Raw genomic sequence first — 72089 nt, 5'->3', positions numbered from 1 at the left:
TCATGGCATTTTTTTTTTTTTTTTGCATAAGCCATAAGTCATGTCACATGTCAATGTGCATATAACTAGTTAATAGTACTATTAAATACAGGTCATAGGCAACTAAGTGCCACAAATATAGAAATACATGCAGGCAAAATACAAAAGGCCTCACAGCGAGCACCACCCCTACTATTCCAAGCAAGATCAAAAGAAAAATCATAAGTCTAGTTAGGGATAGAGCTAGAAGAATCCACAGAATCCACGATACCAAGTCACATCATTCGAATGATGATAAATTCCAAATGCCATTCAAAAGCCTAAGCTACTTTCTAGATTCTTAGCTTAAAATTTCCAATGAATACAAGTTTTCTCACTAAATTCAAGATGAAAGTTCTTATACAGGCTAGGGTGATAAGTCAAACCAAAAGAAGTGCAAAAGATGTCTCATTTTCAAGTTCAAAATGGATTCCAAAATTGTTCAAATGATTCAATTTTTCTTCCGGAATTTCGGCAAGCAAAATAGTGGGGAAAGCAAGGTTTCTAACCCTTAAACTCACTAGATGGCCATTTAGATTTCCCAATCTTGACTCATCTCCAACCTAACTTGAAGATTAAAGTCTTACAGTGTTTTGTGAGCAAAAATGGTGCTACAACCTCAAGCACCAAGATCACATTGCACTTACTACACAATCAAATCCAACAGTCCGGCATCTTAAACATTTAAATCTAGAATACACTACAAATATTTGAAACCTAAACTCTGATACCAACTGTGACAACCCCACCTCCCCCTAAGGCGAACCAAAGGGGTTCGGCGGACCGCCTGTCGAGCTCTCGCCGGGACTCACTTCAATTCTCAAATGAAAGACAGATCAATTCCAATGATTTCATCTAAATATGCCAAAATAATAACACGACTAAAATATTTCATTGCACAAGTACATCCGTGGATATAAATCTCAATCAACTACATCGAGTTCCAAATCTCACAATTTCCCCAAAGATCAGTTACAACATACCAAACTACACAAAAGACTAGCCTTCATTAGTCTCTTCCAATCATTTCCTTCACGTCATTTTCCTGTTAAGGAATAACAAATGGAATGGGATGAGCTAACGCTTAGTGAGGCCAAGAAAACTTGCAAAACACATAGTTCAAGTAATGATAGCATTTAAACAAGAATTAAAGCTATAACATTCAAGCAATTCACAATTTTCAATTAAACACATTCAATAAGGATACAGGAGCTCTCAGGAGCTAATTTCCAATCGCTTTGCCCAGTTCAATCCAATACCTCCACGTGGTGACACTCCATCAACCGGGTAGGTATTTAATTCTGTAGAACTTCACTTACTCTATTTAAGGTTCTGAGTCGATATGAGAGGTACCTCCCACCCGAATCGGTGTGGTACATGCTACCGCTCAGAGAAATAAGCGGTCGATGAGACATCGCTCCAATCGACTTATACTTTGTTTATGGTTCTGAATCGACATGAGAGGTATCTCCCACCCAAATTGGTGTGGTGCATGCTATCGCTCAGAGAACCGATTTTTTGTTTAGGGTTTCGAGTCGACATGAGAGGTACCTCCCACCCAAATTGGTGTGGTACATGCTATCGCTCAGGGAACTGATTATAGCACTGAGACGGTATGAGAGGCACCTCCCACCCAGATTGATGTGGTACATGCATCCGCTCACGGCTTACGAGTTAGACATGTTTATGAACAATTACCGATCGTATGTATTTCAGTAACAAGTATCGCATAATCAAAAGAAAAAGAGGATGAGGGCGTCCCCATGAGTAAACACATAAATTGAGGAGGTTCACTCCACTCGACATCACAACACAAATATGGTTTGCAATAGCATCACTTCACTTATTTCACATAGCAATTCACTTCACACAATTCGAATATCAATTCACATAGTACAATTCAATTATAGCATCACTTAAGGGAGAGTGAGTGCGGTAAAATACACACTCATCTCAACAATTCCATAATACTCAATTAACAATTAAAGCATTTATCAACAATTCATGCACTTGACACTCACCAAATCACAATAGGGGAGTAAGTGCAAAAGATCTTTAATGATCCTCTTCGGAATTCTTTTCGGGACCTTCTTGATAGCCTGGAGAAAACGACCAACAATCACTCTCACACATTTTCACAAATTCAAGCAAGACAAGTACAGGACAGATTCGGCCAATTTCATGCACCAACTTTTCTTTGATTTTCTCTTCATTTGTAACCGTTTTCTTTCCATCTTAACACATAACAATCAAAAGCAAGCAATTTACACCTCAAGCCACCTACCAATAGGCCACCTCAAGACCTCTACCTAAAGATTAAAGCAAGAATTTAAACTCCTCAAGTCCGCTACCTAGATTCATGCATAGGGTTCAAACCCTTGCCATTAAAGCTCTAACTTTGAAGAAAAATGGAAAGATTCAAGATGGAGGAAGGCTACCTCTTAGCTCTTGAAGAAACCAGAAATTTTTGCGCCAAAAACTCCCAAGAAAACCAGCAAGATGAAGCCTTTCTCCAAGTTAAAGTTGCTCTTCAAGTGGTATGTGAGTTGTGTGAAGATTTAGAGGTGAAATGGTGCAAGATTGGATGGAATTTTCTTTCCTTCTTCTTCCTTGAGGGTTTGGCCGACCAAGATGGAGAGGAGAGAGAGTGTGGTTGGTGTTGTGAAGCTTCTCTTGGAAGCTTGAGGGATTTGTGGCCAAAAGTCCTACAAAAGTCAACTAGGAATAGTGCGCGCGCGAGTTTCGTATCGCCATTTTCTCTCGGGTTTGTTTCACTTGTGCACTAAACCTCAAATGTAATTCCTTTAACACTATAATTATTCACCCTTAGTAGTCTAGTATAAGTTTCTTAAATCTCTACTTAGCCGTTCCGGCTCGATTTACGCGAACTTCCGATTCGTGTGCGATAAAGCGGAATTTAAAAGAAATTCTTGAAATGATGATATAATTAACTAATTCTAGGGTAAATAATTATAAAAATAACTATTTTAAGAATAAAACATGAGTCCTCAAATCTCCAAGACTATTACACTCTCGAATCGAATATTATCTCGAAAAACGTGTATTCGCTATTTCTCGCTAAATGAGCCGTAGAAAAATTAAATTTGCTAACAGGACGTTTTAAAAATATAAGTAAGACATTGTTCCATGTAAATGGATTTAAAATGGTTGAAATAAATTATTCGGAGAAAACGGGTGAATAAATATTTAAATAAGCCAGTAAAATAGAATTAAAGTAAGTAAAAAAAAATTCGGTTCCTCACATTACAACCTTACTGAGACTACAGCAAAACATCATATTCTAGAAATGAGTTGTCGCAGTAATCTTTCAATAAGACTAACACAAGCAGCAATGCCTCACAAAGAAAGTTGAAAAAATAACACCTTGCATATTGAACTTCAAATAAAAAAATAGAACCATATGTCTGGCATGAATGTACACTCTTGTTTGGAATTCAAATGCTGTGTAAAACACCATCTATGGGTACTAAGTCCATAGATGAATTACAAAATCAAAAGCTGCCCTTAGTTTCAACAATACAAGCAGTGACAAAAGTAGTGTAGTCTTTTTCATTTAAAAAAAAAACAGTTGTAATATCTTAGCATGGAGCATAATAGGGAAAAAGATAACAAAGTTTAACTACTAAAAACCTCAAGATAAAGTTGCTATTGACATTATGAGACTCATTATTAGTTAAAACATTAATACTCACAAAAGTTTCTAATTGGGAATTGCCAATGGGATTGACTATAGGAGTTGGCACAATTGGAGTTGGTTGAGAAGTTGCATTCGAAGTTCTTCTATGGCTATTAGTTGTAGTAGATGTCTAATCTTTCTTTGAGGGCCTTCTTCTTTGAAATGATGTAGGACAAGTGTAGTTGGTGATTAATACAAAATTTGTGAAATAATGACTGGAAAACTACATAACTCATTTGTAGATACCTTTCTCTTAGTAGCATCTGTATTTTCTTGTACATTCAGTTGAATATTAACAGCACTAGATTGAGTTCTTAGGCTTCGATTGCTGCCTTGACTAGATATCACAATACTTCATTCTACATGAACTTGCAAACCATGATATTAATTTTTTGACAGTTGTGATCATTCCTAAACAAGTTTAGCTAACTAAATGTACAATTTGCATTATTTTACCTAAAGAACAGATCCTGCCAAGCTCGTATTTATAATTCCCCTACCAAGCTTTACTTTTCTTTAAGGAATCTACCATTAAGTTTTATGTCATGATCAGAAGTATAGTGAACAAAGTAATATTACACTATTATAGAACATTAATGAACATGTTGAGTAGTAGAAATGGCTGAATTCTTTCCCCTCACAAATGCTCTTTGGCATGTTTGGCTAAAACCATTGCAATTTTCATATCTCAAAGTGGTCAATCTCTTTTTTTGAGATGGTGTTGGTTCAGTAGATTCTTTTCTTCTATTCATCATTGGTCTACCTGGAGCTTTTCTCAAGGGTAGTGGTAAGACAATTTTTGGAATGACATTGATTAATGGAGGTATCACTTCTCAAGAAGGATTGGATAGATCATACCATTGTATGCCTTAAAACACATTTCTGTTGAGAAGCCTATATCACAATGAGTCTCTAATTTTTATTTTTTGTGTATTATCCCTAGTGTAGCACACTTGCAAAGGCAATCCTGACAATTGGAAAGCACCACAGTCACATGTCCTTCGAGCCAAATTGACAATGTATTCTCTATCCATATCATCAACTTCAAATAACTCCTCAGTTGCTATATGAAGTGAGCATCTCCTAGACTGTTGAGCAATTTCCTTCAGGTTTTCAGTGATGTATGGAGTGATATTAGAGGTCCCTGTACAGGCCTTCCAATATCTTTTATGCAGTTTTTTCATGAACTTTTTTCTTAAACCATCAGCAAGTTTCGACATTAGTTTTCCTCTTAAATCTCCTACCTATGCATTGAGATATTCAGTAAAATTATTTGTGACATGGTCACACTTCATCTCGATTGAGTATACATGCTAGTCCAAGTTGACAGTGGAATCTTAATAAATATCTTTATGCTTCTGAATTTATGTCTTTAATGCTCTGTGTTACTTCATTGTGGCCTATTACATCCTAGCTCTTAGCAACTTCCAGAAGAAACTGTTGAGTAACAGTCCCGGAAACTAAAGCTTGAATTGCAACAAATGTATCTACAATAGTACCTTCCAGTGGTCGAAGGAGTCAACTCTTCAAAGGCAAGAATCAATCTCTACAGCACATGAAAATTAGTCAAATAATAGGCACATGTGGACATAATAATGAGAGATTTGAAGTGATAGTAAACAATCACCATACATGCTATCTATAACTTATGAAAGTTAAAGGAACATTGTTATCAAATGATCCAAAGAATTCTTGAAACAAGTAAAAGAACCAGATCCGAATTCATTCAACCACAGCAAATGTAATGGAAAATATCAAGTTATTTGCATCCAATGCCACAACAGTTTGTAATACTCCACCAAAGTTGTCTTTCAGGTGGCAACCATCAAATCCAATAAAGGGTCTACAACCAGTTAAAAATACCCCTTCTTTTCGCCCTTTGAAACTTATGAAAATTCTAAAAAATCTTGGCTTGACAAGCAAATTGGGTCTATTATAATGAATTTTTCATATGCTTCTAGGATTGCATTCCCATAAAGAACAGCATATTTTGGCATCTTACTTTATGAACATGCATGTATATCATCAATTTCTTTCCAAACCTTTTCTCTTGCCCTATACACTTGTTGTTTGCTAGGATGAATACCATATTTCAGCATCTCAGTTTCAATCACTTTTCTGGAAATGTCAGGATATGCCTCATCACAACAACAAGCTTCTTGGCCATCTAATCAAAGGCGGCCTCTCAAATGTTATTATCCATTGCACAAGTGTGTTCAGGTGCATCTTATTTGATCATATATGTCACTAAATCATCTAAAGGTGAGTCATGAATTCTTCATTTGCATCCATCAACACCACACTTGGCAGGATATCTACCTTTTTCATTATTCAATCCTTTTAGGGAAAAATCTATTTGGATCACATAATCCCTTAATGCTACTCTAAAAGCATCAGCATTAGTGAAGAGTTGTCCCTTCTTAAACTCTCTATCTTGCCTTGGATTTTAAGTCCACATCTTGGCTTTTAAGACTTCTCTCATGGGATCTATTTCATGCTCAGATTCGAAATTGGGTAGAATATCACCATTTTCATTGTCATTAGAATAAAAAATATCATCATCACTACTGTCACTTTGGGACATTGATCAATGCTCATCACTAAATCATCTTCATTGTTACTGTCCAAACCATGTTTCCATGAGTCATTAGAACTGGAATCATAGCCATAGTCATCAATTTTAGAGTTTATGTCATAAGTTTCAACATTTTCGTCTCTACTAGTTTTTTTATTTCCTAAATTCTCATGCTCATTTTCTATGTTTCTATTTAGGAAGCTATAACCCTATTCAAGAGGGATGATGTCCATATTGAACACTTGTACATTGATGACTAGGTGAGGTTGATGTAGCTTGAACATTTTAGTAGCAGATTGGTCATCATTAACATCTAGGTAGTAGTCTATTCTAGGTATTCCATACCTCAGATGCAGCAGTAGATTAATATTTCTAGGCATTTCATGCAATGCCTTCTTAGTAACTCATTTAGTAAGTCAATGTAGAAGTAACTCTTAGGATCTACATTAGGCACTGTGACGCCCCCACTTCTCCCTAAGGCGAACCAAAGGGTATCTGCGGGACGCCTGCCCAGCTCTCGCCAGGACTCACGCAAAACATTCAAACTTATTACCAATCTAACATCACAAGTACAATAACATAAATACAAAGATGCGGAAGCGTTCAAGTTTAACCATGGTCATCCATTATCCAACCCGTACATCGGGTGTTCAAAATACAACTTTAAACCCAAAATACCTTATGCCCAAATACTACATTCCAATTACAAAAGTACAACCCAAAACCAAGAGGCATAGTCAAAATGATGATAGAAACCCTAAACAAAAATACATCAGGAGGGTTTCTCCAATACGTCCCCGGATCCAGTCCTGTTAAGGAAAACAAATCTACAGGGTGAGCAAAACGCTCGTGAGGCCAAGAACACACATGCAAGCACATTGCTCAAATAACAATCTCAATTTACAAGTCAAGCAATCATATTTTAGTAATTAACAATTTACTGGAAATATAACCAGAAACAATTCAAGGATACTGGAGCTCTCAGGAGCTATATTCCACTTGCACATTCAATAATCTCCACGAATTGACACTCCGTCAATCGGGTAGGTTTAGTCCGTAGAACTCCACTTAACCTGTCCCCTTTCACCTTACATACCCCTGTATCGGGCCCGCCTGTCATTTGTTGGTGGCGATACTACTCGAGTATGCCAAGCAAGACCTCTCATTAGGTCAAGCTTATATATCTCATGGCTCGCCAAGGTTCCCGACCAAGCCCATGCCGGCTCGAGTCCAAGGTCGGCCAATGAGATTTGGGCGTCCCCATGTGCATTTGTGTGTCGAGGAGATTCACTCCAACGACGTATGCAGCTATAGCATACCATTTCATTTCATTCATTCATTCAATACATTTCAATCATTCATTCAATGCATTTCAATCATTCATTCAATACATTTCAATCATTAAATTTCATTTCTAATGAGAACGAGTGTGGTAAAGTACACACTCGACTCCACTTTCAAGATTTCCAATCATTAATAACAATTAAACATGTAACAAGTTTACATACACCTGACACTCACCAAGTATTAGGTGTAAGTAAGGTCAAGGGAAGTTCAAGCGTCCACCGGGTAATCCTCTTGAAGGTCCTCGTGTGCGCCTGAGCAAATAATAGTGAATTATCATTCATATCCCAAATATCGAGGAATAATTCGTTCACTAGTATTAATCTAGGGAATTCCGTGAAAATGAACCTCAATTACTCGTAAATCGAGGTTCGAGTGGGGTTTGATAACGTTCAAAAGTATTTAAGTCTTTATCTAGGAAATCGGGGATAAAACGTTTAGATAATATCAAAAGAATAAAGAGTTCTTGAAAAACTCTACTTCCTTGAAATTGGAAATTTTCAGTTTTATTATGAATCTTTGAAAAATCGTAACTTACTCGGCACAAGTCGAGAATTGGAAAACTTTATACCATTGGAAACCTCTTAGAAAGTACTACAAGTTCCTAGAAGACACTTTTCCATGAATCGAAGTGGAAAGTGCTCAAAAAGGAGCTTGAAGGTACAGACTCGGTTTACAAGGCAGAATTAAGTTGGATTTCGGCCAACTTTGAAAATTCGGCACCATTCACACGTTGCAAACCGGCCTCTGAAATTTGTAACTCAATTAGAGTTGTAAGTGAGGTTTATAGCAAAACAAGTAGATCAAGAATCGGAGTTTCGAGTACCGAGATACGGTAGCTCAAAGTTGGAGAAAATTCAAGACTGGAGAAGAATTTCCAGATTTGAACCTCCAACACTAGAAGTTTAGTTAGGTATCGAAACGAACTTGGATTGGTACCAAAATTGGCAGTATTTTACTCTTATATGAAGGGTATCTCTCTATCATTTTTCAAAGAAAAATACCTTCGGAAAGGTAGTCAACGAACCAACTAAAGTTCGGAAAAATTCTTAAGGCAATCTGCCTTTAATCCCTTTTCTTTCCAAATCCAATCGTTTGGCTAAGAAAATCCTTCAATCATGGTTCATATGTGAAAGGAAAGTCTAAGGAACATTCATGGTACATTTTTTAGGTGTTTAACACCAAGAATTTCATTTAGTAAGACCACAACAAGTCTTATCTCAAATCTGTCCAAAATTAAGTTTTTCCAAAACAGAGCAGTGTTCTTGTTTTGATCACAACTCAGTCGACTTAACTCGGAATTGAGCATAGTTTATGGCGTTGGAAAATACATTCATAGGGTTAAAAATTCACAGAAGAAAACTTTCTGAAATTTGGCAAACAACCAGCTCGAAATTGAGCCTCAAGTTGCTGCCTCTACAAATCATTCCAGCAGAACAGAGAAACAGGACAGCTATCTTAAAATGAATGGTTCGGCTCCTACACATGGAATCAGAATGTACATTTTATACCGTTGGAAAGGTATGGATGTCTAGTTTCAAATGCCACTGACGGCACTCGATTTTGACGTCGGAGGACAAAGTTATGGTCGAACTGCTACCGCTGGTCAGTGCATTACGGGACAGTTTTCCAGATTGCTAGCTCTAGGAGAAAAATTCATTTGATCAACCAAACCTCAATATTTTTCAATGAAAATTTTTACACAACTAATATAACATGTAAACAACACAATCAACCCATTAGAACCTCAAAATATTGCATTTACAAGTCAGGGGCAAAATGGTCAGATTTGGCCTTTTGCTCTCCTTGAAGTTTCCACTAATTATGCACCAATAATCCAACATTTTAAACACTAATCCACCATTATAAATATCATCAACCCAAAATCAGTCCTCATCATAAAGGTGGGAGTTCATAGAACCCACCCATTTCATCTTACACCATAAACAACTAACTAAGTGCATGCATGAGCTTAATCTTGCTATATAACCTCCAAAAGATAAGAATTCATGGGTTGATCATTACCTACTCCTTTGGTGTGCAAGATCAGAATTTTTCGGCCCTCTTGAAGCTCCAAGAAATCGTGAAAGCTCCCCTCTTTCTTAGCTAGATATAATCTCCAAGTGGTTTGCTAAGTGGTCTCCAAGTTTGGTGTGATTTGGATGAAATTTGGTGCATGGATTGAAGATGAAAAATGAAGAACAATGGAGAGTTCTTCCCCCTTCTTGTTGCACGGCCAAATGAAGTGAGGAGAGAGAAAGTGTTGGTTCAATTGTGACTTCCTAAGGAAGATTCATTGTGTGGTGCAAAATCCATCTCAAAGTCAACTTGAAAATAGTGCAATTAGGATGCGTTTGGACTCGATTTTCTCTCGCGTTTGTTGTACTAGTGCACTAAACCTCTAATGCACTTATATTCATGTAGATAATATTCACTCTTAATTGTCCCGAAATAAGGGTCTAAAATCCCTCAATTAAAATCGCGCGTGTGAAAACGCGTATCGCCAATTTGAACGCTATAACGTGAAACCTTCGAGAAATTCTTATAACGATTGTACTACTAACTATCACTTGAGTACTTAAACATAAAATTACCTATTTTAGGACCATTGTACAAGTCTTGAATATTCCAAGCCTATTGTACTCTCAATCGGATAAAATTTCCTAACGCGTTTTCATTTTTTTGCTAAACAAGCTTCCAAGAAAATAATTTTTGAAACGAAACACTTTAAAAATATAATGAAACTATAATTCCATGTATTTAGGTCTAATAAGGATAGAAAATTATATTCGGGGCCATTGGCCAGATAAATAATTAAATAAGCTCGTAACTGGAGTTTAAAATAGGTAAATTTGTGAGTTCTTACATGAGTCGAGTATTAATTTCTCAATTAACTTTTCTTAATCTACTATTAATCATTCTTAATTCTCCAATATTAATACACTCCCGATTCAAGTATAGCCTCGAAAGAAGTGCGCTCGTTGTTCCAAACTAAACGAATTTTTGAAAAGTAAATTTTTCAACAAAACGCTTTAAAAACATAAAAGAGACGTTGTTCCATCTAAATGGATTTAAAATGGTCGAAATAAATAATTCGGAGAAAATGAGTGAATAATTATTTAAATAACCCGGTAATATTCTATAAAAATAAGAAAATTTTCGAGTCCTCACAGGCACTCTTACTTTTCTTCCCATAAAATGGAGTACAACATCATGAATATCAATGTTAACCATCCTACAATATTTATTACTGAAGTTACTTATAAAGGACAAGTAATAATTTTCAATAGCAAATCAATATATTTGTAGCCTCCCACACTTTTATAGAGCATCTATAAAACATAAGTTGATTCAATGTACAACTACTTTAGCAACCCAAATGAGAAACAAAAAATCAGCTAAGCATAATCTACCATTATAAGCTACCAAAGAATAAAAATTTTTCAGTACAAAATTTTTAGACTAGCTTGGAGATGTGGTTTAAAGAGCTCTTGAATCCTTTTCAATAAAGGTGAGAATCCTCACATATGGTTTAAAAACCTCTGCTTCTCTTACTCTAATTGAAGTAATTTCTTGATCCTACAACTTTCTATGCCATACATCAATAAGAAAAAGGCGCTTGAATTTGGTGCCCTTTTTCTTATGGCATTTTAGATATTATTTGCACTTCTAAATTATTGTTAATTCAATCAATCATATTTACAACTAATTGAAGTAAAATTTTCTAAATAATTGCAAAATTCTGATAAGTTGTGCAAGTAATTAAGTCATTTTGCCTATGATGGTGTAAGAATTGGGACCCAATATTTTGCCAAAAGAGGTCTATGGTATTTTGAAAACCATAAAAGAGGGAAGTGAGACTATCAGAAACCACAGGGGAGGTTTCTGAATAACTCTATTTTATACATAGGAAAACCTAATGCTTAAGAATGGATGACTAAACTGATCATCAATTATCATAGATTGAAAGAGTTCTTAATCACAGAATTGTATTGCTATTGATAATTTCCAATTGGAATATGAAATTACTCTTGGGAGTTTTGGATCCATAGTAAAAGAAGTTATTAGGTAGGTGTTGAAGTCTTTCAACCAAAAGTCAACTCAATGCATCATCTTCTCAGGAAAAAGAAAAAGGTGTTTGTTAAAGACAATTTTGAAATTCTAAAAGTGCACTTGACAATGTTTCTAATGAAATAAGAGAGTAATATTTTGATTTTCCGACGTCTAGATGACGTGTGTGTATGGAGGGCAAAGTGTATGTATAAGGATACAGAGGACCCCACAAAAAAAATTGTTTCAAAAAAAAAGATAAGGAAAATTTACTAGAGGTACTTCAATGCAAGAGTTTAGATGGGAGCAAAGGATCTGGACATCTAAATATCCTAGTAGTTAGGATTTAAATGACTAATTTTTTTGAACGTTAGAAAGATTTGACCTATAAAGGCAAGAACATATGTAATTCATATAAGGATTATATAAGATTGTCTAGAACTTATAAGAGAGAAAAATAAAAAAAAATTATTGTATTTGAGATCTTGATTTTGTTCATCTAAATTTGAAAAATTGTTATAGATTGAAACTCACTATATTTTTATAAAATTTCTTGAGGGAAGAGTAAAATCCTTGACTCAATTAGAGGAGGAGTACTCATACAAGTAAGATTAAGTTTCAAGTGTACAGAAGTTGTCAGTTGTATACGAGGTCACTATCTCACTTATTCTAAGGAGATTCTTTGTGATAAAAAATCAAACCAATATAGACAGTGAAAATCCAAAACTCGAGAAAGTTAAATAGTTTTGTAGGCACCAAAAGGATTGACTAAAATACTATAAGTCGAGTTTGTTATTCTTTCCACTCTTTTTCTTTTTTTTTAATCATGTTTAATTGTTAATTTGAAATTATCATTAGCCATTCAAGTTTTAACCTATTTTATAAGTTGATAAAGTATATGAATTAGTTCCATGCTAGATTGGGTCAACACTATTTCCTTTTATGGTCTCTAATGCTGTATAGTATTAATAATAAATGAATTATTTAGCAGATATCTATGGAAGATGGCCCATGGTAGATGACATAGTTTTAGAATTGGTTGGATAAATCCTTGAAAACCTAGAATGTTTGAACAAAGGTATTGACTGCTTGTATAGTATTGTGCAACATGTTTAAATATGTTGATGATGCAGATTTTATGTTTTGTTTGCTCCTTTTTTTTTTCCCTTTCTTCCCTTCATTCGTAGAGAATCACTATGGTATTTATAAAATTTCTATCATTTGTAAAAGATTAAGATTGCTTCAAATATTCTTAAATAATAGGTGGTGTCATATTTCCTAAAGCATAAGCAAGTGTTAGAAGTAAGACTCACGTAGTGGAGAAAAAAGCATGAAAAAATTGATTTTATTGCAGCAAATCAATTATATTATTTGACAAAATTTTCATAGAATTAAATTAGAGCATAGAGATATCATGCAAGTGAATCATTAAAATTATAATTAATCACACTTTGCCTCTTGAGTTTTAGGGATAAACACAATTTATCACCCCTAACTCCTTATACATACACTTTGCGCTCCACAAGTAATAGCTTGAGTACTTTTAATGCTAACAACCAAATAGATAGTTTCCTACCAGCTTTTCCCTTGTACTTTTAGCATTTATGATTGTAAACTGTTATTATATAAAAAAAAAAGTGATTTGATAACATAAATATCCAACATCCTTATCTTTCATATTTAACAATTTAAAATTCAATATAAGTACATAGAAACTAATTATAAGTTTAAAGAATAACTCATGCTACTAAAATTCAACTATGCTTTATTCCAAAATATATTCGACAAATTATCATATGGTGCTTGAGAATAAATTTATAGTTTCACAATAGATTCAAATTCTCTAAATGGTATTTTACAATGCTATGTTCAAGATATAGCTAGTGACTTCTAATGTATATTTTTAACAATGTATTACAAAAACCTTATTTGCATTAATATATTATTCTGACCATTATATTTGTGCATTTTCTTTTATAGAGCATTTTAGATTACCTTATTTTCATTAGTATCTTTTTAAAAAGATAACCTTATTTGCCTTAGTATCTTTATAATGTAGAATATTAAAGTTAAGATATTTAATTTCAAAGAATAAAATAGATATAAAGTGGTAGAAAAAGTAAAAGATTTTGGTCTCAATTAATTTTTTGTTTTTCTTGGGAATTGTTTCAAAATCATTTTTGTTTGAAAAACAGTTTGTTGAGAGGTGATGAAAATACAAACAAAATTGAATATTATTTTGATTTGATTATATGAAAACAAAATAGATATATATATATAATGCTTGCTCTATAGCATGACAAGATATTACTTTTTTGAGTAAAATACTCAATAAGAATAAGAAATTGCTGCCAAACAATTGCCATATAAGTTCAAATACAATTTATTATTTTCTATCCTTTATTTAGATAATTGATCGTACAGAAAAAAAATGTATTGATTTTACATGCATGTATGACTACTGTTGATACAAATCTAGGTGTTGCCTTCGAGAGTTTAAGATTGTTCTAGTTCATAATCATTTGGAGTACTTAAGATCATTGGAGGAATGGATCACGGAAGAACAAAGCTTTAATGATGCAATCTCAGGGTTATTTCAAGTTCAAATGAAGGTAAAAGACCTTAAAGATGATGGAACAAACCAGCGGTTGTGTTGTGCTCAAACTTGGAAGTTGTAGCATGGATCGTGGTTGAAGAAAAATGCAGAAAAACAAGGCAGAAGCAGAAACGTGGACCGGATCTGCAAGATGGAGGGCCACGGATCCAGGTTCCGAATCCTCTATTTCTTCTTTAAATGTGAATTTCATTCGTTAAATGTGAACTTTTGGTGATGTCCGGCATCATGACTGATTCAATGTCTCGGGCTAGTTTTCGTCATATCAGATTTTCTATTTTTTAGCTAATTTTTGCAATCTTTGAGTTATTTTCAATTTTAGTGTTTGTTTGAGTCTTATAAGCCTACTAAGGCATATCTATCATATTTAGCATAGTAATTGTGTCTTATTAGGGTTTGTTTGAATAAAGACTAAATCCTAATCAATATCGGATTAGTCTTAGTAGTTAGGTTTTAGTTATAAATAGGTTACTTCTATTCCATTGTAAGACAGTTGAAAGATGAATAAAATTTGAGATTTTTCCTCTTTTTTGTTCCTTTGGGAATGCTCTTGATACAAAGTGAGTGTGTCTCCTTTGTTCGAGTTTTGGCTTATCAATCAACTACCACGGTTGGTTGTGGCACCTTCTACCTTTCTAATTAATCATGAGATGTCCTTGATTGGTTTAGAATCCATCCAAATTGTCCATAGTTTGATCAAAATAGATCATTGCGCTGTCTGATCGATTCGATTTCTTCTGAAGCGATCATTGGAGAATCAAGTTCGTATCAACTATTAAAGCACATTAGAGTTTATGTCATTAACTCTTCTTAAATGTTAAATAACTATGGTATCTAAATTTGTATCTTCAATATAATAATATAATGGCCATAATATCATCATACTTAATTTTTTTATTAGAGTTAACTTTTTCAACATTTGACTAGTCTTTATGGTGGACAAAGTGTATATTTTTGAGGTGTAGGGTGATAAAATGTGATTATTCCCAAAGTTAGGGAGCGAGATAAAGTATGATTTACTCTTAAAATTAGGACATAACGATGTAGATTGTTAGACAACGTTCTTCTTCTTTTCTCTTGAACTCCTAAACAAAATAAACTCTTTTCTTTTCTTTTATTTTCTAAAACTTATAAACAATTTGGAAAGAAATTTATGACATTTCTCCTCTCTTCTCCTAGCTTATCCTTTATCTTCTTTCTTTGAGGGCAAAAGACTTCACCACTAAACTATTCAAATCACATAGTTTTAGTCTCTTAATCATTTTTTATTTCAGATTGGCTGTCAAACTCAAAAAAGAAGAAGTATTATAATGGTTATTTCGTCTACTTTCATGATTAATTTGGAAGGAGATAGTGACAATTGAACATATATTTGTTTGCTCATAAAATAATCTAGAGTGATCTTTTCCCTCACACGCCTATCCCCTAATCCAGCACCGCTACTATTGTCACCATTCTTGTAACCACCATCAACTTAAACATTACTAACATTTAAACCTCAACTTTCTTTTATCTTTCCTTTTTTTCTCTCTTTTCATTTTTTCCCTTTTCTGGATCAAAGATAATTTGAATCTAAAATCACGTATAGGGGTATCATTGGCTTTCATACATTGATTTGAAATTCATGTGCTTGGGGGTGTTATCTTTGATAATTTTCAATAGAATCAAACCCTCTTGGATGTACAGTCATTTTGATATTACATGTATGAAAATTTTAGTTCAAATGTAAGTATATTCTAGAGTGGGAGGTGGCTGCTTGTCTCCATTGATGGCTATTGAAAATCATTTTGTCGCAAGTTTAAGAGCGGAATTACGTTCTATTGCAAAAATTCCACTATGATGATGTCTTTTTTGTTCAAAAACCATTATTGCCCTTTTGGTAGTGGAAAGCATCTGCATGCGACCTTACACCTATTTGCAATACTTGGATAATTTTTTAAAATGAATGTAAAAAAGGGTGTAAAAACAGAAGATAAAAGAAAATAAGTGGTTAAGTGTTATAACTGTGTGATTTTTCCATGTTTTGAAAGTAAAATAATAATAATAATAATAATAATAATAAAACTTTCCATTCTTAAAGAATTCTAGGTCCTATTTGAATTCTCACTTTTTAGGAAATTTTTTTGTGAATATTCTTTTGAAATATTTTCAAGAGATAATTTCATAAACCTCTCTCAAGGTTTCTGACAATTTCACTTAAATACTCTCAAATATTGAAAATTACATTGATTACTTTTTTCATGTGAATGTAACCAATTGTCACCATTAGAAGTATCCAAACGACCAAATTCACCTCAAATAGTTGTGGCCAACATTATTCCAAAATTAAGAAAAAAGAAATTGATTGCAAGAATATTTTTTTCTGCTTCTTAATGCCAAAATAGCTTGGTGGTATAAAAGTTTCAGGCGCCAAGAAGCAACTGCAGCATCATTATTGTCAAAAAAAAACCAAAAACTTGCTTTTGCAAGAGAAAAGTCAAGGAACCAAAGCATCTGCTATTCGTGATCCTTCATTCGATGAAGAAGCTAGATGTTAAGGTGCCTAATATGCATCTATTTGAGCTCTATCAAATCACTACAGGTAAAAGATGAAAACTTGCGCTGGTTTGTTGAACCTAGTTAGAAGTTTTCTACGTATAGATTGCTTGTAAAAGTAGTCCAAAGAGATGATCTTGACTTGTAGCTGTTGATTGTTTATTGGATTGAATCTAAGGTTATGTCTGTTGCTGACTAATTATTTGTTTATGGTGAAATAGTGTAAATCTTTTGATATGTTTGATGATGATCTAATGCACTTTGGTGAGATTTAAGCAGAAATAAAGATGATTGATGATTGATGATTGATTAAGGACTTAGCCAACTTAAATCCATGAGTTATTCATGTCTTATATTAGAAACTTGTTGCAATGGAGATTCGGCTGAGAACCATGATAGAAACTTGGTCTTTAATTATGATGGTTAAGGCACATTTTAGTAGATGTTATATCTCCCTCTCTCTAGAAAAAAGTTCTCCCGCTCTTAGTGTAGGTATTTCAGCTCCTTATTCCTTGGTAGGGTAGAATGTTCAATTAAGCAATTAGCTTCTAGTAAATTCCATAGTACTTTCAAGCTTCATATCTCTCATCTTGGATTTGTTCATGATCTACATTTCTTGTGGAAAAGAAATCATTACCTAGCTTGCAGAGTTCTCTCTACAGGATGAGGAAAATATTCCAATAGATTTTGAAGAGTGTGATGTTTGGGAAGCAATCGAGGAGTGCAAAAGAAGTTGTTATGGCAAGTTCTATGCCAACAAGGAAATCGATTTTAAAGGTCTTCGATGGGCAATGACGAAGGCATGGAAGAGCGAAAAGATACAAATAAGAAAACTACATGATCAAATTTTGCAGATTTTCTTCCCCACGAAGGAGGAAGCAAATAGAATCGTGGATCAAAGCCCATGGTGCTTTGATAAAGACTTATTGATTGTCAAGCCCTGGAGATATGGTGAGGCCATTAAAGTTGAAGACTTTTACCATACTCCATTCTGGATACATATAAAGGGTCTACCTTTGGAATGTTATACACAGGATATGGTGCAAAAGATTGGGAAAAATTTCTCAGGATGCTCTGTCATTCAAATTAGGGAAAATTTGGACAATGGTGGGAGGTCTTTTTGCATGAGAGCCACTTTCAATATCCTAAAACCTCTAAGGCGTACCATAGTACTAAGAGGACCGGATGATGAACACATATATGCATTGCTGCGGTACGAGAAATTACCCATTATGTATTTTAATTGCAGTATTATTGGTCATATAGCAAAGAAGTGTACTGTGATGGAAATGGGCCAAGGAGATGCACAAATTTTTCAATATGGAATTTGGTTAAATGCTAAATTTTCCAGAACCACCATTTTGTAGACTATAGAGATGCCATGTGATAGCATGAGGAAGATGATGGAATTCGAAAACAAGGGCAGGAATCGAAGTGCCAAATAGGAGCGAATTCCCATAAGGAGACATCTTTCAGAAGTGAAAATGCAGAAAAAAGAATGATGGTTGTGGCATCTTTTGAGGCAGGTAACAATTTCGAAAGGACAGCAGAGAAAGCGGCAAATAGTAGCGGTAGGATTTGCTCACATGCAGGTGAAACAAGGATTTTGAAGCATTAAATACTTTCACAATAGAGGGCAAGTGGATAAAAATATCAACGTTGAGGGAGAAGGGATTCCAACAAATGGGCTTTCTTTAATCCCCAACGAATGCAGCCCAACATATTTAGACCAAAAGCAGCACAATAAATAGAGACAAATAAATGGCCATCTATTGGGCCAGGGGATGAAGGAAGTTTAGGCTAGCTCTATACAAAATTCAAGCCAAGCCTTATTAGTGGGTGCAAGTAACTTAGAGGATTTGATAGAGGCCCAAACAATAATTGGGAAGAACCAGGAAAGCTCTTTAGCTCCTGTTAATACAAATAGCCTATTGAAAACTGAAGGTGTTCATTGAAGATCAAGGAAAGAGGATGATAACGGCGAGATAATTTGTTATGCTAAGAAGAAGAAAATGGTTGGGTCGTTGGAACTTTCAGAGCAAACGGCGGAGGTTGCATGGCAACCCCGCCGACAGCCATGAGTCTTTTAGCATGGAATTGCCGAGGCTTGGGGAAATCTCAGGCAATTCGAGCTTTACTCATTTTGATTAAGGCTGATATCCCCAAAATAATTTTCTTGTCTGAAACAAAAATGCTAAGTAAAGATATGGAAAGGGTGCGAAGAAATATAGGGTTCAGTTCTGGTTTTTTTTGTAGACAAAGTGGGACCGAGTGGTGGTCTAGGACTAATTTGGAATGATGACGTTGATTTGAACATTCAAAATTGAAGGGGACACATTGATGCCATAATTACAGAGGAGGAAAGCGGTGTGAAGTGGCAATTAACTAGTTTTTATGGAAATCCTGATGTTGCAAAAAGAAAATTTTTCGGCGAGCTTCTGTCAAGGCTTGGGCATTGCTTCCATGGATATGTATTGGCGACTTTAACGAGATTCTAGAACAAGATGAGAAGAAAGGTAAACTTGAAAAAAGATGGTCTCATATATATGACTTTAGGAAACCAATTGATGAGGTAGGTTTGAGGGCTGAGAGAGTGGAACTTGTATGTTTACTTAAAAAGGTTAGCATCATCATGTATCAAATCTAGATGTTTACATTTTCTAAACTGTATATGCTACAAATTCCCCTAGAACGAGAAAAATCCGCAATCCCATAGAAAAACCTCAGTCTATAAGGCGACAGGTTTGGATGAAATTTGGGTAGACCAGCCACAATTTGGGTGAATTCCAAATTGATACGACACTCAATCCACTCAAGAACACACTCAAAGTGAATCAAGATTTGGAGTTAAGTAAGAGAATCCACTCAAACTTAGAGGAAAACCTCAAATGCTCAATGTCATAAAGTCTCAACTGAATAACCATGTTCCATACAACGTTATTTAAAATAGATAACTTTCTAGACTAAACCCTATGGATTGGACCCTAATAACTAAACAAACTTAACTCAATAATTGGCCCATTAAACTCAAAGGTTTAACACACATTGGCCTTTTCATTGATTAAAAAATAACTAAATAAATAACTTAGTTTAAAGTCAAACAATAACTAATTAAAACGGATAAAATAGGAAAAATCTAAAAAATCATGATACGATCCGCGAAATTTGCTGATTAGCAAACACCTACTCTGATGTGTCCACATCTTATCTGACACAAGTCTTCTGGTCACAATATTTTTGTGTTCAATTACAAGACATGCCCACGGCTTATAGTATGAAATCTTCTACCCACTCCTTGAACAAACACTTCAACTAATTTTGCTCGCTCCGCATCCATATCAGTATGGCTTTGAATGATTAGATTTCGATACCATTCATAAAACTATGTTGTGACACTTGTAATTAATAAGCTTTAGTTTCTGTTCATGCGAGAAAATTTTCATTCCCTAGCTTTATAATGGACAAAATGCATGATTATGCTGGAGTTAACCATTAAATACAATTCTAACCATGAATTGAGTTCCTATGATAACTTGCTAAAGGCGTACTTGTTCTTCAAATGCTTTGCTGGTCAACTTTCCCTCTAATGCTTCTTCAAGGTCATGGAACACTTCACAAAAGCCATGCATTTTCAAGACACTTTTTCCAGCCTTTATATGTTGGCAACATAGATCCATTGTGGATACGGGGAAGGACCGCTCCTGAACGGTCCCCTCACAAAATCGAACGTGAGGCGAGAAATGGTCCAAGGCTTGCTGAGGACCGCTCCTGAACGGTCCCCTCACAAAATCGAACGTGAGGCGAGAAATGGTCCAAGTCAGCAAGCCTTCAGGTGAGACCAAAACGACGACGTTCTATTAATTGAGAAGGAAAAAAAAATCTAAAATCGTATTTGGGGTAACGGCAAGTTACGGAACGGCAGCAACGTTGGTAAGTGTCCTCCCGCCCAAAATGAAAGGTTGAAAATGAAGGTTCCCACTTAGACCCTCTCCCAAACCCACGAAGCAGTTGCCACTATTCGAAATTCATAACTATCAAAAAACTAGGGCAATAGACGAGAGGAGAAATAATAGAGAAAAAGAGGAGATTGGCAAGAACAGTGTGACATTGGAGTCAAGCTGTGGAACTGTGGCATTGTTGAAGGCTGAGCAGAGGAAGCAGAAGGAAGAAGTTGTGGTAGAAGGCCAATTTTGTTGTGAATCGGCTTTAGTAAAAGAAGAAGAAACGTGAACCTCAGCTTCAAAGTTGAAGAGCGTGGGATCCTGAGTAGCTAAAGACCACAAATCGTAAAGGTAAAACATGTGGAAACCTGGGATGCATACAGTAATGTGTGTAATTTATACTTCAAAGTGGAAGGACCTTACTTGTGGTTGTTTTTGGTGTACACTATGACGCTTTTGTCTATAGTAAGTAAAAAAGTTCAGCGTGATAGAAGTGTTATGTAAAATTGTATGTGATCATCAAAACAGGAGATGGGAAAGGAGGGGGAAATCTTGCGGCACAACTGCTTGATAAAATGTGTGAATGGGTTTGGGATTTCGTAGGCGTAAAAAATGGGTGTAGATGCTGAATTACAAAATGCTAAGTAGATAGTACAATGCGTTGAGTGTATCATACACTGCGAAACTAAATAGTGACAAGATAATTCAGTGCAATGAAGGGTAATATAGCACGTTGGCTAAAAATTATGTTATGTAGGAAAAAAGTGACATGGAGAAACATTGATACGGTGTGTTAAAGTGTAAAACATTAACATAAGAAAGTCAAAACTTGTGAGATGTAGTACATAGTATAAGGAAAAGATCTAGAAAATGACAAAGGGTAGAGGCGAAGGACAAATTAGAAATGATAGTCGGAGATTGGTATGTTATATTTGAGATTTCATTGGTGTATGTCTAGTGTATCAGTTGATGTACATGAACATAATGTTGGATAAGTCTTACATGTCGTGGACTAATAGGCACAGAGAAGCAAAGAGTAGAAATGTTAGTGTAAAATTGGTATGTCTCATTTTGTGATTTTCATTAGTGTATCTGTTCTATTAGTTCACGTGCATGAAGACAATGTTGGATAAATCTTACATATTGGTGGATAACTGTTACATGGTGTAGATTAATAGGTACAGGACAGAAAGAAAAGAGAAATGTTAAGACTGAAATTTGAATGGCGTATTTGGGACTTCATTGATGTATGTTTATTGTATTAGTTGTTGTGCATGAACAAAATTTTGGATAGATGCTACATGGTGTTGGATAACTGTTACATGGTGTGTATTAGCAGATACCAGGCAGAAAGAGAAGAGAAATGTTAGATTGAAATTTGAATGTCGTACTTGGGACTGCATTGATGTATGTTTATGGTATTAGTTCTTGTGCATGGACAAAGTGTTGGATAAGGGTTACGTGGTGTTGGATAAATGTTACATGGTGTGGATTAGCAGGTACCGGCGAGAAAGAGAAAAGAATTGTTAGATTGAAATTGGAATGTCGTATTTTGGACTGCATTGATGTATGTTAGATTGTATTATTTATTGTGCATGAACACAGTGTTGGATAAATGTTATATGGTATGGATTAACAAATACATAGAAGAAACAGAGTAGAAATGTTAGCGTGTAACTCGTATGTCGTATTTGAGACTTCGGTGGTATATGTTTATTGTATTTGTTGTTATGCATGAACAGGATGACACGAATAAGAAGCGAAAAACGGAACAAGAGTTTAGGCGAAAATGAAGGAATAGAGGCAGCGGGTACAAGTGAAGTTAGAGAACCAGTTCCACCTTTGAATGCGTGGATGAAGTTTAGGTAATATTGATGTTTATTGAAAATAATAATCATGAGTAGAATGCACAGCTAATTGGTTAATATTTAATGTGTGTAGGAAGGAGTATCAAAGCACCGTTCCAGCGAAAGGCATTAAGATAACAGAGGTATGTATTAAGAACTAAATAAAGCATTAATTGTTTATAGTTGTTGCACGGTAAAAGTAAAAAACACTATTAGAAAAGGGTTAATATCAGAAACCTCCCTTGAGGTTTCTTTTAATCACACCTAGCACCCTCCATGTTTTCGAAATCACACTTAGCACCCCTGCAATGACAATTTTGGTGTCATTGTCAGCATCTCTATTTCAAAATGATAGCAAAAAAATGAATTGTAGGATAGAGACTTTATTTTTGTTCCACCTGTACCCATAGCCCAAAAAGAGTTTATTTCCTAGTAGCAAAACAGGTCTAAATCTTGTTTTTTAGTATATGTAAATGATCATCTAATAAATAATAGGATAGCATCAGGGTTGTAACACAATTAAATATCTTCATACACCATGGAGTATGATGATATGTATCGTTTGGAGGGATGCGAGGTAGGGAAGGGTGTTAGATCAATCATCCTTGAATAATGTAACACGTTTTGAACATTCTGTAAGTTTGTTGTATATCTTTACAATAGATTGCGTCTCTGCTATTAAGGTTTACAAATAATTCACGTAGAGTTACACATTATTTAAAAAATGTTACATTGATCCGAACAGGGATAAAAAATGTGAGTATGGACTCTCATAATGGCAGCAATAGTTTCAGAATGTGGTTGTAGTGGTAAATAAACTTGCTCTTCCATATTTGGGAAAATGCGGTCGTATAAATAGCTTTTTTCTGCATCGTAGTCGAATGGAGTTTGTAAGTTATTAATATTGCAATCCTCAGTGTCTAGATTATTGCTTGTAGATGGGGTTTTGGAAACATATGGATTGCGATACCCCATTATGTAGTAGAAATGGCTCGCTTAGGGTATATACTCATGAATTCCCATCATCTTTGAACTATGTTTAGATTGTGTTATTATGTAGTTAGGAATTGTGATTTTGGCAATGGCACTATGTCCATTGCCAAAAGTTAACATTACTGGAAACGGCATGACTAATTAATATTAAGGAGGGGGATAAGAACAGTTGTTAGATCAATCATCCCTAAATAGTGTAACATTTTTTCATCATTTTGTAATTTTGTATAAACTTCTTGTACATCCTTGCAGCAGAAGTGTGATAAGTTGTTAGTGTAGATATGGGTATAGTATGTAATAATCGTACTTGTGTTGGTAAGTTTTACAGATAGTTCAATTAGAGTTACACGTTGTACAAAGAATATTACATAATTCAGAACAGTTATCAGCAGTTTGTCAAAAGAATTTTTTGATTTTTTTTTAATCTTTTTTGGTATGCAGTTTTCTTCTTAGTTCTTGTAGTGGAGTATTGGTCTCCGTATACTGCATTGATTATTTTTAAATTATGACCGTTCAACTTTGGTTATGGTATAACAATACTTATCCGAATTTCTTTTTGCCTCTGAACGAGTTAAGGTTGTTTGTGGCATGGGATAGATGTTGGTGATTTTTGGATAATTTCTCACCTTTTGATTAGGAGAACCTGTCACATCCTACTGTCGGGAATGCTATGTGTTATTTCGAAAACTTGGAGGATGCTACATGTGATTAGAACAAACATTAGGGGAGGTTTCTGATATTAATCTGTGTTAGAAAATGTTGAATTACATATAACATGATTCACGATTATATGCATCCAATGCAGTATAATAAAATGGTTAAACCAGCATATGATAAGTTGAGCGAGGAAGAAGTCCAGAATCGAAAAGAGAACTATCGAAAAGAGAAAGAGGAGTACAAGAGAGAAATGGCGCATCTTGGAAAGACTATACCGGGAAAACAGCAGATTAAGGTAAGCACAAGGCATGGATGCTGAAATAGGTTGTTACGTGATAACGTGTGTATACCTAACTAGTTTTTGTGCTTGAACTTAATTATAGAATCCGAAGTACACCATTCGTTGTTCACCAAATCAGATGGTTTGGTTAGCATCGAACATTGATGAAACAAAAAAACAACAAATCAGAGATTTGGGGTTTGGAGGGCTGCTGGAAATAAAGTGTCGCTCCATTCCGAACGGCATAGCAACCTGGCTGATCGACAATTTTAATCCTACACTAAGTAGCTTTCAACTACATAGAGATGGTGTGCTACCCTTAACAGCAAAAGACATCAATTTAATCCTTGGAATCCCAAATGATGGCCCCTTACCAGTTGAAGATACTGATAGCAGTGAGGGTGGAGATTCTGGACCAAGTCGCCGAACATACAAATGGAAAGAGCTGCCCGAAGAGTTAGTAAGCATGAGCGGTGGGGACGAGTTCAAGCGACTATTTGTTGCATTTGCTTGTGGATGTCTATTAGCTCCAACTACACGGGCTGAGCATAAAATTCGGCTATGGGATTGCACGAAGGTGGTTACTGAGGTGCCCTCATTAAACTGGGCAGAGTACGTTAGAAATGTACTATGCAATAGGATATTAGAAGTACAGAAGAAAAGTGGAAAGCAGCACCAATATGTTGGGGGTTGCATGTTTGTCCTACTGGTAAGTTTAGTTATGTGATATTGAAAGTTAGTAAGTGATCTAAGTAGTAGGGGATGCAACGAAAAGAAATTTTAAGTAGGCACATGAAGGTTGTTTATGCATAGTACTTGAATTGCAGGTGATATAATTGATGTGTCAGTGTCTAATTATATTGCAGGTGCATTACCTTGATCGAGTGACAATACTGAAGCATAGAGTGGCTCGAGTTACACCAAGAGTAAAGGCATGGACAGATGCTTTAATTTCAGAACGGGATGCATTGGAGATCGATAATCTCGGAGGTTATGGAAAAGGAAAACTAGTAAGAGCGATAACTTTTTTTTGATGGATTTTAACTTACTAGTTTGTATGTATAGGCCACACATACCATGTACTTATGAAGTGATGGTTTGATTTTGTTTTCGTAGATTGGGACGCATGAAGAAGAAGAGGCTGAATCTGGTGCACAGATAAATGAACTACCCCCTGAACTAGTTGGAATAATGATGGACAGCGGGCATCATGATATCGCAGTAAGCTGCCTAACTGTTAAAACTGATACTTCATTATGCGCTATTGTTGCTTAAGTTAAAGTTATACATTTTTTATAATTTGAACAATCATTCGCAAGCAGCCACAGCTACGTAACTTAGGAAAGTAATGTTGTCAAATACAATCATTAAGTGTTGACGTACAACATACAATCATTTTGCGTTTGCTATGCTTGACATACAAAATCAGGAAAGTTAGTTGTAAATCGACAATGGGACAAAGAAGTAGTTAAGCTTTGTAAAAAGGTGGGAAGATTTTTCGAACGCCGATCACAAATAACACTAGTGCTCAGCTATAATCTAGCTACATTTGAAACGTAGTGTGCTCATGTCGTTTGTTCCATATTTTATGACAGAAACGAGAGAGAAAAAAAATTCTCGAATATTATTCATGCAAAATACAAAGTTAATTGTATACTTCATGCAATTCGTGTGCTAAATACAGCTTAGTCATTTTCATGTAACTTTTCTTGAAAAATATTTCACCACCTGAAAGCGAACAGGCAGATTTCATGAGGTCCATGAGTAAACAATACAGATCAATGCATAATATGATGAATTCATCTGTTCAGATTAAGTCGAAACGGGCTATTCATTGTGGTTTGTTAATGTATAAGCAGGTTGAGCTTTCAGAAGTGTACAGTATGACAGTGAGTTGCCAAAAAAGGATATTAAATATTGCAGAATTGCTGTGTTCTCATCCTAGGGCCAAAACAGCAACAACAGAGGTCGTTTCAAACGAAAAGCAGAAACAGAGGATGTCTGATTCAGAGCAAATACATCTTCATATGGACAGTGAAGATCATTCGGAATATCAATCCGCAGAAGCAGGAAAGGACTCCAATGCTGACGATGACGGTGATAGTGAAAAAGAACAAGATGCAGGCGGTAATGATTATGACATTGGGACCTCAACCAGAGCAATAGATGAGACTGAACCAACAAATCGACATTCGATGGGGCAGACGACAGTTGGAAAAGAGCAAAGTGGGAGAACCACTGATGGAAAGGAGGCAGAAAATGTTGGCAACACAAGTGATGGGAAGGACATTTCAGACAGTGTGTACAAGTCAAATGATACCCCAACAATCATCCAAGATGACTCAACAGGTCCCTTTCGAATTGAGCATCCTTTGGATCTGCCACACACACCGAGAAGGTTGCGGTCTTATAGTCGCAAAAGGAAAGGTTAGTGAACAAAAAAATAGTGTCTTGAATTTGATGTACAAGTACTCACAAATTAAATTTATTATGTTGTGTTCAGAAAATAGAAACCTTGATAGTATTTAGTCTGAATTAATAGTTACATTTGAGTTTTGCATATGAATTTAAGAATTCTTAGCTGATCGGTTAAACGTTATTGCAATGTGCTGCCCCATTAAATTTTTGTATAACATGTATACCTAATCATTAGGGTTAATATCAGAAACCTCCCTTGAGCTTTCTTCTAATCACACCTAGCACCCCTCATGTTTTCGAAATCACACTTAGCACCCCTGGAATGACAACTTTGGTATCATTGTCAACCCCTCAATATTTTTGTTCCACTTTTACCCTCCTTGTGAACTCTATTTATCTCACATCCCTTCAACTTTAGTAACACTACAATATCGTGCCTGCACAGTGTAACATGTTTTGAACATTTTGTAATTTTATATAAGCTTCTTGTACATCTTTATAACAGATTGCATTTCTGTTATTAAGTTTTACAAATAATTCGCATAGAGTTATACATTGTTTAAAAAATGTTACATTGATCTGAATGAAGAGAAAAAAAAATGTGAATATGGATTGTCAAAATGGCAGCAATAGTTTCAATATGTGGTTGTAGTTGTAAATAAACTTGCTCTTTCATTTTTGTGAAAATGAGATAGTATAAATAGCTTTTTATGCATCCTAGTTGAATGGAGTTTGTAAGTTATTAATATTGCGATACCCTATTGTCAAGTAGAAATGGCTTGCTGATGCTATATACTCATGAATTTCCATCATCTTTGAATTACTTTTAGATTGTGTTTTATTCACTTAGGAATTGCAATTTTAGCAATGGCACTATGTCCATTGCCAAAAGTTAACGTCACTGGAAACTCCATGACTATTTAATATTAGAGAGTGGGATAGGAACAGTTGTTAGATCAACCATCCCTAAATAGTGTAACATTTGTTGAATCAGTGTCTAATTTTATGTAAACTTCTTGTACACCATTACAATAGAAGTGTGATAAGTTGTTAGTATACATATGGGTCCAATATGTGATAATCGTATTTGTGTTAATAAGTTTTATAAATAGTTCAATTAGAGTTACACTTTATACAAAAAATATTACATAATTACAGAATAGTTTTACATAATTTAGGGAAAACCTCAAGGGAGGCTTCCGAAATTAACTCTACATAAATAGAGTTCACAATGAGGGTAAAAGTGGAACAAAAATATTGAGGGGTTGACAATGATACCAAAGTTGTCATTCCAGGGGTACTAAGTGTGATTTCGAAAACATGAGGGGTGCTAGGTGTGATTAGAAGAAACCTCAAGGTAGGTTTCTGATATTAACCCCTAATCATTATTCTGTCAGTGTGAACTACATAACATTTTAATTTTCTGATGTATTGATATCTGCGGCAATTGTTGAAGATGAGAATGAGCACAGGCCAGCTCGGGCAACGAAGAAAAGCAGCATGCTACGGTCAGCCGAGTACGTTCTGCCTTCGCACGTGACAATCAGCATTTACGACAAAAGGATCGCTGCATTCGCGTGGGAGGTACATAAGAATCCCAAGTAAGGTTCCTATATATTTATCATACGATTATGAGGTTATAATACAGGCACTTAAGGATTTATTGGTGCCACTATTTGTTAAATGCATCCCTCCAGTCCATTCGTAATCAATTCATGCATTTTTATGCTCTTCGAATTGTAATTCAATTTAGGCTAAAATGGTATCAATTGTAACCATAAGATTGTAACATTTCTCTCTAGTTACGTTTCTTGAACATCCTTTTTGTAATGAAGAACTAGCATAAGGTAGTAAAATTGATGAATATTAGGGAATGCATGGTTTATTAGCGCTAGTATTTGTTGGCTGAAGTTGAATGTAACTTTATGATAAAGCATTTACTTTTTTGTAGAACATGGTTGCTAACAACTGCCAATTTTAAAAGTAACTCTTTGTCTGACTCAATGACAGGGAGACACTCATTCAGATGTTCCAACTTTCTCTAACACGAGATGACCTCAGGACTCTTTGTGATGGCATGCATGTCTCGACTCGGGTTAGGCATATTTTTTCAGCCCGAGAAATAATACATTGTGTTGGTTTGGTAAGGTAAAGCGATACGTTTTCCAAATGGCAGTAACTAAACCCATTCTGTTACTTGGCTGTAACTGTACGCAGGTCATGGACATATTTGCCAGGCATATAAACTGGGGTGGGGAGGCTAGTACAACCAGTAGAGTCAAGCGCTATATTGTCGAGCCTATAGCAGTTGTAAGTATTAAAATTGTTGTTAGATAATGACTACCATTCAATAAAATATTATCAAAGTTTTGTACAAATGCATGTACCAATCTATTACCCGAGTCAGTGAAATTCACCCTAAACATCTATATCCCCTTGTACTGATTGCTAACAGGATGGCATTTTGAATCTTCGAAAATTCGAATCACAACCCGATGACATCCTAACTACTAAGCTTATGAAGTTGTTCAAGATCCGCGGGCTTGATAAAGCGGCTGATCCATCTAAGTGTCAGTTGGTATGGATATAACTTTATCGTAACTATTGATGAGACATGCTATATATTGGCAAGTTATTGGTAAACTACTCTATTATGCTCGTGTTGATGAAATTTTTTTTTATGCTGCAGATTCTTGTTCCTGTCCTCGTAGACAGCTGCTGGTTTGTGTACTCCTTCCATGTCTCACAACGCATAGTGCATCTGCTAGACCCTGACCCACAACAAGCAAAGAGCAAAGATATTACAGTTCTAAAGCGCTTGGTATGAGTGTTTATAGGAGTTGTTCATTAATTTTTATCATACAAATAGTTACTTGACTCTGTTTCATGCAGCAACGTGCCCTCGGACTGATAATGGCAGCTAAATTTGGGATGGAACTTGACTTTGCAACTTTCAAACTGTTAGTTGCTGATGTACCTCATGTGTCACCCGATCGCATGTAAAATATGGGATCTTTCAATACCACCCCGATACCTTACTATTGCAATGTGTACTACAATCACTTTAGTATATTGTCCATATTTCTGAGTCACAATATGTTGATCTGTACAGGTTCGATAGTGGAGTTTTCACGATGACCTTTCTTGAACACTGGAGTGGAAGATTGGCTGTGCGAATTGAGGTGTGATCATATTCTATAACTATCTGTTTTTCTACTTGTGGCAATAAAACGGGTAATAAATACCTCAATCCCCGGGTTTACTAATACAAGAGGTGAAATTGTGCAGGAAAATGTTGCGAAATATCGAATTATGTACACCGCGCGGCTTTGTAGTTCGGAGCATAATACAAAGTTTCAGGACACTATTGTCGCCACGGTTGGGAGTAAACAGTAAAAGGTTGCAAGATCATCATAGTTAAGGATGTAAATTCAGGACTCTTTTTGTATAGTAGCAAAGGATGTTTTTGAAATAGTAGTTTTTCGACCTGGCCATATTAGCGACGAAATGTGCGTCTTTTTGTAACATACTGTTTATTTATCGGTTGTGGCCATAAAATGTGATTTTAAGTCATGTATTTTGCGTTCTTCGAGTTGCAGTTGTCAGTAATAACATTAGCCGAACATGTATATTTATGTATATTTTCCGTAACTCTATGCCAACTACTTGTAATACGGGCACTATGAAGAGTATGGACAATGAAAACCCATGGCACCAATGCCATTTAGATTATGGTACGATGAAGAGTATGGACAATGAAAAAAAATTAGTTACATTTTCAAAGCATTAAGATGCATCCTTGAAGTCCAAACTTGGTGGGAAGGACGCTGCCCTTCCAAATCTTAATCACAATGAGGTACACGAAAATGTGAGAAAAATATTAATACAAAATAATGAATGGTTTAGATTGTCATTTATTTGCAAGATTTTGTTTTGTTGTATCATATACATGTTTTTCAATCATCTATTTATCTTTCAATCTATTTATTTAGTCTCAAATATATCATATCACCATTTAAAGGAAAAAAATAGATATAGTCTCGTATCATAAAAACACTTGTTGTTATTTCTATAATTTAATCAATAATTGAATTAAGTATTAATAATACAATTATGAATGGGACATGTGATGATATTATGTCTAAAATGGTTAACAATCCTTTAATTGGTAGGAATTATAAAATTATGATGATGAAATGTGTTATACATAAATTTTAGGGACAAAATTGTTCATAATTACAAAATTATGAGGATGAAATGTGTTTTGTGTGAAAATTTAGGGACGAAATTAGTGAACACCTTAAACATTGGGGATGAAAAATGTGTTTTTTCCTATATCGTCTCTTCCCACATACCTAAATCTGAAGCTTTGTGACTTATCCCGTTCAACACACATTACCATTACATCATCCATTATTACAAACATCAATTTCTAACATCTGCTCCAAGGGAGGTTTACATCTTTCAAATGTCTTCATCTAGCAATACTGGAGGCGGATCTACTGATCTAAGGTACCAATATCGCTACTGTAGTTGTGGAAGAAGGGCAGCTCTGAAGATCGTCGAGTCACAGAAACCAACGAAAGGGTTGCTGTACTTCGTGTGTGAAACAAAAGCATGTACTTTCTTTGCTTGGTGCCATCCAATAGGGAGGGATGACGAGCAAATTCAGACTAACTACTGTCCCACCTCACCTAATCGACAGGCTATAAGTAGAGAAAGCTCCTTCGACAGTCCCGGAAGAGTGCTCCATGATTCAACCTCGTTCTCGCACCATATGCACAGCATCGAACACGACATTCGACAAATGAAAACCTTCATGAGGATTTCGGTAGCGGTCGCCCTTCTGTTGCTATTAATAGCAATTTTTCGCTGACTCCACTTTATCTAGATTGGACCCGTATTCGTGAATGGTTTGGCGGGTAGTTTGTCATCCTTGTATGGTATTAACGCAAAGTAGGTGCTTCTAACAACTGTTGGCTTCTCATTTTGTTAGTAGATGAGCAAGCTGTGTTAATGACTCCAATTAATTGAAACTATTAATTGTATAATGATGCACAAATGGTGACCTTAATTGTAAATTGTTACAATTCGTACGTTCTTACTTACAGCTTTGTTCGTCCTAAGTTACAACATTCATAAAATTACTTGTCAAATTGAAAATCTGTAATAAAGCATCAGGAGCAGAAGGAGGTGCGTATTCAGGTACCATCACATTGTGGGTCATTGAATGATCAGGGCCATTCAGTTTTACACATCTGACTCTGGGCCAAAAAACTGACATTCATTGTGAGATTTTCTGCACAATGTTTTGCGTATTACTGTGTATGCACATTGTCGAAATTAAGGTCACTGATGTTGCAGTACAGATTTTGAGATTTTGTATTCACATCGGTACCCTTAATGTTGCAATACAGATCTTACCATGATAAAAACTGTAAAATTAATTTTATTTTCTGATGCTGATTAGTGACACGACCTAACACTTATTAAGAGTATCGATACTAAAAATATACTTCAACATTTTGTCCATACGATTGACAACCTGTTCGTATATTGTTACAATTCGTAAATTCTTATTTACCTCCTTGTTTGTTCTGAGTTACAACATACATAAAATTTCTGGTTGAATTTGAAATCCCCTATAGAGCATTGGAGTAGAAGAAGGTACGAACCGCTCATAGAGGTTGTAAATTTGGGTCATACACTGACCAAGGCCATAGAGTGTTACACATCTGACTCTTGGCCAAGAAACTGTTGTATTGGGCTGTCATACCTCCCTGTGACAGTGTAACTGTGTATGAACACAGTGAAACGTTCATGAATCTAATGTGTAACTCTGTATCATCGGTACCCTTAAAGTTGGTGTACAGGACCAAAACATGATAAAAGCTGCAAACATGTGTTGAAGTCTGTAAACGATTAGCAACAGCAAGTAACACGTATATTCACTGTCGGTACTACAAATCTGGCGCTTTGTACGTAACAAAACTTATCCGACATGGTTCAGGCACTGCATGTGGGTCTACAGTCTCTTCTCCCGTGATGTACTAGTTGCCCTCATATGCGTTCGGGAAGATCTCACTATTTTAATGAGATATTTGAGAAGGTCTCGGTACGCAATGTTTTGGGTTCGAAACGATTATCGTAACTATTCTCAATAGATACTTAATAAAGTGTCTAAGCAATTTAATGTGTCAGTGGGAGGAATTATCATTTCGGCCACGGGTAATAGCACAAACAAGACAAGAGAAAAGGTTCATCGAATATTAACTAGTTGTATTATCACTAGTTGTAATATCGGGGAATATCTAGTTGGAATATTAATCAGTTTTAAATAGAGCAGACGGAAAGCTGCTGATTGCAAATTCATTAGTTATAATAAATTGTAACATACACCTAACTGGTTGTAACGCAATCCGTACATAGTGAAACGTACACGTTACTGATGTGTAACTGTTTATCCACATGACCCTTAATATTGGTGTATAGGTCATTTCATGAGCCAGCTGCATAATTTGTTTTATTGTGTGAACAGATTTGACACAATTCAATGCCATGCATCGAACTCTACAGCTTCCACTGCCACGACAAAATTTTGTTTGGTCTGGAATGCGTTGTCCAGTGATATTTTACTACATTGTGAGGGTCCTGCGGACTATAAAAGGGCGCGATTGCAGTAGTATATCCCTCAACAACAAAGATTTTTCCGTCCACCTTTCATTACTACACAAACATTTTTCATTTTCAATAACTTCACACTTCCTATTTCATTCTACTGAAGGGTGGCAATGAACCCGTGCATGAAATATATTATTAGTATTCTTCAACCCTCCTCTAACCTCAATTGCAGTGTCATCAATAGAGGGTTCACACAGAAATCAAGCTCTTGGGTGCCAAATAGCAGCCAGTAGATTGCATGATGTTCGAGAAGATCTCGCTAATTTAATGAGATGTTCGAGAAGGCCTCGCTATATCAATTGTTTTGGGGTTCGAATCGACCATCTCTATGTTCTCAATAGACACTTACTAAAGTGTCTAAGAAATTGTATGTGTTAGAGGGCCGGACTTATTGTTTGTGCCAAGCGCAATTGCGCAAACGAGAGAAGAGGAAAGGTTCATCGGATATTAACTAGTTGTAGTATCACTAGTTGTAATATCAGGAAATTTCTAGTTTACAAAGAGTAGATTTAACTAGATAAGACGAAAAACTGCCGTTTGCATATTCATTAGTTGTAATGAATTGTAACATATACATAACTGGTTGTAACTCAACATGTACATGGCGTAATCAAAATTTGTTAACACGTACATATGCAGTATTCCTAAGTTGGGACAACCACTTAATGTCTCGTTCAAAAAATATAGTTACACATCATTCATCAATCTCATTCTCGGGGGAGGCGACGTCAACGCGAAGTTGCAATCCCTGGGTGTTATTTCTTCCCTGAAATGCGTAACGATGGTAAATCAGCAATATTATTAATGAAACATACGATTAATGATATACGATGTCCAAGTCTCCAATTAACAACAGTACATAAATATGTGTTGTAACGATAAAAGTTTATCACCTGGGTGAAGGTGCAAATACATGATATGCATCAACATCACAGTGTGTTAAAAGTGCTGCACGCTCCTCCTACATTACATAGTATAAGTAATCGACTGTCAACAAATCTGGACCAATGCCTATATTGCTCACTTATAAAGTTAAATTGGACTACACATTATAATAAAAATGATATATCAAACCATTAAGACATCTCTGACAGAGTTATACTTGGAAAAAATAGAAAATCTGGGATGCATCCATTCTGTAGGGACACTTGTAGGAGGCCCCTGATTAGCCAAAAGGTGAACCTTCGAATAATAAAAAATGAAATGTTATTAAAGCGAGCATACGTTAACTACATAATTTGCATGATTTGACAGCTTTTGGGTGCCCACCATTACAATACTATAAAAAAGGGTTAATATCAGAAACCTCCCTTGAGGTTTCTTCTAATCACACCTAGAACCCCTCATGTTTTCGAAATCACACTTAGCACCCCTGGAATGACAACTTTGGTATAATTGTCCGCCCCTCATTATTTTTGTTTCACTTTTACCCTCCTTGTGAACTCTATTTATGTAGAGTTAATTTCGGAAACCTCCCTTGAGGTTTTCCCTAAATTATGTAAAACTATTATGTAATTATGTAATATTTTTTGTACAAAGTGTAATTCTAATTGAACTATTTGTAAAATTTATCAACACAAATACGATTATTACATATTGGACTCATATGTACACTAACAACTTATCAGACTTTTATTGTAACGATGTACAAGAAATTTACATAAAATTATAAAATGTTCAAAAAATGTTACACGATTTAGGGATGGTTGATCTAACAATTGTTCCTATCCCACTCCCTAATATTAAATAGCTATAGAGTTTCCAGTGATGTTGACTTTTGGCAATGGACATAGTGCCATTGCCAAAATTGCAATTTTTAAGTGAATAATAACATAATCTAAAAGTAGTTTAAAGATGATGGGAATTCATGAGTATATAGCATTAGCAATCCATTTTTACTTGATAATAGGGTATCGCAATATTAATAACTTACAAACTCCATTCGACTAGGATGCACAAAAAGCTATTTATACGACCTCATTTTCATAAAAATGGAAGAGCAAGTTTATTTACAACTACAATCACATGTTGAAACTATTGCTGCCATTATGAGAATCCATATTCACATTTTTTTTATCACCGTTCAGATCAATGTAACATTTTTTAAACAATGTGTAACTTTATGTGAATTATTTGTAAAACTTAATAACAGAAACGTAATCTATTATAAAGATGTACAACAAGTTTACATAAAACATACACAAAATGTTCAAAACATGTTACACTGCTTAAGAACGATTTTGTAGTGTTACAAAAGTTGGAGGGATGTGAGTTACATAAATAGAGTTCACAAGGAGGGTAAAAGTGGAACAAAAATAATGAGGGGCTGACAATGATACCAAAGTTGTCATTCCAGGGGTGCTAAGTGTGATTTAGAAAATATGAGGGGTTCTAAGTGTGATTAGAAGAAACCTCAAGGGAGGTTTCTGATATTAACCCTAAAAAAAGGTAGCTCTACTACACGAATAAGAAGGTCTTTATTTTAACTACTAAATATATACATACCGTTTCACTTTCATCGATATTCGGAGCAATAGCGTTTGGAGGGCCATTCACTGTCTGACTCATTGAATGCGTCTACGAGTTTCGTATGGACCAAATCATTGTATAAGACAAACAAAATAGGTATATCAGGAGGGATGACAGCCGTAACAACATTATCACACAATGTAAGATCAATGTAACTATTGAGGCTGTTAGAAACATCCAAATAAAAGCAACGGTCATGTCCGTTTTATACTAACCGAAACAGAGTCAGTAGATGAACGACATCCCATAAACATCGGTTCCTCAACTGAAACCGATGTCGGCTCCGATTCTGAGGCCTACAGTATTGACACGGCAATAATATTATTTCATCATGAATGATACCTACACTTTAGTTAATAGCATAACGATAACTTAGTTTTAGCATAAATGTTCCCCGAGTACCAAAATTTGATCAATACCGTAGTCTGTGTAGTCCTTGATAATCTAGATTTTCTTTTCACTCTGTCAAATTTATCGATCCAACTTCGCATCACTCTACTTTTCTTCCCACCACCTCGTTTTTTAATGCCTCTTGCGACTACTGCCTCCCCCATTTCATTCACAATTTCAATTTTATCTCGTTCCTCCATATTCAGATTTTTTGGATTTTGCAAAGGTTGCTCTTCACTTTCTGAGAGGAGGAGCTCAACTCTCTTTGCCAAATCGGATATGACAGTGATTGCTACTTTGCTGGTGTCCTCCGACATTGCTGCTCGAGTTGCGACCTTAATCATGGCTGGAGCGAGCTCCCGATAACGAGTTGAAATCATTATTTTAGGATCAGCCACAACTTCCCGTCTTCGCCGATCAAAACAATCTCCAGCCCGAGCTCTTTTTGTCCATCGCCTCTTAATGTATTCAGGAGGAATTATTTTTATGCCCAGAGTATCAAACACCTTCAACGCGTGCCCACATAAAATGCCTTCATTCTCGTATTTTTTGCAACTACAACGTACACTTAGATCATTCCGATTGAATACCACTATTCTTTCAGGTCCTTCATCATACCTCATGACCGCAAACTCCACAATCATCGCTGCATCTTGCTGTCTCAATATAACCATAGCTGTTGACTCGCCATATTCATTTTGGAATGCAACAATTACGGTTGGTGAATACGTCTCTGATGCATGCACAAGCATAGGTGTTTGCCTTAACCCGACCATGGGGAGCTTTTGCCTCATTTCATATTCTGCGATCAGTTCATTATGTCTCTTTTCATCAACCACCCGATTGAAATGTCTAAAGAACTGCACAAGGTCATGATCCAGTTTCAAATGATTTTTAATTGCTGCATTTAGGCTTTCGCTAAGTTGGGTGCTTCGCATTCCCGCGGTCCATCTTTCTTTCATCATGCACCTTGCCTATTTATCACGAATTCTATACAACTCGGAGAGCCATTCATTATTTTCAAGATTGTGTTTCTTCACCATCGCCTCCCACACCCTATTGAATTGTTCCACTTCTTCAAACTCATACATGCATGCACCAAACATGTATGGAAGATCACTATTTTCCTTGTAGTGATTGCCAAGATGTTTCATAAAATTACGCCTTATGTGAAACGTACATAGACCGTGAAATGTTTCAGGCATAACAACTGAAAGAGCTGCTACCATGGCATGATCTTGGTCGGTTAGTATGGTACTTGGACGCTTTCCGCACATTGCTTCTACAAATGTACCAAACACCCATTTGAAAGAATCTATAGTCTCATCATACATAAGGGCAGCACCGAATATCATAATTTGCCTATGTTGATTAAAACCCACAAACACTCCAAGTGGCCGGTATTCTTTATTTGTTTTGTAGGTTGTGTCGAATGTGACTACGTCTCCAAAAAATTGGTAGTCAATTAACATTCCTGCATCAGTCCAAAAGATATTCGTTATCTGCTCTTCACAGTCCAGCTGTACGGCATGAAAAAACGATGGATTCTCGAGTGTTTGCTCTTGAAAATAATTCAGCATGCTACCTGCTTCTCCATATTTCAAACTCCTTTCCCGTCGAGTACGAAGATATCGTTTCAGGTCTTCCCGAGTATATCCCACATTTTCCATCCCACCTGCCTCCTTTCCCAAAAGCTCATGACTCTGTTTCAATGAAAGCCCAGCGTCCTCGCTTATTTCAGCTTGAAATCCTTGAGCCTCGCTCACTTTTCTTTGTGATGGCATCATGTGCGCACATTGAGCAATGTGCAACTCATGGTTATGCTCTAAGACAAGGTCATGCACACGGTACTTCATTGTTCCTCTAAACAACGCGATAACCATTTTAGCTCCACACCCTGTTTTCGTCGGCGCTCGTGTCCTCTTTGGCATCACATCACCTTCGTACTTGCGCTTTACACCTTCCTTGCAGCAACTATATCTCCTAGACGTGGTCACGCCGTCTTTGTCTTTATTCGGATAGTCTTTACGTACACTAAAACCCATTTTAAAGGCATATTTGTTGTAAAACTGGTACGCATCCTCTTCACTGTTGAACTCCATTCCTAATTCAGGGGTCCCATCTTCTGCCAATTTGCTGCAATCCATTACTTCTGATCCTGCCAATTATGCATCAAACACCCTAATTTGCAACACTTCATGAATAGTATGTACATAAACGACAACATATATGTATATTACCATTCATAATGTGTTATGAATCATACATTACTCGTATACCAAATTCTATTATTACGCTATCAATATGATTAATGATTCACATCACCTTACTTTTACTCTAAGACAATCTGTGTACAAATACAACTCCATGTACACTAACTTATACGGATTGTAATGTATTGGTCACACGATGTAAGTCTATTTTAACTGTATGTACATCCACGCTAGTGATTATATTTTGATTCTAGATTCTTTAGCTCACTGGACCTTATGTCATTCGTTAATGACAACCGCATAAAATAGACTAAATAGTCTTTGTCTTCATTTAAATAGTCTTTGCGTACACTAAATTCCATTTTAAAGGCATATTTGTTGTAAAACTTGTACGCATCCTCTTCCATGTTGAACTCCATTCCTAACTCATGAGTCCCATCTTCTGCCAATTTCTCTACAATTCATTATTTCTGCTCCTACCAATTATGCATCCAACACCATAATTTACAATAGTTCATGAATAGTATGTATGTAAACGACAACATAAGTGTGTATTACCGTTTATAATATGTTATGTTACACACATTACTCGTATACGAAATTCTATTATTAGTCCCATCGATATGATTAATGATTCACATCACTTTACTTTTACTCTAATACAATGACATTATCTATGTACAAATATAACTCCATGTACACTAAGTTATACAGACTGTAATGTGTTTTTCACTCCATGTAAGTCTATTTTAACTATATGTGCATCCACTCTGGTGATTATATTTAGGTTCTAGGTACTTTGTTTCATTGGACGTTATGTAATTCGTTACTGACAATCGCCTAAGCCAATTCCTGTGCATTTTCTACTATTTCTACATTTTCAGGGCCAAACAAGTATTTTTTACTCATTCTAATACATTTCTTACATAATGTAATTTACTTACAAAACCAGGTACATCTATTTATTATTCACATATATCTTTTCCTCTGCTTTTCCTAGGTCAAACCCCAGACCTCCATTTTATACACACTGCATACTCAACAGAGGGGCAAACTAAGATTGCGTGATGACCATGGACCAATACTAGTGGATGCACAAAGATTGTAATAGGGTGGTTATAACCTGTAACTTATCTACAGCAGCATGTACATTCATTCACTTGTTAAATAGTTCATCACTGCAAAACTGCACGCTCTCACACACACATACAGTACACATTGACTATTCTTCTATTATCTTCATATTATGTCTTTACTGAATCTAACATTCAGAAAAGTTGCTGGTATAAGATTCACAAAGTTGTTGATATGGTTGAATCACGTTACCTTGGCCCGTTGAGAGCTTTTTGTTTCACCGAATGCCCTTATGCACAGTTGCTTCTGCTATTAAGTTGCACAAAAAATGGTGGGCAACGTCAGATAATGAATTTCCTCTTTAATTCGCTTCTACCTTGCCGCCTGTCTTGCCCGCATTGCTCATACAATTTCTGAAGAGATCGTTGGCCTTCTTTTACAGCATTCTAACTGTTTGCCTTCTTCCTTCTTCTTCTGATGCCATAACCCAACTCTCTCCACCTAATTTCACGTCAGCCAAGCAACAATGACATACCCAGCTTGCTTTCTTCTCTCGGTTTTGTTTTGTGCGGCTAATTCAAATTTTCAATTTCATTTTCAAAATTTCAATTCTTCCGTTTAGAGGAAACGGAGTCCGTCAATCTTATTTTTTTCTTTCGTCAAACGGTGACGTTTTTTTCCTTCAACGCAACCAGTTGACGTGGCTTATTTTGCTCCATTCCTTGAAGCTTGTGAGGGGACCGTTCAGGAGCGGTCCTCAGTATCCGATCCATTGCACTATCAACAGTCTTTTTCTTTTAATAAGTTTCTTTGTTTTGGTAAGTGGGAGGTCCCATCCCTCCTACCTCACCACCTAACCCAATTCTTCCTCTTAACTATCAATAGTTATACTTGACTTTAACAATCAAATTAGTTCAGTTTTCTATATGTATTCTTTGTTGTCCTGAGAGAATCAATGTTGTGTCCATCTTTGTCCTTTTTTTTTTGTCATTTTCACAAACAAGTGATAAACGTTTTCTCCTACATACAAAAGGGTAAATTTGGAAGAAAAAAGTGTGTCAGTACATTTTTTTCATTTTTAAGGCCTTTATTTCTAAAAAGGGTTGAAATTGTTATCAAATTTGTCAATCAAGGGGAGGGCAGCATAATTTCTAATATTTACGTGAAATTGTCAAAAACCTCAAGGGAGGTTTCGGAAATTCCCCTATTTTCAATTTCCTTCTTATCTTGTATATATTATATCGCTACAATATATTTTTCTAGAAAATTTTTGAAAAGTTGCAAACCAAATGAAACATTGTATTATATGCTTGGACAACTTTATGCATGGGTTTTGTTATGTGCATTGCAATGGTGCATATTTTGTGTGTATTAATGGTATAATCAAGTGGAATGACTACTAATTATAGAGTGTGGACAATTTAGAACAAAAAATAGTTGCATGGGGCAAAAATATGTTATTTGTTTAATTTAGTGGCTAATAGGGATTTTCACCATTTCTTTTATCTTCTTAATTCCTAACTCAGTTATCAAAGATGGAATTCTTTGAGGTACTTGGGAAGAATTAGAACCAATGTTTTCAAACCCGGACCGGACCGGCCGGGTCGACCGGTTCGACCGCGACCCGGCCATGAGTCCGGTCCGGTCTATAGCTTATGTTGACTTTTATAAGAAACCGGTCAAAACCGGAAAAAACCGGTCAAATCTTCAAAACCGGGTTGGACCGTGAACCGCGGTTTCCAATTTTTGAGTCAAAATTGACAAAAACTTCAATTTTGACCGATCCCTAATCTTCATTCTTCATTTCTGATTTCTTCGCTAGTTCGCTCCACGGCTCCAGTCTTCCACTCTTCCTCAGTTCCTCTTCGCACTTCAGTGACTTCACCTCGCCGCTTCACCGCTTCGGTCCTCGCCGCTTCACCCCTTCGGTCCTCGCCGCTTCGGCCTTCGGTCTTCCTTCGCTAGTTCGCTCCACGGCTCCAGTCTTCCACTCTTCCTCTTCGCACTTCAGTGACTTCACCTCGCCGCTTCGCCGCTTCGGTCCTCGCCGCTTCGCCCCTTCGGCCTTCGGTCTTCCTTCGCTAGTTCCTTTTCCCCTTCTCCAAAGTGTGGTGTGGATCACTTTTGGGGAAACGGCGTAGATGACCACTGGTTGGCGGTGCTCGTTGTCGACTGTGGGCTGAAGGTGCAGCTGAGCAGGGTGATTGAGGTGGTGCAGCGCCGGTGGACATCAACCCTTCTGCATTCAGGTCCCAAATCTTCATAATTTGAATTGCTACCTCATTTCGTTTCTAATTTCAACATGTTCTCTGTCTAGATATTGTTCCATATGTGAGTAGATATACTCTGATTGTGATTGATTCTCTTTAGTGTCGTGTTTTGCTGGTCAGTTTATCCGTTTACTCAGACTGGGTTGATTGTAGCTGCTGCTTATTTTCCTGTTCACGTGTTTGAGTTTATAGAATTGTCAATCCTTTGGAAATATCAGTTCCGCTTGCCTAAATTGCTGCAAATTCCCTTGTACTTTGATTGCTTTCATTCATAAGAATTCAGTATCGTGAATCTGCTGATCAATCTATTAGCTGACTGTAACCCCGGCAAGAGTTCTTATATACTTGTTTGTGATTCATTGTGATTTGGATCTTGTCAGTGAGCTAAAGGATGGAAGGGCACCAATTGAACATTACACACATTATCCTTCAAGTTTTAGCAATTCGCTTAAATGTGTTGATCTCACGTTTTGCTTCTCAAACATGTGATATACCATATATATGTAGTGTTTAAAGGGCAAAGACTTTCATTCCACTTCCAGTTAAATAGCTTCATTTGATATACATTTTGCATACTTGGGATCTGGGAACACCCAATGTGCTATTATTTAAAAGTATATTTGATGTCTTTAAATCTCTGTGCTATTATTTAAAAGTATATTTGATGTCTTTAAATCTCTGTGCTATTTTTTAAAAGTATATTTGATGTCTTTAAATCTCTGTGCACAACCCAGTTATCGTGAAGATACTTAACACCCTCAAGAAATGCACAAGGCTTAGGGAATTAACTTCACTCGTGCTAAACGGTTGTTTCATTGTCTCCATTAACCCCTTTAGATCTTTTGGTGACAGTTTCAGTTCCCAAATACGAATAGCTTTAATAATTTGTTTCAGTTTGTGTATATTAATTATTTGTTAAGACTAGTTATTTTTAAATATCTCATTTTAGGATGGAGGCTGGTAGCGGTAGTAACTCACAATGTTCACCGGGGGGACCATTCAATAGTGAGGGATCTGCAAGTCAGCCCCAAGGTCATAGGCAAAAGACAGATATAGCATGGGGATATGTTTCTGAGGGCAGAAATGCACAAGGAAGAAAAACCATGACATGCACTTATTGTTTTAAAGTGTTTCATGGGGGTGGCATCCACCGAATGAAGCAACACTTGGCAGGAGTAACGGGCAGTGTTACTTCATGTCCAAATGTTGATCCAGCAGTGAGGCTTGCAATATTAACATGTTTGCAAGAGAATGATAAAAAATCTAAAGAAAAAAGAGGAGATTTTGGGGTTGAAAGTCCTTTTGGTCAACCAGTGCACGAATTTGTCGGTGATGAAGTGCAAGAGGTTCCACCTCCTCGAATAAGGGAAATTTCAATGAATGAGGCTGGTACATCATTAGGTAAAGGAAAGAGAAAAACCACTGCCCCTACAGGTATTCATGCTTTCTTTAAGGGTGGACGTGATAGTGCTCAACCTACTATCAAAGCTTGTTTGCAAAGTAAGGATAAATGGCAAAATACTGATATGGCCATTGCTCTTTGGTTCTATGATGCATGTATTCCCATTAATGCTGTTAATTCTCCATTTTTTTAAAAAGCTATCGATCAAATTGCATCAATGGGTCATGGTTATAAAGCTCCATCTTATCATTCTTTGCGAGTCACTTTGTTGCGAGATGCTAAGAAAGATGTGCAGTTAGTTGTTGATTCATTTCGAAATACTTGGGCTGAAACTGGATGCACTATAATGGGTGATGGATGGAAAGATAGTAGACAAAGACCATTGATTAATTTTCTGGTTTATTGTCCTAAGGGTATATCTTTTATCAAGTCTATAGATGCATCGGACATTGTGACAAATGCAGAAAATTTGTGCAATCTGTTTGTTGAAATTGTTGAAATGGTTGGTTCAAAAAATGTGGTGCATTTAGTCACCGATAATGCTAGCAATTATAAGGCTGCTGGAACTTTATTAAATGAAAGATATCCAACTATTTGCTGGTCTCCATGTGCTGCCCATTGTATCAATTTGATTTTGAAGGATATTGGTGAAATGGGTACTGTTAAATCTCTAGTGGCTCTTGCTGCTACAGTAACTGTTTTTGTGTATAATCATAAATATGTTCTAAATTGGCTGAGAAAAACTAATGGGTGGAGGGAGATTATTCGTCCGGGGGAGACTCGATTTGCCACCACTTTTATTGCACTAAAGAGCTTACATGATCACAAAGACAGCTTACAAGCTTTAGTCACTAGCGGAGATTACAAAAAGTTCTTGAAAATGAACAAAGGAAAAGAGGTCAAACAAATTGTTTTGGATGATAGATTTTGGAATAATTGTTTGATTACGGTGAGAATAATGGGTCCTATTATTCGGTTGTTGAGAGTTTGTGACACTGATGAAAGGCCTTCTTTGGGGTATGTGTATGAAGGTATGTTTAGAGCAATTACTGGAATCAAGAAGTTGTTCAGGAGTAGTGAAAGACTATATAAGCCTTACATTGATATCATCAATGACCGATGGGATAGGATGTTGAGGAAAAATTTGCATGCTACGGCATATTTTTTAAATCCCGCTTTTCAATATGACACTGCCACATTCTCTACACATCCAGAAATTACAAATGGTTTGTTGGATTACATAGAATCAAAGGTGGATTGGTGTAGTGTGGAAAATTTAACAAGAGAAATTGGAATGTATCGAGAGCGGGAGGGAAGTTTTGGCAGAAAACTTGCTATTCTTACTAGCAAGAAAGATAGACCAGGTAATTTATATTTTTCTAGCATTTGAATCTGTCTAATATATATATATATATATATATATCTAATTTATAAATATTTTGTTTATATTTAAATTTTGAATATGACAGAGAATTGGTGGAAGCTCTTTGGTTGTGATGCTCCCAACTTACAAAAACTTGCAATTCGGGTTTTGAGTCAAACAGCTTCTTCTTCAGGATGTGAGCGTAATTGGAGTGTTTTTGAACGTATTCATACTAAGAAAAGGAATAGGTTGGAGCATCAAAGGCTCAATGATCTTGTATATGTGCATTACAATTTGCGTTTGCAGTATAGGTATATGTAAATGGTTTATTTTTATAAATAACATTTCATTCTTTTTAAGAAAATATTTTAGTACTAACTAAGTGTATATGTTGTGTGTATATATATATGTTGTAGGCATAATCAGCAAAAAAGATCGTATGATCCCGTTGATTATCAGTCAATTGATAAAACAGAATTTTGGGTGGTTGAAGAAGAAGAAGAAGGGGAGCTTGATTATGAGGAGTTAGAGGAAGAGCTTGAAGAACTTCCAATTCATGGTCAATGTTCAAATTCTGAACAACCTGAAGGTTAGTTTGACATAAATCATTAGTTTGATGCAAAAATAAAGCTAGTATGATATGATATTCAATTGTTGAATATGTATATAATTAAATATGTTGATTTTTTAGATAATGAAGAGGAAGCAGAAGATGTTGATTTAGAAACATTTCAGCGTCGAAACTTTTTTAATGATGAAGATGATGATTGGCATTAAATGTTCAAATGGTAATTGGTATAGAATTATTTGTACTCTTTTATTTTTATTTTTAAGATTTGTATCAGTTGGTGTGATGAAACTAATATAATTTTATACTTTTATCACTTGTCAGTGATTCATATAATGGTCTTGGATGATGATGATGACTTGTCAAGATGGCTTTTTTTGAAGCTTTGTTGTCCCAGAATTATGAAGAAGATTATAGAAGCTTCAGAAATTGGACTCGTTTGGACCTTTTGATTGTTTTCTAGACTTGTATTTTTTTTTGTTAATTTTAATATTTAGACAATTGGACATGTAAGTTTCATAACTATGTTAATTGTGTGTGTTAATTGTTGGATATTGCTCTTATATTTATTGTGGTTCAGCATTTATATCTTATTCTATGCATAGGTGTGTGTGTCTATATATATATATATATATATATATTTATTTATTTATTTATTGAACCCCGGTTGAACCGGTCCGACCGGTTGAACCTCGACCCTTTCACCTCACCGGTTCGATTGACGGTCCGGGTTTGAAAACATTGATTAGAACAAGCTAAGAAAAAAAGAGAATAATACCATCGATACAACATTAATGAATCAACGATTATGAAATCAAAGGCAAAAGTGGTTGAGTTGTCATTGACAAATATATTGGATAAACGTCATACCCGGTCATCTTTTATGTTACTATATATTTGTCCTTTCACCAAGTTTGGCACCCATTTTTTTTTTTAAAATGTATATAGAAGGGTTCGAACTGAAATCTTTTACTTGTATTCCGAAACCATTCAGCCCATTCCTCTCCAATTTTGGCACCACTCTAGTTGTTAATTAATTATCAAAGGTTCTTTTTCAAGTACAACAAACATTCTTTTTAAGTGCAAAAAAAAAGAAAAAAGAAAAAAGGGGGCAAAATAGAAAATGCCTAAACTTTTAGGTTCATTTGCTGCAATTAACCCTCCAATAGATTCTGAATCTGAAAAGTTTCCAGTCTCCTTTTGTCTTTTTATTCAGAACAACCCTTTCCACCTCATTATAGTCAAAAAACAGAGAGAGAGAGAGAGAGCGCTCTGGGGACTGAGTAGCTGTAGGGAGCAATCAGTCTTGACTCTTGAGAGACTCTCCTCTTCAGCTTCCAATTTTCCATCATGGGCTCTTCCAAAACTGCGAGCGACGGTGTTCTCTTGCCTGAACGACGCCGTGTGGGGTTGTTGTACGACGAGAGAATGTGCAAGCACTTTGACGCCACAGACCATCCTGAGAACCCCAATCGCATCCTTGCCATTTGGAACAAGCTCGAATCCTTTGGCATCCATCAAAGGTCCTTCTTTATCATGCATGCTACTGTATATTGATATGTGTTTACGGTGTATGTGTTTTTCTTTTCTTTCTTTTTTTTTTCCATTTTTTGTGCAGGATTTATGTTTTTGTTTGTGTATAATCTGTGATTTTTTTTAAAGTCTTTTTTACGTTTATAAATTACGGAGAGGGTTTCAGCTATGTGAGGTATTTGAATGTAGGTAGAAAATTAGGAGAAATTAGTTCCCCCTTTTTTTTTTTTTGGGGGCACCCAAGTGAATATTATAATTGATATGGGCTTTGGATGCAGGTAATGATCCAACTGGGCATAGAGTAGAAGCTATGGTACTTGCCAAAAAATTTTTTTAAAAAAAGAGGGGATAGTAGCTATGGTTGCTATAGAATTTGTTCAAATAATAATCGGGGTTCTTGCAGGGAGAAATATAAAATTGGGGCTTGATGAAAAGGAGGCAGGGGTTTTGATGGGAAACGTTTACACCACCGACCTCCCCTGCCTTTTTACCTCTTCAAGATTGAAAACAAGTTTGAATTTGAATACCGTTTCTTTTTCAAATGGGGACCAAGAAAGACCATGCTTTTACTTTATAGTTCACCTTTAATTCTCTTTTTCATTTTTTAAGATTTATTTTTTTATTTGGTTATTTACTTAGTGAAGAAGCTTGCTTGAAATTTTTTAGGGATCTTTAGAAGATTAACTTTTCTTGGTTGGAAAGCTGTCTGAGTATTTTTGTCTGTTGGTTATTTTCAGATGTGTTATTTTGAATGCAAAGGAAGCAGAAGATAAACATATAGCTTTGGTTCACACCAAAAGTCACGTTGATTTCATTAAGAATATAAGTTCTCAAAAGTTCGGTTCAAAATGGGATAGGATTGCTGCAAGATTCAATTCTATTTATTTCAATGAGGGATCATCTGAAGCTGCCTATCTTGCTGCTGGCTCTGTTGTAGAGGTAAGATCAATTGTCTGAAAACTACTTATGTATGTTTCACAATATGATGGCTGTCATTTGGCTTAAACATTTTGAAGAAGCCTGACACACTGAAAAAAAATGTAAATTAAAATGAATGCTCAGACTAGGCAACACAAATCAAATCTCTACCCATGTGGTTGTATTCTTATTTTGCCTTGCATATCATTCATGTAGGAAAATTTTGGTAGAAAATTAATATTATCACCCCCTAATTAAGTAAATAATTGTCCTTTGATTGCTCTGGGTATTTATTTAACAGTTCATTTTGAGTTGTTTCAAGCAATTCTTTTTTTTTCTATTTCATAAACCTTTTATGCTATGATTATTTTGAGAATGTAAAGTTTCCTTCCAGTTCTAATATTGTAAATTTATAGTCAATAAAACTTCTAAAGTTTTGCAGTTATTATTACACCATCAAGGACTTAGTCGGTGAAAGTAGTTGCTTGGCTTACTTCTGCTTTTTGCTGATAGGTGGCTGAGAAAGTTGCCAAAGGAGAACTAGATTCTGCATTTGCTATTGTTAGGCCTCCTGGGCATCATGCAGAAGCAAATGAACCGATGGGATTTTGTCTGTACAACAATGTTGCTATTGCAACTAGTTTTCTCTTGAATGAAAGAGTGAGAACTAGTTTTTGTTAAAGGCCTCTATATCTAGTCATATATCAGAGCATTGTGGATTTTAATTTTTGAAATAGTCATGTATTCATTTTTCTCTTGCTCTTATCTGTTAATGGTGCCATATCAGACAGAGCTGGGCATCAAAAAAATTCTGGTTGTTGATTGGGATGTTCATCATGGAAATGGTACTCAAAAGATGTTCTATAAGGATTCTCGAGTACTATTCTTTTCTGTGCACAGGTATGTGGAAATTTAACTCCTAATGGTTTTAATATTTCATTCCTATGAAACATACGTAATCACAATCAACTTTTTAATTATCCAAAGGGAAAATGATCGGTTTCATCCTTCACATTTCACAAAAATATTCTTTTCGTCCCTCACTTTTAAAATGAAGCAATTTCTTCCTTGACATTTAAAAACTAAAATTATTACATCCCTGAACCCAAATTTCAATCTGAATCAAACCATCAATCAACCTGATTACAAATTTTGGGGGTGTAATTGGTAGATCACTTGGTTAACTTAACTTGATATTCATGTAAAATTTAATGAACCTAAAAAGAAAAAAAAAAAATTATAATATAAAAAAGAAAGATTAATCTTTTCTACATTATCATTGTATATACTGACAGTTTTATGTACCGCCATATCATTTTAATTTAAATTTAAACACCAAATTTTATATTTATGATACACATCTAGATTCGCAAGCGGATATACTAACGGTGCATGAAAAGATGTATAAAAAAAAACTCTACTATTCCAAGACAAAGAATGGCCTTTTATGTTATAATTTTTATTTTTTTGGTTTAATAAATGCCATGTGAATACGATGAAGTTGACCGAATGATCTATCAATTCTATTTTCGAAATTTATTACTGGGTTATTGGATGGTTTGATTCAGATTGAAAATTAGGTTCAGGGATGTAATAGCTTTAATTTTTAAATTTCAAGGACGAATTTGCTTCATTTTAAAAGTGAGGGACAAAAAGAATATTTTTGCGAAATGTGAGGGATGAAACAGGTCATTTTCCCTTATCCAAATATGTGACTAAGAACCGTCCATGATTAGATTGTTAAATCAGTGAATGTTCTTTCCTTTTGAGTTCAATTTTAGTTCCTATAAACATAAGGAAGGAAGACTTTAGGAGTAAAATATCTGTGTTAGTATTAGCTTTATGCTCATAAGATGCTGCATGATACAAAACATTGGTGTCTGGGATGGACCACTAAAAACACAGATCTAGATCACCACTGCTAATTGTCTACTCTTTTACCTAAAATTCTTAGAATAACTTGTACCAGTAAGAGATTTTTAGAATAACTAGCACCAATAAGAGATTTTTTAACTAGTAATTATTTCCAGGCGATGTCAGTACAGATAGTAATTTGGGTCAAAAACAGTCAACAGATATAAATCCACTAATTTCTGGCGTTAAGTGCTCAACCATTATTGTTCTTTCCTTTTCATGTGTATGAACGCAGAAATAAGCTTTGTCTTTGTAGTTTTGAAGTGTAATACTTGGACTCTGAAATATTGAGTTGTATGAAGTTAACAGTTGATCTGACATCATCTTTGAGTTGGTTGTCTTATTGAATTGGTTGCTTGAAACTTTGACTCGATTAGGCATGAATTTGGGTGTTTCTATCCTGGTGGTGATGACGGATCGTATGTAATGATTGGGGAGGGACCAGGTGCTGGATATAATATAAATGTTCCTTGGGAGAATCGTAGCTGTGGTGATGCAGACTATCTTGCTGTTTGGGACCATATACTAATTCCTGTTGCCAAGGCATTTGACCCTGACATGGTTATTATTTCTGCTGGTTTTGATGCAGGTTAGCTAAGAAAGTGCCAAGCAAATTTCTTTTGGATGCTTTGGCCCCTGTGATTTTGTTTAAACATATGCTTTCTTATCTTTTTCCTTCCTGAAAGAAGGAATTGTCTATAGATAGTTCTTGTTTATACGAATCAACTGTTTGTCTTGTTGAGGTTAGCTGAAGGATGGTCATACACTATGGCTATGGATCGCATAGTACAGCCACTATTTACTTCCAAGCATGCACATGTTGCACTCGATTGAAAATTTGTTTTCCAGATCTATAAATGGACATTTTTTCTTAGAAGATTTAGTGAAGGCTGTACTGTTTGTCCATAGAAATAGTCCAACAGTAGTCACTGTTACATCTATTATAGTTTCTGTGACTGGCAATTGCATGAGCACATGTGATTATTGCTGGTCATCTTAACTTTTTAAGAAAAATTCAAGCTCTCTCACCCCCACCCACAAAAAAAAAAAAAACAAAAAAAGTCATCTTTCTTAGTTTAACTTTATATGGTGAGTTAATTTCCATATAATCCTCTAACAAACATGTCCCATCAGGCTCATTGATGATCCTAAATATATGTTTGTTCTAATTGAACAGCCGTTAATGATCCTCTAGGCGGCTGCTGCGTTAGTCCATATGGGTATTCCATCATGTTGAGCAAGGTTTGTTTTGGATGCATACAAAATCTTACCTGCCCCTTTCGCTTGAATTTTCCCTTAGTTGATACAGTTCATCTTTACGATGTAGAATGTTGAATTTTTTTTCTTGATTGCTATATGTAGTTAATGGAGTTTGCCGAGGGTAAGATTGTCATGGCACTGGAAGGAGGATACAACCTTAAATCTTTAGCAAATTCAGCTCTAGCTTGTGTCCAAGTGTTGCTAGGTGACAAGCCAATAGTCAGATCTTTGCAGGCAGATCCATTTGAATCAACATGGCGAGTGCTAGAAGCGGTACCGCAGTCTTTTAGTGCTATTTTATTGATCCATAATTTCACTGCATTAAAATTTACTAACTCAAGTGAAATCTGACTTGTCCTTTGATTTTCTAAGTTTTGCACTGCATAAGGCATGATTATGTGGTTTCTAGGTTCGTGAAGCATTAAGTGCATTTTGGCCGATCTTCGCTAAGAAGTTACCTGAGGAATTAACCAGTAAGAGGACATCTCTAATCCTGGTGAGATATCATTCCTTTGTTCCATTCTTATAACATATTTTTACAATACGGTTTTTCCTTTCAGCCTAGAGATTAACAAGCTTATGGTTCTATTGCCCTTAAATCCATTATGCACTCCAATGGTTTCATATTCTTGTGCTAAACAATGTGGCATGAAAAATGTTCTCGTCTTTTGTTTGTCTTTGATTCCATGAGGGCCTGTATTTAGCATACTCTTTCTTTTTTCAGTCAACTTTCTTGCAAGGAATTTCTTTCAATCATCTTGCTTTGCAGTGCTGGAAACAGTGTGGAAATAAAGAATCTTGTGTATAATTCTGTTGAAGCTTAGGTTCTTAAGGAAACCCTGATGTAAAGTCGTAAAAGTGGTCTAAAAAAGTAAAATTCCTCGAAGCATAAGAATGATGTTATTAACCGTAGGAGTCTGGAGGAAAAGATAAATCCATTACAGCATAGCCCTAATTTTCCTTTGACTTTCAATTAGCAATAACGTGGGCACACAATGTTAGCCGTGATTTTCTTAAGTTCTGTTTCAACTTTATTCTCCCCGTACAGTTGACAAGCCGCCTCTACATGATTATTAAAGCAAGCTCGTTGAGAACAAGAATAAACATTAGCACGTGCAAGTGGATTTGCTTTCTTTGGGATATCTACTTGTTAGTCACATATTTGTTTTGTGTTTTTTGTGAAAATGATACCATAGATAATCAGATATTGTACCTTTGTTTTCTTGAAATGCTACACTTGTTAAAACCTTGACATGTAAATATTACATAAATTAGTAAATTTCCATAGTAAGATCTTTCCCCTTACTGAAATTTGCTACCACTATGATCTCATAAACATAGAAATGGTTGTCCATTTGGTATTTCTCGACACCCATCATTGCAGAATGTTTCTCAAACTCTGAGGGACCACAAGAACCTTGATGAACTTAAGTCAAAATCTACGTAAAAAGTATAGTAACTAATATTGCTGTAATTTGAATAGTCATTGTAAATTGGGAGGAGACTGACTGTAGTCTATGAAATACATATATTCCCTTGATGCTGTTCTTTGGTAGGTGTTGGAAAAGAATCAAAGAGATTTTATTAATTCTGTATCTTCCTACAATTCATTCTAATCTATATATACAATTTTCTGGTACACTAAACAAGGAAAGTCTACATCTAATTCCCTTAATTTTGGTGACAGCTTATTCACCCTGATTTCCTAATTTACCTAAAATATCTCCTAAGATTACTCATTCAAGATTCCTACATTCACCCTGATTTCCTCCACTAATTTATCTCCTAAGATTACTCATTCAGGATTCCTACACTCCCCCTCAAGTTGGTGAATACAGATCTTCCATTCCCAGCTTGACAACACTCTCATGAAACATGTTGCTACACAGTCCCTTTGTCATCACATCTGCAAGTTGAAGTCCTGTCGGAACATATGGAGTACAAATCAGTCCACTTTCTAGCTTCTCTTTAATAAAGTGCCTGTCTATCTCTATGTGCTTCGTCCGATCATGTTGCACTGGGTTGTGAGCTATACTTATAGCAGATTTGTTATCACAGTATAGCTTCATCGGTTTGCTCCATTGAATCCTCAAGTCTTCTAGGATAATTTTAACCCACAATAATTCACATACCCCTGCTGCCATAGCCCTGAACTCTGCTTCAGCGCTTGACCTTGCTACCACACTTTGTTTCTTGCTTCTCCAGGATATTAAGTTTCCTCCAAGAAATGTACAATATCCCGAAGTTGATCGCCTGTCGACTGGAGACCCTGCAAAGTCTGCATCTGTGTAAACTGCCAGATCAATTTCAGGACCTTTTTTGAATAGAATTCCCTTCCCTGGATGTGCCTTTAAGTAATGAAGCACTCGATAAACTGCTTGTAGATGAGCTGCTCTAGGATCATGCATAAACTGACTAATAACACTGACTGAGTAAGCTATATCTGGCCTAGTATGTGCGAGATAAATGAGTTTCCCAACAAGTCTTTGGTACATCTCTTTGTCCACTGCTGTATCTCCATGAGCCTCACTTAATTTGTGATTCTGCTCAATGGGAGTTCCAACTGGCTTGCTCGCTGTCATGCCTGTTTCCTTGAGCAGGTCCATAACATACTTCTGTTGAGAAATAAAAATTCCCTGCCTTGATCGAGCCACTTCAATTCCCAGAAAATACTTCAATTTTTCTAAATCCTTTATTTCAAATTCCTTGGCTAGGCACCACTTCAAAGTTTTCTTCTCTACTTCATCATTTCCTGTCACTATAATATCATCTACGTATACAATCAAAACAGTAACTCCCCCGAAGGCTGAATGCTTGATGAACAGGGTATGATCTCCTTGACTTTGCTTGTAACCATTAGCTATCATTACCTTGGCAAATCGTCCAAACCAAGCACGTGGGGATTGTTTCAGCCCATATAATGCCTTTTTTAACCGACAAACCTTGTTCTTGTCAACCCCACTGAATCCCGGTGGAATGCTCATATAAATCTCCTCTTCTAACTCTCCATGAAGAAAAGCAGTCTTCACGTCGTACTGCTGTAATTCCCAATCAAAATTAACAGCCAAGGATAGCAGAATTCTTACTGTATTCATCTTTGCTACCGGAGCAAACGTTTCCCGATAATCTACTCCATATGTCTGTGTGTATCCTTTCGCGACTAACCTTGCCTTGTAGCGCTCTAAGGACCCATCTGCTTTAAACTTTACTGCATACACCCACTTACAGCCCACTACTTTCTTGTTCTTTGGTAAATCAACTAATTCCCAAGTCCCATTCTTCTCTAATGCATCCATTTCTACTTCCATAGCAAGTCTCCATTCTTTCTTTGATAATGCTTCAGACAATGAGCTAGGAATAGAGACTGTGTTTAAGGTGGAAAGGAAGCTTTGATGGCTTGGGGAAAACTTCTCAAAAGACACAAAGTGAGACAATGGGTATAGGGGTCTTTTGGTGCATTCTCGGGGTTTTTTCCTTACAGCAATAGGTAGATGTAGGTCCTGGTCAGGGCTAAGAGGCTCAGGACAAGGTGATTTAGAGCTGGAAGAATGGTCGGTCGGTGGTGTAGAATTCAGATTTGATTCACTCATTGTTACCTCATTCCCGGAGCTTGGTTTAGAGGATTGTTCTTGCCTTGTAACCACGATGGGATCTCCTTTCCTTGCATACACTTGGTCAAACCGGAACCAGTCATAGATTTTACGATCTTCCTTTTTTTCTTCTACCACATCAGATTGAAGAATTGACTCTTGGAATTCAGATTTGGATGACTCAGATGTGGACAACTCTAAGGAGGGAAATTTTAACTCCTTATCTTCAAGTGTATCTAACTCCCCCTGAAGATAAGGAGTGATAAAATAGGGCTTATTTTCAACAAATGTAACATCTGCCGAGACATAGAGTTTTCTAGTAGGTGGATGATAACATTTGTAACCCTTTTGAGTAGATGAGTACCCCACGAAGACACACTTAAGAGCACGATGATCTAACTTCCCACGATTATGACTATGGACATGAACAAAGGAAGTACATCCAAAAACTCGAGGAGTGAGATTAAAGGAAGATCGAATATCGGGGTAGAATTTGGATAGATTCTCTAGTGGACTTTGAAACCCCAAGACCCTGGAAGGAATTCTATTTATGACATAAGTTGATGTGAGTACAGCTTCTCCCCAATATGCTTTTGGCACACTTTGTTCAAACAGTAAGGCTCTAGTGCACTCAAGAAGATGTCGGTTTTTCCGTTCTGCCACTCCATTTTGTTGTGGAGTGGTAATACAGGATGATTCATGTATGATTCCTTCTTTTTGGAAAAACAGACTCAAGGTTTGATTGAAATAATCACGAGCATTATCTGAACGAAAGTGTTTTATCTTGGTGCCAAATTGATTTTGAATCATTGCATGAAAAACAGGGAAAATATGACTCAAATCAGACTTATTTTTGAGTAAATAGATCCAAGAGACTCTTGTGCAGTCATCGATAAATGTGACAAACCACTTAGACCCTGAGATGTTTGGAATAGTCGATGGCCCCCAAATATCACTATGGATTAAAAAGAAAGGAGAAGACGATCGTTTATTATTGATAGGAAATGGTACACGAGTGTGTTTGGCATACTCACAAATATCACAATGAAAAGACTGAACATCAAATCCCTTGAACAAGGAGGGAAACATTATTTTTAGTGCAGAAAAAGACACATGACCTAGACGTCTATGATGTAACCAGATGATATCCTTATTGGAGGGTGAAGACAATGTGGACAGGGCAGATTTACTAAATTCTGGTTGACTTGATGTATCCAAGTAATAGAGTCCATCATGCTCCTTAGCTAGTCCAATCCTCTTCCCCGAGCCCCGGTCCTGGAAGTCACAACAGGATTCATCAAATATAACAGAGCCAGCTAGATCTTTGGCAAGTTTTTTTACAGAAACCAAATTTGTAGATAATTGAGGAACATGAAGAACATTTTTAAGAATCAAATTTGGAGTAACTTGGACATCTCCGATACCTGCCACAGTGGTTGTAGTACCATCTGTAACAACAATCTTTCTATTGCTAGGACAGGGGTTATAGGTTTTGAATTTATTTGAAATATGAGTCATATGGTCCGTAGCACCAGAGTCAAGAATCCAGACATTCCTAAGCTCATTGCCTAAAACACTAAACGCAAAAGAGACTAGAGCCTTACCTGAAAGTGTCAATGAACACATACCCGGATTCCTTGATTGAGAATTGTTAGTTGCTGGTTTGTCAACTGTCTCTAACATACTTTTAAGCTTCTCAATTTCCTCCATACTAAACCCTCCAAGCACTTGAGTTGGATCTTGAACCGACATATGAGCGTGCCTTTGCTGGCCACCTTTCTGTCCCCATTCACGAGTGGGTGGTTTCCCATGTAGTTTCCAGCATTGATCTATGGTGTGCCGTGGTTTCTTGCAGTATGTGCACCACAACTCCTCCCGATTCTTCTGGCCACTTGTTTGATTGGTCTTGTCTGCAGCAACCTTGTTCAATACCAACCGCTGAGGTTTGGAACTTAAAAGGGCTGAATTTTCTATTGAAGGTAGTTCTAACATAATACCCCTGCGACTTTCTTCTCCACGTACCTGGGATATTGCTTCTGTTAAAGAGGGAAATTCTGGCCTGCCCAGAATTTGAATTCGTACAAGATCGAATTCAGAGTTTAGGCCAGCCAAAAAATCATAAACTCGATCTCTTTCTATAAACTTCTTGATAAACACTGCACATTTGCTACAGTTCAAATCAAGTGTCCTGTAATAATCCAGTTCCTGCCACTGGTTTTGCAAAAAATTGGCATATTCCGTCACTGTTTTTGTCCCTTGTTTTGCTCCAGTTGTCTTGGTCTTGATGTCATAGATAAGAGCTGCATCATTAACCTTGGAATATGTCTGATGAAGGGCATCCCAAATTGCCTTTGCTGTAGGAAGAAACATACATGTATCGCTGATTTCAGGAATCATGGAATTCCATAACCAAGACATGATCATTGAATCCTCTTGTTCCCATGCTTCAAACCCCGCCGTTTCACTATCCGGTGCTATTTCCAATAGATGACTCAACTTTCCTTTTCCTTTTAGGAATGTTCGAACCAATTGAGACCACTTCAAATAATTTTTTCCATTCAGTCTATATGCTGCCTGGATGTTTTGAAGCTCTGTTGTGTTCCGTGCACTTTGTTCTTCTTCCACAGTTGAAGACAATTGCCGCGTTGAGGATGTAGCATCCGCCATGATTGAATAGAAAAAAAATGTATAGTAAAAGGAACAGCAATGAAGGCTGGAGAGAATAAGAAAGGAACCAGCAATTAAGGCTGGAATTGACAAGAAGCAAAGGTGGTATTTTTCCCAGAACCCTAGACGGGCTCTGATACCATGTTGGAAAAGAATCAAAGAGATTTTATTAATTCTGTATCTTCCTACAATTCATTCTAATCTATATATACAATTTTCTGGTACACTAAACAAGGAAAGTCTACATCTAATTCCCTTAATTTTGGTGACAGCTTATTCACCCTGATTTCCTAATTTACCTAAAATATCTCCTAAGATTACTCATTCAAGATTCCTACATTCACCCTGATTTCCTCCACTAATTTATCTCCTAAGATTACTCATTCAGGATTCCTACAGTAGGCATTACATATTTAGAGTAGTCATCCAATAACTAGATCTCCTCAAGGTATTCCTTTGAATTGGCATCATGGACAAAAGCTTAATGAAACAGAAATATAATTACAATTGCGTAGAGCCTGAAAGTTTTCTTGAAGAACTTTATGTGAGATGCCTCATGCTGTTAACTATTAAGTCTCTAAAATGAAAATAATATGCACAATGCTCAAATATGTGCTTATTACATGAATCCTAAGGTTGTTGATGGACTACAAAGTGAAACTGCGAAGGGAAGAAGGAAAAGAAATCTTCTAAAAGGAATAAACATGTTCTAAAATTAAAACAAACAAGGAAACAGAATATAGCATATGAGGTTGAATTGTTTGGCTAGGTTTCCTTGTCCATATTGTTAATATGCAATGCTGCTACAATGGCATTGGAAACTACTATATCTCTTTTGTATTTTCTTTTTCCAGCATATTTATGATATAAATGATATCCTGTTCCAGATCCCTTGTTCTGATTCTGAAGATGAATATGACAATGGTCCTAATACAACATCAGAAGATTATGAGGCAGCTATTGAGCATGTTATAGAACCACTCCAGAATTTGGAAGTTGATGATGGTCATTGTACTGAACTTACAAATGGCCCTAATACAACATCAGAAGATTATGAGGTAGCAATTGAGCATGTTATAGAACCACTTCAGAATTTGAAAGTTGAAAATGGTCATGGTACTGAACTTACAATCAAATCTTTGTTTTCAAAGTACCTTTCTACCAGATCCTTGTCACTGAAATTTACTGAATGCAGATCAAACTATAGCTTTTTCTTCCAGCTGGAGATCAGAACTTTCTAAGATAGATATCTGGTATGCTACTTATGGATCAAATATGAGAGAATCAAGGTTCCTTTGCTATATTGAAGGTGGACAGGTGGAGTACTTTGTCACAAGCTTCTATATTTCTTTGCTGCAACTTTTTGCTTTTGTATTAGGTAGTCGCCTTTGTAGTTTTCTCATGAAAACGTGCATTGAATCTTGTGTAACTGACATAAATTTGTTTACCTTCTAGTTTGCACTTTGTCATTCTTTTTTTTTTTCTGGACCTATACTGTTCAACCCATGGCATAGTAGTCTTGTTGAATTGTCTCCATATCTATCCAAAATCTGAGCATTTGTGCCATTATGTATGCTTTTTAGATGACGTGCAGGCTGAAGCTTCTGAGTGAAATTATTTTGTAATTTCAGATTTCATCAATTTTGTAAAGAGAAAACAAATGAATGCAAAGAGTATTCCACATTGAAATTAATTATTGTGGCATATTGCCAATCTTGTAACTCTGTGTAGTCTGCCTTGTTCTATTTGCACAGTCTTTCTTTGAATTTAGCTTCTTACCTTTCACTTTGGACTCCCTATTGGTTCCATGACTTCCAGGTGGAAGGAATGCAGAAGCAATGTGTTGGTTCAGTGGACAAAAGCCCACCCAAAGAGAGTTGTTGGAGGACTTTCCCTCATCGTTTGTTCTTTGCTCGTGACTATACTGCTACTTGGGGTCCTGGAGGGGTTGCTTTTCTTCATCCTGAAAGTAACAGTGAAGATAAAGCTTACCTGCGCTTGTACAGGATAACGTATGTGTGCCTCTTCATGTCCTATAATCATTTTTTTTTATGTCCTTCAAGCTGCAGAGCATTAAGTTTGTTAATATTAAGAGAACAGATGCCAACTTTCCATAAAACTCTGTTTTGGCTTTAGCATCCATTTGTGGGAAGCTGTTTTGCAATATTTTTGATTCCAATGTGTTTCAGACTTGAGCAGTTCAATGACGTCTTGGTTCAGGAGAATATCCTAAGCTCCAGAACAGGTCCATTGTTTGGTTTGAAAGACCTACAATCTATTGAAGACAAAAAGTGCATATCTATAGAGGCTATTAAGGTAAATCTGCATGATTTTATGTTCCTAAATACAGTTTGTACAACAGACAATAAATAATAGCATCTGAGTACTACTTTGCTTTTATTAGCTGCTTGACGTGCACTTGGTGCTTGAGGTTTTGAAAAAGATGAATTTGAGATTACATGAAGATGAAGATATTGATCATTTGCACGGTTGTATGATTCTGAGTCCTGCTAGACTGCACACATAATTTCACATGAGATTTTGAATTAACCACGTTCGAACAATGTGTCTGTTTTCCTCTCTCTTCTCTTTTTTACCTCTTTCACCACATGAATGAGATGGCTCTTCGGTCATCACCCCCACCATAATGCCATTAAGGCAGCTGTCCACCATCAAACCAGAAGGGTAGGGCAAGAGAGGAGGAGAAATGGAAAGGGAGCACTGAAAAAAGGAGGACTGAGCTAATGTGTTGGGGCACAAGAGCCAAATAAAAAGGAACAGAGCTTGTGTATTGGGGAGACAAAGGGAAACTTACCTAATTATTTCTTTCTCAGTTTCTTGTGTCCTGAAACAGCAGAAAGCAGACAGTAATTCTATTGTGTGAAATAGCTCATTTGAAGGTATCCAAGCTCATGTTACTTTTTGTCTATTAGATGTCAGAAAAGTAAAAATATTTTCATTCTTGTTTTGACCAAGACGGTTCAAGAAGTAGTCAAGTTGATTATGGCGTTTGATTGACCCAATGTGACTTGTCGAACAAGGGTAGGTTTTGGAAACTGCATTATAGCCAGATCATCAAACCTTAGCTTTAAATTATTTTCCTGTATAAAAAATTGCTAAGTTGCCTTTTTAATTTGGTTTAGTTGTTTTGAGTAATTTTTAACTTGAAGAGTGTGCATTTTTTCTTTTTCTGTAATTTGTTTTATTTTTCCTTGTATTTTAGATTTTAGTGATGCTGTTTCCTATCTTCTGGTGCGGGGACTAACAAGCAGTTCCATTATCTACATATACCCTTTATAGCTATAAATTCCTTTCTCTTTTGGTAATTAAGTCAATCATGTGACAACATGAATATAACACTAAAAATGGGACTAATTACCTTCAGAATATCCTAGCGAACAAAGCAATTTGAAATTTGAAAGTCTTGCATATAAATAATTTATCCTCTCATGGCTAAAATTCTAGGTTTATGAACTCTTCCCTTGTGCGCATGAATCAATTGAAGGTATCAACTTGTTTCTCTAACTTTGTGGTGTTTTTCATCATATAGAAAGGCTGGTATCACAATGTCCTTTACTTGGGTAAGGAGGACGACTTACCAGTTATAACAATGACGTAAGTTCATTTGCATCTTTAAATTATATTGTTCTTTCAACCTATTTGCTGTTCTTCCCAACGTATTTCTATTCAACTGACCAGAGTTTGATCGGCAACCTCACATCATTGCTTTCCATTCAGGTGCACCCTCTATAGTGTAGACAATTTCAAATCTGGGAAGTTTCCGATGTGTGCTCCAGGCAGAGGCTATGCCAACACCTTGATTAAGGGACTTGTAGAAGGAAACAGGCTCTCTAATGAGGAAGCTGTGGCTTACATAGAGGAAGCATCTACCAAGAAATTGTGAATTCTACATCCTTGTTTTTGTTTGTACAGTCTTACGGCTATTCTGCATGCGAAGCCCTTTACTAGCGACGCCCCATGGCTTCCAATGATTATTGTTCACAATGGAACCAGGCAAATTAAGCCATGTACCATTATTATGCTTGGGAGCAGTTAATCATGTTTATATGGCTGTTCTGTAGATGCAAGTTTGAATGACAAATTCTGTGCTCGAAGAAAACTTTCTTAATCTCTCTCTCATCTCTCTGAGGCATGCTCTCCTTTGATTTGTGTTCTTGCATTCTCTTCTCGCAGCAGATTTGCTTCTGGCTAAGAGTTTTAAATAGCACAAAATCTCACTTGGATAGTATTTGTATCACATTTGGTTTCTGTATTCCAGCAATTTTTCGTTTTATTACATAGCTTGTTCTGGCTGAGTACTTGTACTATCATACCACACATAATTATCTGATTAGTTCGCATCATGCTGATATAATCATGGTTCAAAGTCGCGGTCGCGGTTGCGGTCGCGGCCTGGATCGTTCCACATCGGTCTCAGCATATCGATCGCGGTCTTGGCGAGACGTGAATTTGTGAAATATTTAATATTCTAAAAATTGTAAAAAATATGATAAACAAAAGTAATTAAAAAATTAGTAAAAATAATAAAAATTCAAGTTGACTCGGGATGATTCGGTGTGATTCGACCGTTTTAACCTTTCACGGTGACGTCTCGGCCTGTCATGTATCTCGGAAACGTTTCGTCGCAGTCTTGTCTCGGACTAGGCCGAGACGGAGACGACTCAGTCGTCTCAGTCTCGGCGTCTTCGAACCATGGATATAATACGCCAAGCGAAGACTTCAAAAATCCATCCGACAAGGTGGAAATTTGAGTTGGGTGCATTTCTGTGAGAGAAAAGTGTTAAGAAGAATGGATTTGAAACCTTATGGAAGGAATCAAAGAATGTGAGAGAGAAGTGCAAGGAAGGAATCAAAGAATGATTACAAAAGCGACGTTAATAAACCAGTTAAAGCGTTAATAAGATACTAGAGCAAGACCTGTTTTAAATAAATTTTGATATTGGAATATCTCAAGATATGTTCAAAATCAAATTTGCTCTTTCAACTAAGATCCATAAGTTTGGTAGATTCTTTTAATTGTTATCACAAGTCCTTGATGGATTTAAACAAAGTCATTGAAAATTACAAGCCCGTCCAAATTCTAGTGATGAGTGTAATGCTTTCAGTTTTATTCATTAGCTAATACACTGATAAGCATCAGTTCTGATTAACCGCAAATCATTGAGGTTAAATAGACATCCTGGAAGACTAGGCGAATTAACATGGCAATCAATTTCCAAAGTATCATACCATCATGATGAACAATGACGAGCTTAACTTATCCATTTGCTCACATTACAGGCATCCATCTGTTGAAAATCGACCCCAACTGACATTGAATAACATTTCATGAAAGAATAAGCTGAATAGCTTCGCAATCAATTTCCAAAGTGACGAGCATCATTCCATCACGAAGAACAAACAAGAATTGCTACATTTCTAGCTATCAAGGTCTTTCTGCCGACTCTGTAATTTCCTGTGGTATCTTATATTACTCGGATACAATCATCTAGGATATAACAACGGTAATTATTTTATAATTACCAAAATAATGACAAATATGAAGCCAAAAATGACGCCAAGCCCGTAGCTTGACACACTCAACACAGAAGATGCTCCAGAACTTTCATCTGGACTTTAATGTAGCATGACCCGTATCCCCTAAATGCCTATGTAGTTTATTTCTGTCAAGAAAATTTGAAATTAGGTTAACTCAAACATAGTCCAATCAAGTAAGAAAGTTTTTGAATGAAGAATAAAATTTGGCAACATGTATAGTCACCTTGATTCAAATTCTTCTCCACATTTCTCACACCGGTTGCTAATAACTTTGGTATTAGCCTGAGAAAAAGCATAAGAAAAACAATACATAATCAGTCAAAAAAAAGGTTTTTGAAAATAATCACAATCAATATTACACAAAATGCATCTTCTGACTAATGTTACTTTCTGGGATACTAAAAAAAAAATCAAATAATTTCATCTGTAACTACAATAGATTGAACTATTAGCCACAAAAGCATTTACACTAATGTCTCCACTCTAGCTAAGGATCCTGTGGGAAATCCTGCCAAGAGATTACTTTAGTCACTGCGACTTGGACTATTGGTGAAGGAGGGTACTTCATTCACCATTGACCACAACTACAAAATAAAGGCAACCTATTTGAAAAACCTCATATGATCATGCAACAAGAAGGATTGAGTATGAGTAATATGACTTTCCTCACACTGAACAGTTGTTCACCTAACAATGTCTAACACAAACTAGAAAATAAGCAGTACAAAATTAGACTAGAAACAAATGAAAACGTCATAGTACCTTCTTTTTCCTTCCTTTGGGTGCCTCTTTTGACTTGAAATTGCTGTCTGACTTTGCTGTCCCTTTCTTGTTAACAGCTTGTCTTGAAAGCTTATGACTCGTTTCTGATTCATCATCTTCTTTGCCTCTAGATTGAGTTTCAAGGAAAGAATCTGATGACGCCTCCTTCATGGTGTCATGATACCCATTATTCTCAGCTTCAACATGCGCTTCAGCTATCTCAGTTTGCGCTGCTTCCTCTAGAGTTCGTCCCCTTTGTTTCCTACCTCCCCTATTCCTTCTTGAACCCTTCATATTGTTATACGCCATGAAGTCCATCTCATTACTATCAACCTCGACTGGGATTTTATTTGAAGCACGCTTAGGCTTCTGATCCAAGCTTCCATTTTTCCGATTCTTCTGCCCAGAAACCATAGCTTCAAGATTACTAGCTTCATCATCATCTGATCGCATGTCAGATTGTAGTTCCTTCAAGCCAATCCCACTATCCCTATCAACCAAACCATCTTGTTCACTAGATTGCGCTTCATCATTGCCTTCTTCTCGAATTTCCATGGTGCTATTAAAATGATCCATTAGTTCATCCACCTCATCATCTGCTGATAAAAAGCCACTCTCTTCTGCGCCAACCTCATCTTCCTCCTCATATTCCTCACCCACTTCCTCCGTCTTCCCCTCTTCATATTCTTCATCTTCCTCAATAAATGTGTTCCGCAATTCTGCCACCTTTTCCTTGTGTTTTTTTGACTGCTCATGATTTTTCCATTGTTTATCACTCTTGAATTTCTTTCCACATGCAACACAATACAACTCCTTCCCATCCCCTTTCTTCTTCTTATCGTCATCAACTATCTCCTCAGTATCTTCATCCTCAATGTCTTCAACTTTAGCCCACTCAGGCTCCTCGTACTTCTTCGCTCTCTCAGCCTTTTGTCTCTCCAACTCCTTTTTCCTCTCCCTCTCTTCCTCCTTCCTCCTCTCCACCTCCTCGGCCCTTTTCATCTGCATATCTATGACCCTCTTATCCCTTTTTTTCACAAACTCAGCCAATCCCCTAACTGTGTCATTATACTCCCTCCGTGCTTTTTTCCTCAACTTTTTGTTTTCCTCCTCCATTACCCTTCTTGACTTCCTATTCGGCCCTGCCATTACATCATACTGATCTACCCAACAAAAGTCCATCAATGTCACAAACGCTAACCAATAATTATAAAACGCCGTAACCTGCATAAGAATCAATCACTAAATCAACAAAACCTCAATCTTGCCAAACTACAATTTCTAACCTCTAATTAAAAAAAAAAACTTAACAAAATTTCCAACATTTTAATAAATTGGATTAAAAAACGGAATCAAACATATCTCCAACGAGCAACTATAGAAACATCATCTTAAAATGAAGAATACAAGCATAAAGTTTCGGAATAATTGAAAAAGGAATCATGCCTGAGTATAATAGGAATCCAAATTTCCCATGACTGGAGCTTCCTTAGGGAATCCCAAGCCCAACTTCTTGGCAAAATTTAACTCATTTTGATAAATTTTATCAAAAACATCTCCATAAACCTTATAAAAACCCTTGCCGGAATCCGAATATCCAGAATAAACGGAATTGGAGAAATACGAAAACAAGTTCGGAACATAGACGGAATTAGCCGAATTGCCGGTGGCCGGGGAGGAACTGGAAAACAGAATTTGAGAGCGGTGCGAGTCGTACCACGCGCGCTCCCGCGGGTCGGAGAGGACTTCGTAGGCGTTTACGAGCTCTTGGAATTGAGCTGTGGCTTCGGCTTCTGATAAGCCGGATTTTACGAGCTTGTCCGGATGGCGCTGAAGAGCAAGCTTCTTGTAAGCTGACCGAATTTCGTCGACGGAGCAGTCGCGGCTTAAGCCGAGGACTTCGTATAGGCATCGTTTTGGTTTCTCCGACGACGCCATTTTAGTTTCAGTTCGGACGATCGGTTGGAAACTAGGGTTTGGGATTGGGAAAGGCGGGGTATAAATTGGCTTGCAGTTAGGGGTTAAAGTGAAAGAGAGATAGTTTTCGTGGGTTTGATTAAGGTGATTTAAATATTTGAGGGGTTTATAGTAAAAAGACCGTTTTCGGAAGAACCGACCCGTGGAATTTGGTAGAATTCAAAAAAAGAAGGCGAAACGATGTCGTACGGACGGGATCAGTAAAGCGCTGTAGACCCATTTTTGTTTTTCAATCTTGCAAAAACTTGGCTGAACTCGGTCTGCGACCCCACTTGTAAACCCTATGGTTCTCAACAAGCCATGCCACCCTATTCAACCGGGTTTAACACTTTTTTTTGTTTGCCGTAATTCACTTTTGGCTGAAAATTATAATGCTCTGATTGTTTGACGGGAAAGTCATGTGCGAGAGTGTGTTTTGAGAAAAGTGAAGTGAAGTGAAGTAAGGTAAAGAAAAAGGAAATTAACTTTTCCAATGTATTTGGTTAACAAGAAAAATGATGCAAGAAGATTCAAATTTTTGTGTTTGTTAGTTGAAAAGTTACCAAAAAATTGGGTAGTGTGTTTGTCAATAAAAAATATTTAATATTGAATTTCTTCATTTTTGGTATAACATTTTGCATATTGGAGGAGTTGTTTACTTGAAAATTAATCACATTCTTTAACAATATATATATATATATTATGTTTGTGTAAGTTATTTAAAAAATATATAGACATAAAAAAGGAGCACAAAATGTAAAAGAAAAAAAATACTAATGTCATATAAATTCAATAAATTACTAATTCATTAATTGTTAAAATAAGAATAAAATGTCTAACAGCAAACTTATATTTTTTAGTGTAGATGAGAGGTCTCAAGTATCTCTTATTTACACTTTCTTCCCTTATACAAGTCAATCAATCCAATCCCTCCCCGTGCAACCCGGTTATTTGAATGATAAATTCTAATGTATCCTAATTTATATAGAAGTTGAGAATGGAGGAAATAGTTTAGAAAGAAAGGAGTTGTAAAAGAAATTCAATTAGTTGAAACTTTCCTGTAATTCACTTTCCTATCAATTTAAGTAGGAAAATTTTTATAGGAAAATGAATGACAGGAAAAATTTATGTGGCGGGTGCCATAAGTTTCTTGACAAACAAACATTTAAAACTTATAAGAAAGTTATTTTCCTTCACTTTCCTTCCCTTTTCTTGGCAGACAAACATTAACTAAAATGGGAGAGACAAGAAACACATAGCTTTTGGAGGAAGGAATCTCGATGTTCTTCGAATCTAATGCCTCTCCCCAAGCTCTCTCTCTCTCTGAAGAAGTTGAAGAGAGAGAGTTTTGGGCAAGTAGAACTACACAAATTTGATCCATTTCCATTCTACTGAATTTTCGGAAAAAATGACAAAGAGATGAATAGAGGGAGAAGATTGAATCATGATCAAAAAAATCAAAATTTACCTAACAAGATTGTTGGAAACTTCAATTCCCACATTCAAGAGATCTTTCCAAGTAAGTCTTGCAAAATTTTTTTCCAAAGTCTTGCAAAAAAGTACTACAGTAATTATTCTAAATAATATTTTAAATAATATTCTATCCAAACACACTTGCAGCATCATTTTTAAATTAGAAATTGAAAGGTCATTTGAACAGATCTAGTAATGGTGCATCGCATCTGCTAATAACAAGTTAATTTTTTGGTTTTGGTTTTTCTGTGAAATCTAAAGAAAATACTTATGCTACCTCCATTAAATCCATAAATAGTTGGTACACTTGTGTGTTTTTTTTTTTCAACTGATGTTAGTGAAGATGAAGAAGATGAAGAAAATGAAGAAATTGGAAATCGGGTTTGGATGAAGACAGACAGTGGACAGGAATCATTGTGAAGAATCAGTTGTAAAAGGCTTTGGAAAATTTTGGTTCAATGGAGTTGGAGATTCTAAAGTTTTTTTTTTTTTTAGTATAAGTAGAAGGTTTCGGGAATCATTGTGTGACAAAAAAAAAAAGAAGATTCTAAAGATTTTTTTATTAGAGATCAGTGTAATTTTATCTGTATATTTGGTTTTATATTTGGGAGTTAATAAACTAGATGTGTACAATTTTGTGTTGAGATATTGATTTAGTTCATCATCGATATTGAACTATTTTTTGAAAAAAAATTGTGTGGTCTTCCTGGATATTAGCAGGAAGAACGAAACTTTTGTTTTGGAGAATAGAATGAATCAATGAATCTTCCATCGTGATGCTTCTTGAGTGGAGCAATGAAAGGTAACCATGGTTGGGGAGCTCACAAACAAAAAATTATTTTTTCTCATTAACAAGTCAAGAAAGTGACGTGACCAAATGAACACCATGCGGTTCACAGCTGGGTCCGTGGACCAGGTCCACCCAAGTATTTGCCTTTCTTTTAATTAGAGAAATGCAAAATTGGTAAAGAGTTTTTGTATAATGATCCTTTTTTTTAAGGACCATTTTACAAGAACTCTTTACCAATTTCAGGGGTATTGATTCTATTGAATGTCTAGCATAATTGAAATAGCAAGATGAATTATTGTCAACTTAATTGATTTTTACATTTTGATAGAATAAATGATAGAACGATTACAGATAATATTAATTATTAGCGAATTTATCACTTTATTTAATGGATTTCGTTTTGCTGTAGCTCTCCACATGTTGCAAGTTACACCAGCCAAGAAAGTGAAAATGCTTGTCCTTTTGGATTGAAGACTATTCGGAAAAGGAAAAGTCTTATTACTATACCAATTTTTTTTATATGATATATACAAAATAAAAAAGTAATTAATAGAGTGGCCTTTTCTTTATTCCCCTTGATAAATTTCACATCTCAAATTTACCATAAAAGAATCTAGCAATTTTTTCTCACATTATTTAGCAACACCGAAATTTATAAAAAAGAATAAAAGGACAAAAACATAATAGAAGACAGTGTATTTTAGAATCCCAAAAAGAAATTTTTTTTTTCCATAAACTGGTTGTGGCTGATCTGGGAAGAAAACTGAAGGATTGTTGTTGTGACAGCTACTCGGCCAGTGTATATCACAAAATTCATTTTTTTTTTTTGGGAAAAGGATACTCCCCAAAACCGATAATCATCAAAGGACTAGAGAAGTTTGAAAATGATGGAAAGTTATAAATATAATCCACCATGTTCTATGCATACAACCCATCAATAGAAGAAACTCATTTGAACTTTGAAATCAAGGACTAAAGGGATATCAAATCTAAGTTCAAAGAAGCTAGAAATTTGTGTTAACCAGATGCATTTTCTATGATGCTGTCTTGTGGCTCAGCTGCTTAAACTTGATCAAAAATATGTTCTTAAAAACTGTAAGATAAAAAACTTCATAGACTATCTTGAAATTTTAAAAAACTAGTTAAAAACAAGTTAAAATGGTTCAATTGAAGTTGAAGGAAAGAAAAAGAAACAGGTCTGCACTCTCCACCATGCAAGGGTAAAAGCCAACACTAATGAGGATACTGGGAGAAGCTCTACAGGTAGCTACAAATGCAAATATGAAACACCATTCCATACCAATTCTGATAACCACAGTACAGTCTCCTGACCCTGTAACTAAGGATGCCACAGGTTCATTAATGAAGAGAAAAGTCAGTCAATACACAATACTAACAAATGCAATCAAAATAATTCCAATAGTTATCTGAAGCTTTGCCTTTCTTTAATCCTCCATTACCCAAAAACAGATAAAGAAAAGAGAAAAAAAAGAAAACCATTCCTTCTGGAGAACTTGCTACTAGTCCTAGGAAAGGGCACAGAAGCTCATTCTATCTTATCTGGGCATCTCGACATAGTAACTTCGAGCACAATGCCGTCATCGTTGTTGTCTATCACCTCAAAATTGCACTCATCTCCTATTTTCAGAGAATTCTCTTTTACAAAAGAGGACCAGCCTGTACAAAGATGAAAATATCTCCCGCTTTTCGCTATGCTCACCTTCCATTCTCTTGCCTGAACCCGCAAAAGGGCACCTTTTCCTTTCTTCCAATGCTTTTTAACATTTCCAAAATCTCGAGGAAACTTCTGCAACATGATCAGACAAATAACCATGACATATCTGAACATTGTTCAATTATAGTCACCAGTAACCCTATTGAAAAGTAACAGAGATTTTTGGGCTTTAATATCAATTATGCTCCCAAAGCAAACAAGATTGACAAATTTCATTTACTAAAAAGTTAAGAAAGTGAAGCTTCAAGTAACCAGGTGATTGTCGACTGACATCTCTGTTGTTGCTGAAATTTCTGAGAAAAGTCATCTATTTATACAACTGGCTTTTTCTTAAAACTAGTCAATGAAAGGAACTTAAGCACCTTCACCACCAATAGTTTTCAATGTGCTATAATTACGTTGAGAACATAGGTTCAATATACTTACCACATATCTGTTAGTATAAGTTTTTGTCAGTTGAACTCTAAATGGACCAGAATGGTGTCTCATGTTGTCCTGCACTTTACCAGCTAGACCAATCTCTGAACATGAACCCCTTGTCCGGGAACGTAACGATCTTCCCATTGGCTGAGTAGTATTGTTCAACTTGCCTAAATCATATTCAACACATGAATTAAGATGTGATAACAATTTTTCTCAAAATAGGATTATATGATTTCAGACTGTTCAATCATCACCATGGAGCTGTTCCACTGCGTTTTCATTCCTATGCATTGCATCATTCCAAATAGTGAAAGCACCTTCTTTTCTACACCCGTGTTTGCCAAATATTTCAACGTAAAATCTTGAGCAACCACCATAGCTGAAAGTGAGAAAATCGTCATTCTCCAAGGAGTTATCTTCCACAAAATTTTGCCAACCTTCCTGGAAATAGAAGTATTCGTCAACTTTGCCAGCTACAATCTGCCAAGATCTTCCCTGAGGACCCTCAAGTGTGAATGTCTGAGGTACATCTCCATTGAATTTCTTGACAAATTCTGGTGGAATTTTCTAAAACAACAAGAACTCCAATTGTCAATCAGCAAATTGCCAGAGAACTGTAGAGCACATACAACCAAAAAGCAACCTACTTTCTTCTTGGATGCTTGAATATACAATACCTAAAATCTGCTTTGTTATTAACTTGCGAAACGGGGATATTATGTTGATTTGAGCACTTGTACCCTATATCCGGGTCAACCCCAAAGTGGGTATTTTTCTAAAGTAGTACAAACACAACTTGTCTTTATTACTAGACATAAACCTATAAACAAGTGAGTATTTTCACAAACAATCAACAACGTAATATTACAAGCATACAACTGATCTCACCTTGACTAAGAAAACCACAAAGTAAATCTGGTAGTAGTCAAAGAGGACATATCACTGATTTATATGGTTATTAACTGTTAGGTCTAGTTATATAAATCAATATTTGAGGTTATATAACAAAATGCAAGTGAGGAAAAGAAGGGAAACTTTAACTTCGTATGTTCAAGGAGGGATCTTACCAATTGTGAAGAGCATAGTTGGTCCGTATACACTTTGAAGAACATAGGGGACTCATCAGAGTAAAGAACTTTGCTATTTTGCTTCATGTATTTAGTGTTTCCTGCAACTTTATACCTGGAAACAGAGGGGTAATTAGCTATAGACAGTACAACAATGATCGAATAGCTATGAACTTTAGTAGCGGCAATAAAATCAGGTGCAAAGCACAGTAGCAAAAGTTACTAGAACCACCATCAGAAGCAAGAATTCAAGCGTACAAGCAAAAGGAGTTTTCTTCTCCAGATTCAATTACAGAAGTTCTTGACCGAAGAGGCGAAGACCATCAACACTGACAGAATGAGACCTGCTTAATTACATAAAGGAGAATTCCTTCTTTTTATGTATGTTCCAGCATATATCTATCAAGTTCATTTTTAGATTTTGATGAAGATTTAATGCTTGGTCTTTATCCAGTGGTCTTTACCCAGTGGCCAACAGATTGAAGCATTGGATTAACGAGTCATGTCTAGTACTTGATTCGTCACAGAAGGAGGGCCACTAATAGATGCTGCATAGGATTCCTTGTCTGATCCTTCTCGCGCCGTAACAATGGTCAGTAACAAGTGTAATCCAATTACAGGCTGGGCACTTAAGGAAAGGCGCTCTGGAGAGAGCATGTTGCATCAAACAGAAGCTCTGAAACTTGCGCTTAGCAAAGCTAGCTTGCAACAGTGGAGAAGAATATCAGTGGAAGTGACATCCGAAGAACTTCTCTAACTTTTGAGACGCAAGAAAGCAAAAGATACTAGGATTTTTGGACAACTTGAGGACATTCAGAGCCTAAGGCTACTGTTTTTGAAATGCTCTTTTTGTTTAGCAGATAATGAAAGTAGAAATATTAGTATGATGATCAGCAAGCATGCTCTTAGCATAATCCAAGATGAGAAGTGGTGGAATCCTCAAGTGTTATAGTACACTTTTGTAAAGTTCACATTTGGCCCTT

The 72089-nt window shown here is 36.1% G+C and overlaps 5 protein-coding genes and 3 long non-coding RNA genes across 10 annotated transcripts in view; 4 read left to right on the top strand and 4 right to left on the bottom strand.

Annotated features, from left to right (window-relative positions):
• Window positions 1-37543: 37543 nt before the first annotated feature.
• On the bottom strand, window positions 37544-38716 carry LOC113740955 (protein FAR1-RELATED SEQUENCE 5-like). Its single transcript, XM_027268464.2, has one exon. The coding sequence runs from the start codon at window positions 38714-38716 to the stop codon at window positions 37544-37546; it is 1173 nt and encodes a 390-aa protein (XP_027124265.2).
• A 4139-nt stretch (window positions 38717-42855) lies between these two features.
• Window positions 42856-43171, top strand: LOC140005776 (uncharacterized). The gene is made up of 2 exons (XR_011813343.1): window positions 42856-42932; window positions 43076-43171. It is a non-coding gene; the product is annotated as an uncharacterized lncRNA (long non-coding RNA).
• A 58-nt stretch (window positions 43172-43229) lies between these two features.
• On the top strand, window positions 43230-45485 carry LOC113740954 (uncharacterized). Its single transcript, XM_072046611.1, has 4 exons — window positions 43230-43683; window positions 43726-44892; window positions 44998-45202; window positions 45308-45485. Exons 1-4 carry the CDS (start codon window positions 43230-43232, stop codon window positions 45483-45485), a joined length of 2004 nt encoding a protein of 667 aa, XP_071902712.1.
• Window positions 45486-45593: 108 nt separating this feature from the next.
• LOC113741340 (uncharacterized) lies at window positions 45594-46052 on the top strand. Its single transcript, XR_003460592.2, has 2 exons — window positions 45594-45679; window positions 45784-46052. It is a non-coding gene; the product is annotated as an uncharacterized lncRNA (long non-coding RNA).
• A 611-nt stretch (window positions 46053-46663) lies between these two features.
• Window positions 46664-61474, top strand: LOC113742383 (histone deacetylase 5). 3 transcript variants are annotated; one of them, XM_027270221.2, is made up of 14 exons: window positions 46666-46982; window positions 47730-47931; window positions 48424-48570; window positions 48698-48810; window positions 50202-50413; window positions 51002-51066; window positions 51187-51357; window positions 51494-51580; window positions 58229-58457; window positions 58549-58658; window positions 59160-59353; window positions 59531-59657; window positions 60892-60956; window positions 61080-61474. In XM_027270221.2, the coding sequence occupies exons 1-14, from the start codon at window positions 46810-46812 to the stop codon at window positions 61243-61245; spliced, it is 2061 nt and encodes a 686-aa protein (XP_027126022.1). In that variant the 5' UTR covers window positions 46666-46809; the 3' UTR covers window positions 61246-61474. The 3 variants fall into 3 exon arrangements, with proteins under 3 accessions (XP_027126023.1, XP_027126022.1, XP_027126021.1); XM_027270220.2 differs by having other exon boundaries at window positions 46668-46982; window positions 58537-58658; XM_027270222.2 differs by lacking the exons at window positions 60892-60956; window positions 61080-61474 and adding an exon at window positions 59746-60151 and having other exon boundaries at window positions 46664-46982; window positions 58537-58658.
• LOC140006107 (uncharacterized) lies at window positions 55637-56663 on the bottom strand. Its single transcript, XR_011813709.1, has 2 exons — window positions 56279-56663; window positions 55637-55949 (listed from the first exon to the last, which is right to left on the bottom strand). It is a non-coding gene; the product is annotated as an uncharacterized lncRNA (long non-coding RNA).
• A 1177-nt stretch (window positions 61475-62651) lies between the features above and the next one.
• LOC113741421 (DNAJ protein JJJ1 homolog) lies at window positions 62652-65705 on the bottom strand. The gene is made up of 4 exons (XM_027268947.2): window positions 65109-65705; window positions 63663-64886; window positions 63124-63182; window positions 62652-63025 (listed from the first exon to the last, which is right to left on the bottom strand). Exons 1-4 carry the CDS (start codon window positions 65598-65600, stop codon window positions 62968-62970), a joined length of 1833 nt encoding a protein of 610 aa, XP_027124748.1. The 5' UTR covers window positions 65601-65705; the 3' UTR covers window positions 62652-62967.
• Window positions 65706-69161: 3456 nt separating this feature from the next.
• The window catches only part of LOC113741866 (putative B3 domain-containing protein Os03g0621600), a 6147-nt gene continuing 3219 nt past the window's right edge, over window positions 69162-72089 (bottom strand). Inside the window, exons 2-5 of the mRNA XM_027269512.2 lie at window positions 71107-71221; window positions 70294-70606; window positions 70043-70206; window positions 69162-69688 (exon numbers count right to left, since the gene is read on the bottom strand). Coding sequence (XP_027125313.1) covers window positions 69428-69688; window positions 70043-70206; window positions 70294-70606; window positions 71107-71193 — 825 coding nt within the window. The 5' untranslated portion in view covers window positions 71194-71221 and the 3' untranslated portion in view covers window positions 69162-69427. The remainder of the gene's footprint in view (window positions 69689-70042; window positions 70207-70293; window positions 70607-71106; window positions 71222-72089) is intronic.

The sequence above is a fragment of the Coffea arabica genome, chromosome 4e, assembly GCF_036785885.1.
Source record: "Coffea arabica cultivar ET-39 chromosome 4e, Coffea Arabica ET-39 HiFi, whole genome shotgun sequence".
In the NCBI taxonomy this organism is placed as follows: Eukaryota; Viridiplantae; Streptophyta; class Magnoliopsida; order Gentianales; family Rubiaceae; genus Coffea; species Coffea arabica.
This window is presented reverse-complemented; position numbering and strand designations above follow the sequence as displayed.

Excerpts from the sequence above, each read along its gene's own strand:
- LOC113740955 (XM_027268464.2), bottom strand. The coding sequence starts at position 38,716 with ATGGATTGCAGCAAATTGGCAGAAGATGGGACCCCTGAATTAGGAATG.
- LOC113740954 (XM_072046611.1), top strand. The coding sequence starts at position 43,230 with ATGACATGCACTTATTGTTTTAAAGTGTTTCATGGGGGTGGCATCCAC. Across the intron at positions 44,893-44,997 it reads TAGCAAGAAAGATAGACCAG|AGAATTGGTGGAAGCTCTTT; the intron begins GTAATTTATATT and ends TGAATATGACAG. Across the intron at positions 45,203-45,307 it reads AATTTGCGTTTGCAGTATAG|GCATAATCAGCAAAAAAGAT; the intron begins GTATATGTAAAT and ends TATATGTTGTAG.
- LOC113741421 (XM_027268947.2), bottom strand. The coding sequence starts at position 65,600 with ATGGCGTCGTCGGAGAAACCAAAACGATGCCTATACGAAGTCCTCGGC. Across the intron at positions 64,887-65,108 it reads TGGATTCCTATTATACTCAG|GTTACGGCGTTTTATAATTA; the intron begins GCATGATTCCTT and ends ATTCTTATGCAG. Across the intron at positions 63,026-63,123 it reads GGAGAAGAATTTGAATCAAG|AAATAAACTACATAGGCATT; the intron begins GTGACTATACAT and ends TTTTCTTGACAG.
- LOC113742383 (XM_027270220.2), top strand. The coding sequence starts at position 46,810 with ATGGGCTCTTCCAAAACTGCGAGCGACGGTGTTCTCTTGCCTGAACGA. Across the intron at positions 48,571-48,697 it reads GTTTTCTCTTGAATGAAAGA|ACAGAGCTGGGCATCAAAAA; the intron begins GTGAGAACTAGT and ends GTGCCATATCAG. Across the intron at positions 51,067-51,186 it reads ATTCCATCATGTTGAGCAAG|TTAATGGAGTTTGCCGAGGG; the intron begins GTTTGTTTTGGA and ends TGCTATATGTAG.